Below are 68,221 nucleotides of genomic sequence, written 5' to 3' on the forward strand. Positions count from 1 at the left end.
GGGGGGCCACAGGTGTGATTTGAAAATACGATCTTCCATGTCTTTCTGTTGTGTTTTGACCTGGGGATCTGTAATTGTCCAAGTGGCTACTGCACATGTACTTATTTAATATTAAATGTGTTATTTAATTAGGCTTGGTTCTGGTGAGCATGTACAAGACGTCAGCTTTTTAAATAACTGTGTGTATTGGATCATACACATTTTAGAAATACTCTCTCAAACTTCCCGCATTGGTACCTCACCAGGGAGGTAGAAAACAGCAATAGCATTGAAAAAGTGTGATTGTAGTTCTGCTCTTCTGCAATATATTTCTACAATATCTTTAACATCTTCTTTAACATTGTTTTAAAGGCTGGGACCAATATGGTGGAATATCTCCAACACACGGACATTGAGAGACTCGACCCCTTTGTGCTGCTGCTCAGAGACCAACTCTCAGTTGTCTCTGAGTAGGCTATGGATCAACTTCCTTTCCTAATATGAAGGAGACCATGGATACAAAACCTATGAAAAACAGGTGATTATTGTTATTCTTCTCATTATAAACTACTTAATACATCTCTCCCATAAAGTACAACAGGATAGTGGTGATGTCATTCAGGATTGGATTGCCATTGGTCAAAAGCCCTCTGAGAGAAATTGTGTGGCGACACTCCACACTCTTAGAAGAAATTGTTCTGCACAGAACCATAAAGGGTTCCTTGAGTAATCGCTCTGGTGGATCCCTTTATGGTTCTATGTAGAACCCCTTCAAAGGGGTTACATGAAGAACCCCCAAACATAGCGTTCTACACAGAACCATTCGTTTTAAAATGTTATATATAGAACCCATTCAAAAGGGGGACACGTGCTATACCTGAATTTGTTTTCCAAATACAATCTTTAAAAAATGTATGAGTTCATATATACAAACACACATACACAACGTAGAAATCGCACTACTAGTGAAGTAACTTCATTTACATTATATGCCACAACTCCTCAATTTGGAAAGCAAAAACAAGACATCTGATGTAAAAGTGTAAACTAATTACGAACAGCACTTTTGATTTTTATCTCCAATTCAGGGGCTACTTATTCGCACAGTAAACTGTATTCTCTCTTCAGAGTGACTGGAATGTTTTTGCCTACATTCAACTTAAATATGAAAGTTTCCAAAAACGGCATAGTTTTCTTTAAGGCTATTCAATGCCAAACACAAAATTCTCTCTGCTTTCAGTGCTTGTCCTTCAGCACAATTACACAGGTTCATGATGTTCTCATTTCAATACATTGTTTTCTTATTTAAACTATTTGACTTTGAGCTTACATTGAGAATAAAATCACTTTTGCAAGTAAAACCTGGCCAAGAAAGGAAGCAGCACTACAATAAAACAATACACAGAATACAAAGCAGTTCCTTCAAAAGTGAAAGTGATAAAGAGTGATGTCTGTCAGTAAATTACGTTGAGATACATATTGGTTATTTTGAATTAGGAGTCCAACTTCAATAACTTCTATTAACAAGCCAAAATACAGATCAGAATTACGGGTAATTGAAAAGAATATGTAGCGCCTAGGTAAGCTTGGATGTGTTCAGAGAAACACTAAAAACGGATTGGCTTTATTTGTGGAATGCAATCCTGAAGAGTATTTGATATTTTGGGTAATAAGCTGACCGAAAATATTAGGAGAGCCATATGCACAAAATAGTATAGTCTCCTAGTGCACGTCACCGCCCTCTATTGCATAATCTACAACACCTTATACATCAAACCCAATTTACTAATATTATTGTTATGCATTCATTTGTCACATCTGCCTTTGTTGGTTAGGATAACAGTACAGGATCATCAAAATGTACTGAAACGAAACCTGTCCTAGTAAGGTCGTGTCCTAACTGGATTTGACAGAGGAGCGTGTAGCTGCCACCACCTTTGGTTTACCGGACGGTCTGGTCGAATAACCCTGGAAGCTAAAATTAGTGATGTTAAAGGGAGAGTGAAAAGCCAAGAGGAAGTATATAACCAAGTCTTTTTAATAACCAATTTAATACGCTGGGTACACAATGTGCAATTTAGGCAAATAGAATAACAATCACAGTATCACTAAACAATCCATAAAAAGTCAATATCCATTAAACAGTTAAGTTAATTTCTCCCTCAAATACATACGACCAATTATTATAATAAAACCGCAATTGACCTTCATTAAAGAAATACTAAAATAAACCATACAATAAACACCAATGTAAGTGAAAAGAAACCACAATATAAACATCAGATAAACCATACAATAAACACACCAATATAAGTTACCACAATTACAACAGCAATTTCAACTATAAAAGCAAAATACAAACTCTTCAATGTAAAGCCAAAAAAAAAAAGAAAAACGGGTTAATTGCTGTTTTAGATCAATTGATTGGAATATAGCTAATAGGATCAGCACAATCCAATCAATCAATCACTCACTTGGCCCTGTTACACAGACTGATTAATAGCAGTATGTTTAAGTCTAACCATAAATTCATAAATTAGAGCAAAGAAACTGTTACTATGTTTAAACTTGGTTTTATACAAGTCCTTGCCCAATGAAAACATGTAATCAAATACACATAATCCCACAAACAAACACATATAGATTTAAAATAGAGTCAGAGAGCTCCCGTCAACTGAACAGCTCCCCAGCATTTGGCGCACACTGCACACTGCACACTGCACACTGCACACTGCACACTGCACACTGCACACTGCACACTGCACATGTAAAAACAAGCAGCCCCCTATTATCTGCACACAAACCAACACAAGCAATGCTAGCCGTAGAAAGAGTCTCTCTTGTGTCTTCTGAGCACTGCTTATATCCCCATCTGCTCCCGGTATGACATCCCGTGATTGGTCGCAATGCTCAGTCCAATTAGGGTTAATAAGAGCCAATTCAATCAGTGACAGAGCCGACTGGCTCATCACAGTACTACTATATTTACAGCATGACATAACAGCGCGGCGCTGGAGCGGGAAAGTGCGCTTCTTTTTGCACATCGTCTACATGCGCGAAAAGCCTGGACACTTGGGCTAAAAAAAAGACAAAAATAGAAAGTGTGAAATATGAACGTTAACATTGTAGCGCAAACATTGGGCTTCGAGCCACGTGTAACAGACAGTGCGATTCAGAACAAAGTCAAAAATAGCTTCTGCACAACAATACAACTCTTAGCTAGTAAATTCATGTGGAAAATGGACGCCCCGTCTACAGGGCTGCGGCAAGTCGTGGCCTATTTGTTGGGGAAGGATGTTGAGCTCGGTTTTCCAAACGAGCCGCTGCATATTGACCTATGTCTATTGTCTAAATGTCTATTTATTTATTGATGTATTCATTTATTTCTTTCAACATGTATTGATTCATTGATGATTTTCTCTGTGTATTCATTTTTAATTCTGGCATGGATTATCCTGCATACAAAAGCAAAGGCCCGGGACAGTGCGAGCATGACTTATACAGCGCAGTGCAATCATGGTCGCTGCTTGACATCGTCCTGCAAATAAAAAAACATTGGCTGGATGTCAAGTCACACATTGCCGGGCCAGACCTCGAACCCGGATCCTCCGGATCGTCACCCTGCTGCTCTCCAGCTGAGCTACTCCGGCAACGGAACATCGGCGCGGAAGGGCACTATTAACTGTGCGCTGTTTCTGCCGTCACTCATCTCCTGCAATGCCGTGTTTATGTGAGAGCTGTGACGCGCTGTAGCAGCAACTACATGTTTACTACATCTCATCTCCTCTGGGGTTTCAGTGTTTGTGAGACGGTGACACTAAACGCTGAAGTATAATGTCGGCCAATAAGCGCACTGGACACCGCCCACTGGCTGTGATTGACACAGCGGGCTTGTATGACGTCATTCACTGCTACAATGATCGAGCGCAGAAATACACCGTGGTCGTGCAAAAATGCTTTTTCTACTCTTGCGGTTTTTATTTTACACTACAGGAATAAATAACTAAACCAATATTAAATACATAGATACATGTCCCTGCCGATTCCAATGTTGGCGATTCATTGAACATGTAGCACTATTTGCACATGCATGTATTTATTGTCTCACATTAGAGATGAGATGTAGAAAACATGTAGTTGCTGCTACAGCGCGTCACAGCTCTCACATAAACACGGCATTGCACATGCCTGTAGCCAAAGTCCGTTTTTTTGTCTTCATTAAAATGATCCTTTACAGGAGTATTACATGCGAAGCCAAGGCCGGCCCTATCGGAATAGGCAAATGCTAGGGGCGCCCGAAAGAGTGAACATTTGTACGGAGGTTTGTTGCACTCAGTGCTTGTTATTGTGTGGAACCAAGTCACAGCAATTCCTGGTTATTAGCCAATAGGATGTGAGTGTTAATATGGGATGTCCTGTATAGAGCTGCTGTTAGGGAGTCAGTCAGTGAGTTGACTGCGCGCAGATTCCCTGCTCTCTCTGCACTGGGCAACAGCGGCACTTTGTACTGTCAAAAACAACACAAACACAGCTATTGGGTTTTGCTGATTTCTATACATAAGCAGCTCAAATTGGACATTGTCAACCTCGCCTCTAAAATATAAAAGTGCGCACACGACCGGGGGTCACGGTGCCATAGCTTGTGTTCACCTAGAAACTCGTCCGGCAGCGGCGGACGCAGCGGATTTCAGTGCAGACGCGTTTCAGCAGCGACACGTTTCCATCACACCCACCGGCACCGCGTCCAGTTTGCATATATAATGTTGCTTGATATGGGATTTTCCGCTGCTGATGTGTGGTTGTGAAGCAAAGATATGTTTGAGTCCAAATCTGCCTGATTTCATGGAGATTTTGAGCTGTTTTTTGACTTGTCTCCAGTTGTTAACATCTTCCCCAGAACCCGCACCCTGAATTACTCAATCGTCTTCGCCCTCATTTTTCAACACTAATTTTGTGCAGTGCACAGTGGGACAAAGGGAAATGCTACAGACTTTAATCTAATAAGACACAAAATGCTTGAAAGTTTCTATTATGTTTATCTATATGACTACAATAATCTTTAACAAATTAAAATGTAAGTGGTCTGAAACCGTTTTAATACAAATATATACATTTATTTAACCAGTTGATTTTTGTACTTTGTGAAATGAATGTACTAAATATAAGCAACGGGGTAAATGACTAATTCACAGATTTAGTCCATGTCTGGACCTTGACTATACCTTGACCAAGAAATGTGGACCCTGACACAACATAATTGACTACCCCTGCTGTAGAACATTGCTACATTATGCATATTGCACTAAGGTGTCTGTAATATCGTTTTTTCGTGCAATACTTTTATAATACTGTATTTATAATTCATTTTATGTCACTTGTTTCTTTAATACTGTTTTTATACTGTTTGTGTGGGGGTTTTGTTTCTAAAATAAAGAAGATCTCAAAGACATAAAGCTATGCAGTCTGTGAGTGTATGAACACAATGACCCTGCGATGCAGGGGGCACCACTTAAAATCTTGCCTAGGGCACCAAATTGGCCCTGTGCGCAGCAACTGACGTTATGCAAACGACATCAAGCTGGATAGTGAGTATGGGGTGAAAAGAGCAGGAGAGACGGGAGAGAAAGCAGGCAGCAGCGTCATTGTCGCAGAATATTGAACATATGTTCAAAAACACTGCCAAACAGGGTAAGGTTGTTATATTTACTACCTAATCTAACAGTTGAGATAGATAACGCTAACTACGTGCTAGCAAACAGTCGTCAACTCCACGCAGAAGGTAGCTAATGTTTTTACTCGTGTGTGTCTGTGTCTGTCAGATTACACAAAAACTACAAGACCGATTTTCACGAAACTCAGTGGAGGGGTGTAGCATGGGTCAAGGAAGAACACAGTAAATTCTGACCATTATCCATCCAGTGGGACTAGCTAGCTACAGTGACCGATTCAGAAGATTTTTACCCTGAATATGTGTGATGTGTCGGCGCTCCATTCACGTGTGTGTGTGTGTGTGTGTGTGTGTGTGTGTGTGCGCATGTGTCTGTGTGTCTGCGTGCGTGCATGCGTGTGTTTGGACTGAAAAAGGTGGTACATGATCTTGGTAAGCAATTTGACAACATTGTAGTAAATATTTTCGGTGCATCAAAAAGCGTCCTCGTTAAGATACCAGCAGACAAGCTAATCCAGCACAAATTAGTGCATAAAAAGTAACCAAAATGAAGTATTTAAACCTCATAATTGAATACAAAATGAGGGGAAAAACTGCAAAAAGGTCCACTTTTTGAAAAAAAGAACCCCCCTTCCACTAGGCTGGCTACGGGCCTGTTGCAGGAGATGAGTGACAGCAGAAACAGCGCACAGTTAATAGCGCTCTTCCGGGTCTTTCCGGAGTTGCCCGAGTAGCTCAGTCGGGAGCGCGTCAGACTGAAGGTATGAAGCCCCAGGTCCGATCCCTGGCTCTGGCAATGAGCTACACTGTTTCCACTTCCACACTTTTACTCTGCACAACAATCTGACGCAGAGCAACCATGATTTTACAGCAAAGTGAAATCATGGTCACTCTGCTTCAGATTGTTCTGCAAAGTAAAAGCTTTCATTTCATGTTGTGTAAAAAAAGTGCAAAAGTCCAAAAGTGTCTTGACAAGTGTTGAAATTAAAGCTAGACCCACGCTAACGCGATTCTTTAAATCCCAGACGATATTTAAAATGGTGGGCTGCTCACATTTAACGACAGGCAGGATTTCACGGAATTTAGGTCTTTTGCATCATGATGCCCCAAAACAACTATTGTTATTTGAGGTATTTGAATCAATACTTATGAAAGTCAAAATCAAAAACTCAAAATAATGTAACTTGTTTTCGTGGATGTGCTCGACTCTCATTGGCTGCTGCCGGTCTCGGACCCGAGTCGCATCTTTAATATGAATCGTGTTGGATCTGCTCGCCTGCCTGGCGAGCTGCAGGTTTGAGCAGAGGGCAGCGGCTCATCAGTTAGGCCCCGACCTGCTGCTTTCTGTTCAACCGGACACTCAATGACTCCATTGAATGAACAACCGGCTTAGATTGTACTTTTCAAATTGTGTAAAAAAGAGTTGGTTCTTTAATATGTTATTCATACAATTCTATGCTTAACTTAAACCCTCTACAGTTAAAAATATTGAAAATGCTCTGATTAAGGTTCAATTAAGCAATCGAGAGCTCTGTTGGAACAGATACCACAGGCAGTGCCCATCTTGCCCATCTTGCCAAAGACTATCAACATCAATATTATTAGCATTAGTAATGTAACTATTCTCAATTTCCCAGCTGAGCTCACAGACACTTTCACTGACCCCCCCCTCCTTCCTGGGGGGTGAATCCCTTCCTAATTGATAGGGTATTTCTGTTAGTGAAAGGACTATTTCCATACAATTTCATGACTTTAGACTTTAAACTATATCTCATTCAATGATTTATTTATTTTACATTAAGTTATACCTTCAGTAACTTCCTTATTTTCCCTCATATTCCATTCAACCACCATCACAACTCTCATGCTGAAAGTGGCAGCACATGTCTTTCACACATATCAAACTCCCTTTTTCCAGCTTCCCAAGCCTTATTAACTCTTAAACCCGTCGTCAACTTCCTCAAACCTTCCTCAACATCGCTCAGACCCACTAAATTGCTCTGTATCCTAACAGCTGTTCTTTCTCCTTTTCCTAATTTCTTACAAGAAAATTCAAGTTATATTTATTGACATGTATTATTACTATTTATACACACATTTCACTCCATTATTTTAACTAAAATATTTACTTAACAAAATATCTTTTAGAAAATAAGCCTTTTAATTGATTTCAATAATGATTCCCAGGTACCTCAGGAAAACAAAGTTTCAAAAAATGTGTCCAGTCAATGATTTCCCCAATGAAGAGTTTGCGTGGGCACTAAGACTGTCCACCTGCGCGGCTCATATGTCCTTATTGTGTCAACTTCCTCCTATTGAAGTCCAATCTACACCGGTACATGTTCAGAAGAACTGTTCCCGAAACTAGGTTGAACTGATCAATAGTTAATTTCTTACCTACACATTGTATTTAGGGATCTTATATCTGGGAATTTCAAAAACTCTTCATTGTGGAACTCACAGCTACCAAACGACCCTTTAATTTCCTGGAGTATCTGGTTATCTATTGAAGACTCTGTATAGGAAGTTGAAGAAAGTGTTTTGTGATAATTATATAATGTTTTATATTAATACTAGCATTAGAAGTAGTTTGTATACAGACTGAGCAGATTAGATTTAGCAGCACAAGTAAAGGGTCAACAAGGTTGGTTTGTTAGAAACTCCTGTCAGAAATGAAAGATCACCCAGTGCCGAAATAGCCTACAGATGTCTGCTGAGAATTTGTTTATGACTTAATCGTTTCTCCAGATAGGCAGGAATTGTTTCTGTTAACGAGCGATTGACACTAGGTAAATGACGACCGTGGGATCGCATCTTCCTAGTGCACATCAAAGACGGACATCTGCTTTGGATCCATCACCTCTTCACGGGAGGACAGATCATAAAACGGACCCGGACCTGTATCTTCTGATTGGATGAACGGCCATAAGATGTTACGTCATTTTCCTATAAAGCTGCACTCATGTTGGTAAACATTAAGTTCTCACTGAAGGAATTATTCCTGACGTGGGGCTTCCGAGCGGCTCGATTAAAGTTCTATTTGCTTTATCTCCACGATTTCTCCACTTATTTCCGAGACGGTTCTACATCTATGTATTCATATCTTCACCATATTTTACTGTTTCCTCAGATTCCCATTTCAGAAATTAGCTCAAATTCAATTTTCAACATTTTATTTTGTATTTCTGGGTTGTAAAATAGTATTTTATTTTTATTTTCTCCTTTAAATGGTTCAATGTTAATTTAGCTCACTTCTTCAATGCTTGTCATTTTATATTTCTATTGTATCCTTCAAATTCGTACCCTTTGACTACTTCACTCATCTTAAATCCAAGGTCTAATTTATTTCAGGTATTTTATGCTGGCCCCAAACATTTTCTGAAAATAAGACTATAATATATCACTATTCTGTTTACATTCTCCTGCCTGGATTTTACATCAGGCTGTCAGGGCTGCACCAGAGTGCTGCTCCTGTGGATTTCAGCCTTTCATTTCCGTTTAATTTGACTTTATAGAATTTGTCCATAATATGATTTTTAACAAACAAATCCTTGTCCTTCTGGGTCTTAGACGACACCATTACTATTTATTTACTTTATTATTACTTTATTTTTATTATTTAGTGTATATTGTGTATTACTTTAACATTATTCTCATAATAGAATATATAATTTATTTATAATTTGTGATGCCTTATGCACTCTATATGCACTCTATATACAGTTAAATGTTTAGATCCAGCCTGGAGCTGAACCTCTGGAGCCACTGGGGAGCTGTTCAGTTGACGGGAGCTCTCTGACTCTATTTTAAATCTATATGTGTTTGTTTGTGGGATTATGTGTATTTGATTACATGTTTTCATTGTTTAAACTTGGTTTTATACAAGTCCTTGCCAATAGTAACAATGTCTTTGCTTTAATTTATGAATTTATGGTTAGACTTAAACATACTGCTATTAATCAGTCTGTGTAACAGGGCCAAGTGAGTGATTGATTGATTGGATTTTGCTGATCCTATTAGCTATATTCCAATCAATTGATCTAAAACAGCAATTAACCCGTTTTTTTTTTGTTTTTTTTTGGCTTGTTGTGAATTTTGGCTTTACATTGAAGAGTTTGTATTGTGTTCTTTTGTAGTTCAAATTGCGGTTGGAAGATCGTATTTTTTTTTCGCCACACTGCTCGGCCGCACCACTCGCACTGACTGAATGTTGTGTTGAGGTGTGTGTGCTGCACCAAACGGGAGCACCGGGACAATGTCATCATACGCAGCACATCAACACAACATTCATACTTTTATTCTGTCTTTTTTTTTTTTTTGGCTTGTTGTGAATTTTGGCTTTACATTGAAGAGTTTGTATTGTGTCCTTTTTTAGTTGAAATTGCTGTTGTAATTGTGGTAACTTATATTGGTGTGTTTATTGTATGGTTTATCTGATGTTTATATTGTGGTTTCTTTTCACTTACATTGGTGTTTATTGTATGTTTTTTTTTAGTATTTCTTTAATGAAGGTCAATTGCGGTTTTATTATAATAATTGGTCGTATGTATTTGAGGGAGAAATTAACTTAACTGTTTAATGGATATTGACTTTTTATGGATTGTTTAGTGATACTGTGATTGTTATTCTATTTGCCTAAATTGCACATTGTGTACCCAGCGTATTAAATTGGTTATTAAAAAGACTTGGTTATATACTTCCTCTTGGCTTTTCACTCTCCCTTTACATCACTAATTTTAGCTTCCAGGGTTATTCGACCGGACCGTCCGGTAAACCAAAGGTGGTGGCAGCTACACGCTCCTCTGTCAAATCCAGTTAGGACACGACCTTACTAGGACAGGTTTCGTTTCAGTACATATTGATGATCCTGTACTGTTATCCTAACCAACAAAGGCAGATGTGACAAATTAATGCATAACAATAATATTAGTAAATTGGGTTTGATGTATAAGGTGTTGTAGATTATGCAATAGATCTCAACGTAATTTACTGACAGACATCACTCTTTATCACTTTCACTTTTGAAGGAACTGCTTTGTATTCTGTGTATTGTTTTATTGTAGTGCTGCTTCCTTTCTTGGCCAGGTTTTACTTGCAAACGTGATTTTATTCTCAATGTAAGCTCAAAGTCAAATAGTTTAAATAAGAAAACAATGTATTGAAATGAGAACATCATGAACCTGTGTAATTGTGCTGAAGGACAAGCACTGAAAGCAGAGAGAATTTTGTGTTTGGCATTGAATAGCCTTAAAGAAAACTATGCCGTTTTTGGAAACTTTCATATTTAAGTTGAATGTAGGCAAAAACATTCCAGTCACTCTGAAGAGAGAATACAGTTTACTGTTCGAATAAGTAGCCCCTGAATTGAAGATAAAAATCAAAAGTGCTGTTCGTAATTAGTTTACACTTTTACATCAGATGTCTTGTTTTTGCGTTCCAAATTGAGGAGTTGTGGCATATAATGTAAATGAAGTTACTTCACTAGTAGTGCGATTTCTACGTTGTGTATGTGTGTTTGTATATATGAACTCATACATTTTTTAAAGATTGTATTTGGAAAACAAATTCAGGTATAGCACGTGTCCCCCTTTTGAATGGGTTCTATATATAACATTTTAAAACGAATGGTTCTGTGTAGAACGCTATGTTTGGGGGTTCTTCATGTAACCCCTTTGAAGGGGTTCTACATAGAACCATAAAGGGATCCACCAGAGCGATTACTCGAGGAACCCTTTATGGTTCTGTGCAGAACAATATCTTCTAAGAGTGTGGAGTGTCGCCACACAATTTCTCTCAGAGGGCTTTTGACCAATGGCAATCCAATCCTGAATGACATCACCACTATCCTGTTGTACTTTATGCGAGAGATGTATTAAGTAGTTTATAATGAGAAGAATAACAATAATCACCTGTTTTTCATAGTTGCCTATAGGTTTTGTATCCATTGTCTCCTTCATATTAGGAAAGGAAGTTGATCCATAGCCTACTCAGAGACAACTGAGAGTTGGTCTCTGAGCAGCAGCACAAAGGGGTCGAGTCTCTCAATGTCCGTGTGTTGGAGATATTCCACCATATTGGTCCCAGCCTTTAAAACAATGTTAATGAAAGGTACTCACAGTCATTTTAAATATTACATCCTGTAGTGTTTCCTTTCAAAATATAATCTTATTATGACTTGAACTAAATAAATCCTTTGACCCACTAATACCAAATTACAGTTAGGGGGGCCACAGGTGTGATTTGAAAATACGATCTTCCATGTCTTTCTGTTGTGTTTTGACCTGGGGATCTGTAATTGTCCAAGTGGCTACTGCACATGTACTTATTTTATATTAAATGTGTTATTTAATTAGGCTTGGTTCTGGTGAGCATGTACAAGACGTCAGCTTTTTAAATAACTGTGTGTATTGGATCATACACATTTTAGAAATACTCTCTCAAACTTCCCGCATTGGTACCTCACCAGGGAGGTAGAAAAAAGCAATAGCATTGAAAAAGTGTGATTGTAGTTCTGCTCTTCTGCAATATATTTCTACAAGATCAAGAACGGGCTCTGAAAACACTGAGGGTACAGGACGAGGACAGCGAAGCAATGAGCAACACTTGATACAGGATAAGAGCAACGGATACTTAGAATTTATAGGTGTAGGCCCCGTAGTAAAATATTCCCATCCGTTTTCATGGTACAATACTTTGATAATGACCCCCAATAGTCTTTCAAATGCCTGAATATCTGAAAAACATTTTTTTTTCTGAATTGAAAACCCTAGCTGGCTATGCATTCGTTTGGCACCATCTAACATTTCGGAATCTGTGCATTCTTTACCCTTCCACAGGCGGTACACACTGGCAGCAAAACATAAATTGTTACCTTGGTTTATGTCTATTATTTTACAAAATAAAATACCTTTTAAGCGCCTCCGCGCACCACCACCACCTTGCATATTTCTAATCACAGTGACCGTTATTCGCAAACTCAAATGTGATAGAATTTTGTTGTGACTTTGTAGTAAATTAGCTATGCTCTCTAAGAAATCTGCAGCGTCCAGCTCCCCCACATTTCGACTCCTCGATTAGAAAGGATTATGTAATGACCCCGAGCTCGGTCTCAGCTGTACAAAATCATTAGGACCCACATTGTGTGATATTTCATTTAGCAATCCTTGCACAGCTCCATGCACAATACGGACAGCATTCATATAAGATTGTACCAGATCCAGGTTCACAAACCTGAATTCTTCATAAAACTCCATACCCCGAAACCTATTAATTTCTCGGTCATAGCGACGAATAATCTCCAAAAACCCCCGAGGAGGGTCCCCGCCAACGCCACCCTCAGCCATTTGTTCATCATTTTCATTATTCATCTCTAACATTGCAGCATCACCACCCCCGATCTGATTATCATTGTTATTAGCTACCGATGCTAGTTCCTTAGATACATCCTGATCTATATATTCCTGAATTTCCAAGTTTACCGGATGGCCTCCCGTCTGGAGAGTGTGCAACAGTGTCTGTGACCGTGCTAATTGTGACACATTTGTTCTAAATTTAAGCCTACACAGCATTCTTTTCGCAGCATTAATTTTATTTCGCATTACCCCCCTAATTACACAAGCAGACTGACAGATTTTGTGCTTCTCCTTTTTCATTGTTTGTCAATTGTTGTTTTCAGAATTGGTTGTTTTTTGTAACAACCCTTCTCGATCTTGCAGAGACTGATTGATTCACAGTGTGAATTACAGATTCATCAAACTCTCATCAGAAACGGGTCAATTCCCTATTTGTTTTAACAAATTTGTCAAAACATGTATTATGCACTGAGCGGTGTTTAACGCCTCCACAAGCTGACTGCATATCTTGCTAAACACCAGGGCCCTACAATCACCAGGGGTCTGTATGTCAACACAGGGTGATTGATCACATTTCATCTCAGTATCCCCACTAGTGGTGGCTTTAACCGTGCTTTTACCCCGTTTACCTCTTTTTACAGTAGCGGAGCTCGGTCGGTTCACTTTCACACATTGCACCCCCACATCGGTGGTGTCGTGTGCCACCCGGTTTGTCTTACTCAGGGCTTTTCTGGGCGCTGTGTTTCCCCTTTGTGTGACTGGTGGCTGTCTCCCCCGCTGTAGAACGGACCTCCCTTTATCAGCACGATCGGATCTCTTCACCTGTTTTCCACTTGACAAGCCTCTCAAGCAGGGCAATGCAGGCTGTGCCGCATTTTTAGCTATAATAAAACAAACATGTCAATTACACTTTATACAGTGACTTTTCACTACATTTCGAACAAATACAAAATATAATATTATTATTATTATTATTATTATTATTATTAATAACATTGGTAAAAACGGTGAATGTTACACACCTCCATTCAAAGTTTGCTCTGTGACTTGGGGTGGGTGGGGGAGTGCTTAGTTATGTGGGTTAAACAACTGTCAAATCAAAAAACAAACATTGGTCCCATAAATGTACACAATATAATGTTTTAGAAGATGTAATTAATTTATAATATGTAACAACTTGTTCTATGGCATACCATGAAATCTGAATAAAACTGGCCATTAAACACATTGCTTTGGCCCACCTTCAGAACACGTGTCTCCTGCGGTTTGGAAGGCGCTGTTCGGGACGTAGGCGTTGGGGGTTGCGAGTTCCACTCTCCGTGGTCCCCTGCGGGGTGCTCGGCCCGACAGTCTCGGCTCTGTTATTCTGTGCTGTAATATCTCGGTTCTCTCTCACCTTAAATTATACAAACCATGAACTATGCATGATATACTAACACTTTTAAACCCAACTCTATTACTATAAAAAACATTCTTACCATCAATACATGATAACGCATTTACTAGCTCTTCCTCATCAAATGGACCCCAGTCAGATGCCATTATGAAGAGTGTGTCCCTTCATATATTATATTGGATGTGTAAAATTAACTGCTTGGAGCGGCTTATTTATGGGGGGGCAAAATGGTATTTCATAATTTTTCTAAGAATCACACAAAATTGTATTCCACATAACATACCAGGAAACCGCCAAAAATGTTGTTCTTATTACAGAATTCAGTTGGGGCGGTATGTTGGGGTGTCTATTTCACTCCGATAAAGTTGATCTCCAACAGACATCTGTATCTATGCGTGCTATGGTCATGGTCTCACGTTCAAAACAACGTGTACACACTGGGTGAGGTGACCATTTGGAGAGATAAATTGTTATCACATATTTGTTATGGACACGAGCCTAATGGGTACAAATGACTGTACCCACGTGGCACCCATACACGCACCCAACTCCGCCCACACTCCTCCTCCTCTGTAGAGCCACTGCCCCCCATTTACCCACGTGTCCCCACACACGCCCCCAACCCCACCCACACCCCGCCTCCTCTGTAGAGCCGCCGGCCACCATTTACAGTATAAAGAGCATGCTGGTAAACACAGAAAACATGTCACCCGTTCGGGACAGAACAGGTCTGCGGTAACTGGTGGAAACCCCCATAGCGCACTATGGCTACACCAGCTAAGAAGACACCCCCTAGCGACCACGCTGCTGATGAAGATGCGGGGGCACCTAACACAAAATTAAGATGGTCGGAAGACAGGGACCCAAAAGAGGTAACACTTTATTTTACTTTAAAAACGTGTTTAGAATATTATTATTAATTTTAAACGTATGCCGGTGTTTACATGCTGTTAGGCCGTATGTGTGTATATATAAATTTCAATGCAAAGTGAATTTAAATGCATGTTTTCTTCTTTGTATGTTTATCAAAAGAATAGTGTCAGCGCTCCTCCTCCGAGCCCCAGGGATGCTCTCCCAATGTCTGATGAAGACGAAGGTGTCAACACTGGTGATGAGTCTGAAGATGATGACAAGGACCATGAACATGGCAGGGAGGATAAAACCTCAGACACTGATGATGGAGTTGGACCATCAATGGAAAGAGAGGTAAATATAGAGGTCCTACAACTGTGTATAGTTGTGTACTTCTTTACTGACCGACACACATTACAGTTTTAAGTGTTATTTTCTTTTCTCTTCATTAGAATAGTGGAGTACCAGACACCAGTGATATGGATTCCTCTGTCAACTCTTTAAGACCCCGAACAAGATTGAACATTGCATGCTTCTGTTCTTGCCTTGCTAGAACCCACAAGAGTTTTGATTCAGACAGGGAAGTTCCGAGATATAATTGTAAAAACTATGATGATCATGTAACACTAGTGATGACACACACCATAAAGGGCATTATTGCGCTAGTGTTACAACATTGTATTGGCCGTGAATTAGTTGATAAGTGTGAGGCCTGTCTGATAGGTGACCCCAGCCAAGCACAGCATCTCTGTCTAACTTTAGATCACGAGCAAGGGAGTGTCTGGAGTAGTGTCGCTCTTATATGTAACAAAATAAGTGTCACCCACTTTCTAAATGTTGTGTTATGTGTTGCACGTGCCCTATGTGGGCTATGCATCACCAGACAGACTGAGAAAGAAGTGAAATCTCTTTTGCATAGCTTAGAAACATGCACTCTACCTTTGAGATGGTTAAGTGACTTGTTGGAAAGTGTAGATGAGTAAGTGATACAATTAATTGAGAAGGTTATAAATAACAAGCCTTATAAGATGTTTTACAAATTTGTTTTGCAATAAGACATTATATATATTTTTTCCAGAGAAAGAAAACTCCTGCTGCCGTGGGTTTATGTATACGTATGTTTGAGGAATCTCTGCTTGAAGATGCCATCCTCACTCTAATAGCTCACAAGTTTGGTGATTTGTGATGACACTGGTAATCCTAATGTGACATTGCTGGTTGAGGATATTGTGAAAACAGTGGATGCCCTCCCCAACATGCTCAAGAGAATGCTGTATAAAGATCCACGTCCTGGTGTACCTGCTTTTACAGCTGTTCAAAAAGTTCTCCAGAGTTCTTTTGGAAACACCATCCCTATCATGACCAAGTCCAATATATATGTGTGTATTTAAAACTTGTATTTTTTAATTTACTAAAACAGTATCATAAGACAATATAACCTTAAAAACACAGTTTATGCTATAAAACATTACACCTCCACACAAGCAGGGTGAGGTACACTCGGACCCTCACCATGATGGATGTCACCCTAGCAAAATGGCTACCATCTTACCAAATGACCTATGACCTTACAAATGGTAACAAAATGGCTCCCATCTTACCAGATGACCTATGACCTTACAAATGGCTGACATCCAATATGGCCGATATCATCCAAGATGGCTGACAAGGGAGGGTAAAAGGGTAACCCTGGGGGTGATGGGAAGGAGAGAGAAGTTCCGGTTCAAAGGTGGGGGTAACCGGAAGGTGAGGTGGGCCTTCCGGTCTATGGTACGTAGGGAGGGCGGGACTTCCGGCTGTCAAAATTGTAAGTGATGCTGCCATCATACCGTTTGACATTGTCTCCAAGGTTCTCATCGTGAATAACAAACAAAATTCAAACTACCTTCTGGCCTGACCTTCTAGCTTGACCTAATCTTTCTTAAGTATACAAGAGAGAAAAACAGGTGTGAGAAAAGAATTTCTAACTTTCCTTCCATACATACATACATACATACATACATACATACATACATACGGAAAATAAATAATAGAATTTTGAATCACAATAAGATGTAATCAAGTACAGAAAAAGAAAATGTAATAAAATGTGATCTTAAATACATACAAATAAAGAAAATTGGTTTACTATTTCCAGATTCCTTTTTTGAAATACATTGACATGCATTACAAATGAGTATTTACATTATATTTACAGCCGGTGCTCGTGTGTCACTGTGTCCCTCAGGCTGTGGTAGGCGCTGACATATTGGGCAGCCAGGGTGGCTGTGTGTCCCTCCCCCAGGAGGACTGACCGTTTTTCTTTTTTCTAAGTTTTGTCACAGGTTGGGTGGGCATCCATTATGTTGTTACAGAATGTGTCCCTTATTTTGGGCTAAAGCTTTCCGTGGAGGGGAACGTGGATCAGTTTGTACCATTTTTGGGAAGATCTGCCTTGTTGGGGCGGAGCTGTGATCCAGGTGAACAGCAGATCGGGCATAGGTGGGCATGTGGGCAGAGGAGTAGGAAGGCCGGTCAAGCAAATAAGCTTGCTAAGGTACGCAGCAGCAGCAAGCAGCCCCCCCATCCAGCCAGCCAGCCAGTCTGGCTAGCAGTGACTGAGTGGTTGACAGACGGCAAGCAACGGAATGTACGTGCTCTGTGATGTCATAGCAGTCAGCTGAGAGAGGCTCGTGATGTCATCGCTGAGCTGTCTGTCTGTCTGTCTGTCTCTCTCTCTCTCTCTCTCTCTCTCTCTCTCTCTCTCTCTCTTCCTCTCAATTCAATTCATTTGTATTGTCAAAGCAATTGGACATACATACATACATACATATATATATATATATATATATATATATATATATATATACATACATACATACATCCATACATGCTAGAAAGTCATTACTATGTTATCTTAAAGGCTAACTAAGCAGAACATATATCATTATAGAACAGAGTTCATAGGTCAACACATGGTTTTAGGGAACAGGCTCGTAGGTCATACCGTTTGACATTGTCTCCAAGGTTCTCATCGTAAATAACAAACAGAAATCAAACTATCTTCTGGGCTGACCTTCTAGTTTGACCGTATCTTTCTTAAGTATACAAGAGAGAAAAACAGGTGTAAGAAAATAATTTCTAATTTTCCTTCTACACATATATACATACATACATACATATGTAGCGTTATGTTGGGTGTATTTGGATAAGAGCATTTGGGCTCTGAGCTGAAGCACGGATCTAAAGAAGACCTCTCCCCCCCCTAAAGTTATCAGATTTCCTTAGCTCATCAGCTTGGAACTGGTTTGCATCAAAGTGACAGTTTTGGGGAGGATGGCACCGAGAAGAGGCCAAATAGTTTGGAATTCTGCTATGAGATGTCTGGAGAAAGGGGCCTGTAGGTGATAAAAACTCTTTGAAGTGGACGAGAGCCGAAATCCCGACATAGAGCTACGAACCCGGGCCAACCGGCATTTCCAAAAGATGGCATGGATTGACATCAGTCATAAATCAAGCCCCCCTCCAATAGGACACTGGGGGCTGAAACCGAAATCCAATCTCAAGAACTCAGGGACCAATCACCTACTGATCTGACAGACTTTAAGGAACAGCGGACAGTCTTTCTCTCTCTCTTTCTCTCACCTGAACCAGAAACTCGCTGCCACAGCTCAACCTGTAGCTCTGTTGCCAGAACCAGAATCAGAAACCAACCAAGTCTTTGCCGGCAACAGAAGAGTTAAACTGGGAGAAGGAGATTGAGCCGTACGAAGAATTCTTTTAAAGGACTTTATTAAATAAATAACTTTACAGACCCACCTGATCAGTGGAGTTTTACAGCTGGACAATTGACTAAGTCGACTGAATACGAAAGTGTCAGTCACTTAAATAGCTATTTGAGTCTTAAGAAACTTGACCCTTGGAATAAACAGGGCCCTGCTTTCCTCAAAGACTTTGTCTTCAAGTAACTACGGTGGAACCCTGCTTACAAAGAAGATATTGTGCACAACCTTGGAGCATTCAAACCAGTGGAAAATCTGTTTGGAAAAGACTCTACATTCCCGAAACCCCAACTTCCAGGTGCATCGACTGAGTGGAAGTTCTTGGACAAAGCCGAACCAGACTGCCTTTGTTCCAAACCACACAGACCTCGTGCCGAGTGCTGTTATCTGAGCCCGAAGCCAGAGAGGCCTCTCTGCGACGAAGTTCACATAAGTTTAACAGTTTGGAGTTTGTGATTCATGACATTTGAGAAATCAATTAGAAATGTTAATCTGTGATTCATAACTCTAGAATGTGTAATATCATTTAGTTTTCTTAAATATAAATGTGTGTTGCATTAAACTGTTTTGTTGATAATTTTAGAAATAAAATCTGTCAACCCCGAGAAATATCTTCTCATTCCTGTTTAACTGTTTAGTCTGAAATTGACACAAGTGAATAGACATTAGATTATTGGTGGCCCTGCCTATCCTTAATCATTGAATAATAATCAGTTAAGGGAAATTGTGGTAACAAATAGGATCTTTCTCGGCACCTAAACGTAAATGAGACTGATATATATATAACGAGAAGTTACCCGACATAAATACTAACCTGCGTAGTTATTTAATGTCTGACTAATAATACTAACAATAGACTCACCTTCGTCTTACTAACCGGTATTGTAGTCAATGTGTTTATAACCTTTTTTGTTTAACGATTTGTTAAACGGAATGTATGTGCTCTGTGCTGTCATAGCAGTAAGCTGAGAGAGGCTCGTCATGTCATCGCTGAGCTGGCTGGCTGGCTGGCTGGCTCTCTGTGTGTGTGTGTGTGTGTGTGTATGTGTGTCTCTCTGTCTGTCTGTCTGTCTGTCTCTCTCTCTCTCTCTCTCTCTCCCTCTCAATTCAATTCATTTGTATTGTCAAAGCAATTGGACATGCATACATACATACATACATATATATGGAAAATAAACAATATGTGTACATCTCTTTCGGCATTAGTGGTGCCCTCACAGATGTGCAAGTTACATGACAGACAGACAGACAGACACACACACACTTTCACACACAGACAGACAGACAGACAGACAGACACACGCATATTATGGGTCTTTGTTGGGTAGTGAAATGGGTAGCATCAGTCGCAGTGTGGGTTATGTCAGGGAGCCAATCATAGTCCCCGTTATTTGCATATCGTGGCGCAAAGCATTCTGGGAAAAGCAACTAAACACGTTTAGTCATGTATTTGTCCATAGTTTACACATGAGATGAAAGAGACAGTATGACGTATTGAGCACCTGGGATTCCTCATGTGTATGTGAGGGGCAGAGGAACCGGATCCCAAGTGTGCGTCCCAGGTGCTATAGGTTTCAAAGCATGCAGGGGAATAGGCACCCCACCCTGACACCTACAGAAGACTGGATAGGGAGATATAAATAGCAATGGGGAGACTCTTGTACTTGGTGTGGCTCTATCCATATAGTGGGGCCAGCAGGTGCAGCAATAGAAGCTCAGCCTGGGGAGACTGGATTTAGCATTTCCTCTCCATTTTGATAACTATCCATAATCATTTCTGCAAAATACTTCTATGATACCTATGTATGTTTTTTACTTGTACTATATTATACTATCAAGTATCAGTGTACACATACAATGTGACCTGTTACATTAATACAGAGGCCACGGAAGGCCAGATCACTAATAGCCACTGTCCCCTGATATTACACTTTTTCACAATCACTTTGGCACTCATTTCAGAACCTTGATGTCATTTTTCAAAACTCTAGACACTAAACTCACACCCGATGATCAAAATGCACATTTTTCAAAACTCTAACACTTTTTTACAATTGCTTGGATACAATACACATCAACCTCAGATCATTTGTTCATTGAACTAAAATGACACAACTTAACATCAAAGTATTACCATTTCAAAATGCAATTCACACATTACATCTGAGATCACTGTCTATTCATTTCATTACAAAGATCTAATTATCAATTGATACAGCTGCTCAAAATGATAAGTGACTGTTGCATTACTCTTAATGCATAATTTTATGGAAACTGACAAACAATATTCCATGTTTCGATCATGAAAGTTTCAGGATAATGAGATCCATTGACACCAATAACCGAGGAGCATGAACCAGTTGGACTACATTATCTATGGATGTAATATTTCATCATCATTCATCATCATGTAGCACTTTTCCACACCATGTTTTCAGTGTGGAAGGAAAGTTAGAAATTCTTTCTCTAATACCTGTTTTTCTCTCTTGTATACTTAAGAAAGATAAGGTCAAGCTAGAAGGTCAGGCCAGAAGGTAGTTTGATTTCTGTTTGTTATTTACGATGAGAATCTTGGAGACAATGTCAAACAGTATGATTGAAGTGCCTGCTCCCTAATCCATGTGTTGATCTATGAACTCTGTCCTATAATGATATAAATTCTGCTTAGCTAACTTTTAAGATAACATAGTAATGACTTTCTGATTATAACCAGCTCTTTGATTTTTGTGTATAAAAGCTCTGACTGTTAAAATGAAGGCAGAGCGACTTTGGGATCTACTTGAGTCACTGTTCCTCTCCACGCTGCGTGTATTAAAGGCATTGCAACTAACGCTCCAACCTGGTTGAAGATGATTGTTCTTCCACATCAGATTTGACATTACTGTATGTATGCAGGCCCTTGTAATTGCTTTTCCAATACTGCCAACTGGTTATTGATGATTGATTTCACATTGTGGTACGAGTATCGAGTGAAATGAGTGCTATCCACCCCAGCAACACAGTGATAACATGGAGCCGGCAAGTCATCCAGGTCACAATAGAGGTCAAGCAGTGGGAGGAGGAAGACGTGGTGGTCAAAGGAATGGAAGGGGACATGCACCCCTTCTGAGAGGTGGTCGTGGGCCTCGTCATAGAGGAGGGCTTAGGCCTCACCAGAGAGGCAGCCATGGGCCTCATTTGAGAGGTGTTGGGGGAACGTGGTAGAGGACAAGGCCACGGACCAGACAGCGGCAGCAACAGCAAATAGTGTCCAGTGAAATCCGAGAAATAGTTGTAGAGCATGTTGTAAATCATGGCATGACCATGACTGAGGCAGCTACAATGATTCAATCAAACCTCAGAATCAACTCAGGATCAACTGTGGCCTCAATCATCAGAAATTTCCGTACTGAGAAGCGGCAAGTCTTCAGCATGCACTAAACATTAGGCTACTCTCAATTGTCAAATGACTGTATACTGCATACCAATGTGTAGCACAGAGTATAGTGTGCCTTTTGAAAGAAATGCAGACAGAGTGAAGCAGCTGATGACTGAGTATGTTCAGGTATGTTCAGTTTCAAGATGCCTCTTGTGAAAAATGGTTGTGAGAACCTGAACCTGAACACAGGGCTGATGGAAATTCAGAAGTACAGTAATCAATCCTTTGTTTTACACTAAGCCAGGTGAGGAACACTGCAGTTGACATTTTACTGTAGTTCTGTTCTTTTTTGTAGCTAATTATTGTTGCATGGCTTCAATGAAACCTATGGTGTGATTTGATTGTATTGCATCAATACATTTCAGATTTTGTTCAATGATTCCACTGTGTCTGTAGTATTCTCTCTACTAGTCCTTTTACAGTGATGTATTTATGTGTAGTACCATAATGAAACATGTATCACATATTTTGTACTACAATATTTAATGATTGTACGAACAACTACACAGTGAAACTATCGGTATCTTCTGTGTGGGTGATCTAAATAAATGTTACTATGGTATTTCATGATAAATGAATTATTTGAACCAACAAGTCTGCAAGTGCAAGGTTTCTTTAAAGATATGAATGCACAATGCAATGTTTTGAACATTGGACAGCCTGTGTTACAAGTGATGACCGTTTTGAGTTTTGTGTCTAGAGTTTTGAAAAATGACATCAAGGTTCTGAAATGAGTGCCAAAGTGATTGTAAAAAAGTGTAATATCAGGGGACAGTGGCTATTAGTGATCTGGCCTTCCGTGGCCTCTGTATTAATGTAACAGGTCACATTGTATGTGTACACTGATACTTGATAGTATAATATAGTACAAGTAAAAAACATACATAGGTATCATAGAAGTATTTTGCAGAAATGATTATGGATAGTTATCAAAATGGAGAGGAAATGCTAAATCCAGTCTCCCCAGGCTGAGCTTCTATTGCTGCACCTGCTGGCCCCACTATATGGATAGAGCCACAGTTGCTTTTCCCAGAATGCTTTGCGCCACGATATGCAAATAACGGGGACTATGATTGGCTCCCTGACATTACCCACACTGCGACTGATGCTACCCATTTCACTACCCAACAAAGACCCATAATATGCGTGTGTCTGTCTGTCTGTCTGTCAAAGTATGTGTGTGTGTGTCTGTGTGTGTCTGTGTCTGTCTGTCTGTGTGTGAAAGTGTGTGTGTGTCTGTCTGTCTGTCTGTCATGTAACTTGCACATCTGTGAGGGCACCACTAATGCAGAAAGAGATGTACACATATTGTTTATTTTCCATATATATGTATGTATGTATGTATGCATGTCCAATTGCTTTGACAATACAAATGAATTGAATTGAGAGGGAGAGAGAGAGAGTAAGAGAGAGAGAGACAGACAGACAGACAGACAGACAGAGAGACACACACACACACACACACACACACACACACACAGAGAGCCTGCCAGCCAGCTCAGCGATGACATGACGAGCCTCTCTCAGCTTACTGCTATGACATCACAGAGCACGTACATTCCGTTTAACAAATCGTTAAACAAAAAAGGTTATAAACACATTGACTACAATACCGGTTAGTAAGACGAAGGTGAGTCTCTCGTTAGTATTATTAGTCAGACATTAAATAACTACGCAGGTTAGTATTTATGTCAGGTAACTTCTCGTTATATATATATCAGTCTCATTTACGTTTAGGTGCCGAGAAAGATCCTATTTGTTACCACAATTTCCTTTAACTGATTATTATTCAATGATTAAGGATAGGCAGGGCCACCAATAATCTAATGTCTATTAACTTGTGTCAATTTCAGACTAAACAGTTAAACAGGAATGAGAAGATATTTCTCGGCGTTGACAGATTTTATTTCTAAAATTATCAACAAAACAGTTTAATGCAACTCACATTTATATTTAAGAAAACTAAATGATATTACACATTCTAGAGTTATGAATCACAGATTAACATTTCTAATTGATTTCTCAAATGTCATGAATCACAAACTCCAAACTGTTAAACTTATGTGAACTTCGTCGCAGAGAGGCCTCTCTGGCTTCGGGCTCAGATAACAGCACACGGCACGAGGTCCGTGTGGTTTGGAACAAAGGCAGTCCGGTTCGGCTTTGTCCAAGAACTTCCACTCAGTCGATGCACCTGGAAGTTGGGGTTTCGCGAATGTAGAGTCTTTTCCAAACAGATTTTCCATTGGTTTGAAGGCTCCAAGGTTGTGCACAAAATCTTCTTTGTAAGCATGGTTCCACCGTAGTTACTTGAAGACGAAGTCTTTGAGGAAAGCAGGGCCCTGTTTGTTCCAAGGGTCAAGTTTCTTAAGACTCAAATAGCTATTTAAGTGACTGACACTTTCGTATTCAGTCGACTTAGTCAATTGTCCAGCTGTAAAACTCCACTGATCAGGTGGGTCTGTGAAGTTATTTATTTAATAAAGTCCTTTAAAATAATTCTTCGCTCAATCTCCTTCTCCCAGTTTAACTCTTCTGTTGCCGGCAAAGACTTGGTTGGTTTCTGATTCCGGTTCTGGCAACAGAGCTACAGGTTGAGCTGTGGCAGCGAGTTTCTGGTTCAGGTGAGAGAGAGAGAGAGAGAAAGACTGTCCGCTGTTCCTTATAGTCTGTCAGATCAGTAGGTGATTGGTCCCTGAGTTCTTGAGATTGGATTTCGGTTTCAGCCCCTAGTGTCCTATTGGAGGGAGGCTTTATTGATGACTGATGTCAATCCATGCCATCTTTTGGAAATGCCGGTTGGCCTGGGTTCGTAGCTCTATGTCGGGATTTCGGCTCTCATCCACTTCAAAGAGTTTTTATCACCTACAGGCCCCTTTCTCCAGACATCTCATAGCAGAATTCCAAACTATTTGGCCTCTTCTCGGTGCCATCCTCCCCAAAACTGTCACTTTGATGCAAACCAGTTCCAAGCTGATGAGCTAAGGAAATCTGATAACTTTGGGGGGGGAGAGTTCTTCTTTAGATCAGTGCTTCAGCTCAGAGCCCAAATGCTCTTATCCAAATACACCCAACATAACGCTACATGTGTATGTATGTATGTATATATGTGTAGAAGGAAAATTAGAAATTATTTTCTTACACCTGTTTTTCTCTCTTGTATACTTAAGAAAGATACGGTCAAGCTAGAAGGTCAGCCCAGAAGATAGTTGGATTTCTGTTTGTTATTTACGATGAGAACCTTGGAGACATTGTCAAACGGTATGACCTACGTGCCTGTTCCCTAAAACCATGTGTTGACCTATGAACTCTGTTCTATAATGATATATGTTCTGCTTAGTTAGCCTTTAAGATAACATTATAATGACTTTCTAGCATGTATGGATGTATGTATGTATGTATATATATATATATATATATATATATATATATATATATATATATATGTATGTATGTATGTCCAATTGCTTTGACAATACAAATGAATTGAATTGAGAGGAAGAGAGAGAGAGAGAGAGAGAGAGAGAGAAAGAGAGAGAGAGAGACAGACAGACAGACAGACAGACAGCTCAGCGATGACATCACGAGCCTCTCTCAGCTGACTGCTATGACATCACAGAGCACGTACATTCCGTTGCTTGTCGTCTGTCAACCACTCAGTCACTGCTAGCCAGACTGTCCCTAAGACAAAGTGTACAATACTTCAATTATATCTCCTCCAGACAGATAAAGAGTATTAAGAGCTACGATGAAGTTACCCAGGAGACGTAAAAAGCTTGCATCACCTGGTATTTCCTGGAGGTCACCCATCCAAGTACTAACCAGGCCCTGGCCCGTTTAGTTTCCAAGGTCTGACGAGATCGGGCACGTTCAGGACGGTGTGGCCGCAAGCCGAGATGCCTGGCTGCATGATGTCTCTTAAAGGCTGGCGGGTATTGACGGAATTTCCAGCAAAAAATAAAAAATAAAAAAATAAAAAAATGGAGGGAAAAATAACAGTGCAGGAAAGGGTGTTGAAAGTAGCCGGGAACGTGTACAATTCTTCAATTATATCTCCTCCAGACAGAAAGAGAGTATTAAGAGCTACGATGAAGTTACCCAGGAGACGTAAAAAGCTTGCAGCACCTGGTATTTCTAGGAGATCTCCCATCCAAGTACTGACCAGGCCATGCCCCGTTTAGCTTCCGAGATCTGACGAGACAGGGTGCGTCCAGGACGGTGTAGCCGCAAGCCGAGAGGCCTGGCTGCATGATGTCTCTTAAAGGCTGACGGGTGTTGACGGAACTTCCAGCAAATAAAAAAAGAAAAATTGAGGGAAAAATATCAGTTCAGCAAAGGGTGTTGAAAGTAGCCGGGTACGTGTACATTTCTTCAATTATATCTCCTCCAGACAGAAAGAGAGTATTAAGATCTACGATGATGTTACCCAGGAGACGTATAAAGCTTGCAGCACCTGGTATTTCCAGGAGGTCACCCATCCAAGTACTGACCAGGCCCTGCCCTGTTTAGCTTCCGAGATCTGATGAGATCGGTCGCGTTCAGGACGGCGTGGCCGCAAGCCGAGAGGCCTGGCAGCATGATGTCTCTTAAAGGCGGGCGGGTTTTGACGGACCTTCCAGCAAAAAAAAAAAAGAAAAAAGAAAAATGGAGGGAAAAATATCAGTGCAGCAAAGGGTGTTGAAAGTTGCCGGGTACGTGTACATTTCTTCAATTGTATCTTCTCCTGACAGAAAGAGAGTATTAAGAGCTACGATGAAGTTACCTAGGAGACGTAAAAAGCTTGCAGTACCTAGTTTTTCCAGGAGGTCACCAATCCAAATACTGGCCAGGTCCTGCCACGTTTTGCTTCCTAGATCTGACAAGATCGGGCGCGTTCAGGACGGTGTGGCCGCAAGCCAAAAAGCCTGGCTGCATGATGTCTCTTAAAGGCTGGCGGGTATTGACGGAACTTCCAGCAAAAAAAAGAAAAATGGAGGGAAAAATACCAGTGGAGCAAATGGTGTTGAAAGTAGCCGGGTACGTGGACAAATCCTCAATTATAACACCTCCAGACAGAAAGAGAGTATTAAGAGCTACAATGAAGTTACTCAGGAGACTAAAAAGCTTGCAGCGCCAGGTATTTCCAGGAGGTCTCCCATCCAAGTATTGACCAGGCCCTGCCCCGTTTAGCTTCCAAGATCTGACAAGATCGGGCACGTTCAGGTCAGTGTGGCCGCAAGCCTAGAGAGCTGGCTGCATGATGTCTCTTAAAGGCTGGAGGGTATTGACGGAACTTCCGGCAAAAAAAAAAAGAAAAAAGAAAAATGGAGGGAAAAATATCAGTGCAGCAAAGGGTGTTGAAAGTAGCCGGGTACGTGTACAATTCTTCAATTATATCTCCTCCAGACTGAAAGAGTATTACGAGCTACGATGAAGTTACCCAAGAGACGTATAAAGCTTGCAGCACCTGGTATTTCCAGGAGGTCACCCATCCAAGTACTGACCAGGACCTGCCCCGTTCAGCTTACGCGATCTGACGAGATCGAGCGCGTTCAGGACGGTGTGGACACAAGCCGAGAGGCCTGGCTGCATGATGTCTCTTAATGGTTGGCGGGTATTGACGGAACTTCCAGCAAAAAAAAAAAAAAAAGAAAAACGGAGGGAAAAATATCAGTGCAGCAAAGGATGTTGAAAGTAGCCAGGTACGTGTACAATACTTCAATTATATCTCCTCCAGACAGAAAGAGAGTATTAAGAGCTACGATAAAGTTACCCAGGAGACGTAAAAAGCTTGCAGAACCAGGTATTTCCAGGAGGTCCCACATTCAAGTAATGACCAGGCCCTGCCCCGTTTAGCTTCCGAGATCTGACGAGATGGGGCGCGTTCAGGACGGTGTGGTTGCAAGCCAAGAGGCCTGGCTGTATGATGTCTCTTAAAGGCTGGAGGGTATTGATGGAACTTCCAGCAAAAAAAAAAAAAAAAAGAAAAACGGAGGGAAAAATATCAGTGCAGCAAAGGGTGTTGAAAGTAGCCCGGTACGTGTACAATTCTTCAATTATATCTCCTCCAGACTGAAAGAGAGTATTAAGAGCTACGATGAAGTTACACAGGATACGTAAAAAGCTTGCATCACCTGGTATTTCCAGGAGGTCACCCATCCAAGTACTAACCAGGCCCTGGCCCGTTTAGTTTCCAAGGTCTGACGAGTTCGGGCGCGTTCAGGACGGTGTGGCCGCAAGCCAAGAGGCCTGGCTGCATGATGTCTCTAAATGGCTGGAGGGTATTGACAGAACTTCCAGCAAAAAAAAATGAAAAAAGAAAAATGGAGGGAAAAATATCAGTGCAGCAAAGGGTGTTAAAAGTAGCCGGGTACGTGTACAATACTTCAATTATATCTCCTCCAGACAGAAAGAGAGTATAAAGAGCTACGATGAAGTTACCCAGGAGACGTAAAAGCTTGCAGCACCAGGTTTTTCTAGGAGGTCTCACATTCAAGTACTGACCAGGTCCTGCCCCGTTTAGCTTCCGAGATCTGATGAGTTCGGGCGCGTTCAGGACAATGTGTCCGCATGCCAAGAGGCCTGGCTGCATGATGTCTCTTAAAGGCTGGAGGGTATTGACGGAACTTCCAGCAAAAGAAAAAAGAAAAAAGAAAAATGGAGGGAAAAATACCACTGCAGCAAAGGGTGTTGAAAGTAACCGGGTACGTGTACAATACTTCAATTATATCTCCTCCAGACTGAAAGAGAGTATCAAGAGCTACGATAAAGTTACCCAGCAGACGTAAAAAGCTGGCAGCACCTGGTATTTCCAGGAGATCTCCCATCCAAGTACTGACCAGGTCCTGCCCCGTTTCGTTTCCGAGATCTGACGAGATCGGGCGCGTTCAGGTCTGTGTGTCCGCAAGCCGAGATGCCTGGTTGCATGATGTCTCTTAAAGGCTGGCGGATATTGATGGAACTTCCAGAAAAAATAAAAAATAAAAATAAAAATGGCGGGAAAAATATCAGTGCAGCAAAGGGTGTTGAAAGTAGCCGGGTATATGTACAATTCTTCAATTAAATCTCCTCCAGACAGAAAGAGAATATTAAAAGCTACGACGAAGTTCCCCAGGTGACGTAAAAAGCTTGCAGCACCTGGTACTTCCAGGAGGTCTCCCATCCAAGTACTGACCAGGTCCTGCCCCGTTTAGTTTCCGAGATCTGACGAGATCGGGCGTGTTCAGGACGGTGTGGCCACAAGCCGAGACGCCTGGCTGCATGATGTCTCTTAAAGGCTGGCGGGTATTGACGGAATTTCCAGCATAAAAAAAAAAAAAAAAAAAATAGAAAAATGGAGGGAAAAATATCAGTGCAGGAAAGGGTGTTGAAAGTAGCCGGGTACGTGTACAATTCTTCAATTATATCTCCTCCAGACTGAAAGAGAGTATTAAGAGCTACGATAAAGTTACCCAGGAGACGTAAAAGCTTGCAGCACCAGGTATTTCCAGGAGGTCTCACATTCAAGTACTGACCAGGTCCTACCCCGTTTAGCTTCCGAGATCTGACGAGAACGGGCGCGTTCAGGATGGTGTGGCAGCAAGCCAAGATGCCTGGCTGCATGATGTCTCTTAAAGGCTGGCGGGTATTGACGGAATTTCCAGCAAAAAAAAAAAAAAAGAAAAACGGAGGCAAAAATATCAGTGCAGCAAAGGGTGTTGAAAGTTGCCGGGTACGTGTACAATACTTCAATTATATCTCCTCCAGACAGAAAGAGAGTATTAAGAGCTACGATAAAGTTTCCCAGGAGAAGTAAAAAGCTTGCAGCACCTGGTATTTCCAGGAGGTCACCCATCCAAGTACAGACCAGGCACTGCCCCGTTTAGCTTCCGAGATCTGACGAGATCGGGCGCGTTCAGGATGGTGTTGCCGCAAGCCGAGACGCCTGGCTGCATGATGTCTCTTAAAGGCTGGCGGGTATTGACTGAACTTCCTGCAAAAAAAAAAAAAAAAAAAAAGAAAAATGCAGGGAAAAATATCAGTGCAGCAAAGGCTGTTGAAAGTAGCCGGGTACGTGTACAATTCTTCAATTATATCTCCTCCAGACAGAAAGAGAGAATTAAGAGCTACGATGATGTTACCCAGGAGAAGTAAAAAGTTTGCAGCACCTCGTATTTCCAGAAGGTCACCCATAAAAGTACTGACCAGGCCCTGCCCCGTTTAAATTCCGAGATCTGACGAGATCGGGCGCATTCAGGACGGTGTGGCCGCAAGCCGAGAGGCCTGGCTGCATGATGTCTCTTAATGGCTGGCGGGTATTGACGGAACTTCCAGCAAAAAAAAAAAAAAAAAAAAAGAAATAGAAAAATGGAGGGAAAAATATCAGTGCAGTAATGGGTTTTGAAAGTAGCCGGGTACGTGTACAATTCTTCAATTATATCTCCTCCAGACAGAAAGAGAGTATTAAGAGCTACGATGAAGTTACCCAGGAGACGTAAAAAGCTTGCAGCACCTGGCATTTCCAGGAGGTCACCCATCCAAGTACTGACCAGGCCCTGCCCCGTTTAAATTCCAAGATCTGATGAGATCGGGGGCGTTCAGGACGGTGTGGCTGCAAGCCAAGAGGCCGGGCTGCATGATGTCTCTTAATGGTTGGCGGGTTTTGACGGAACATCCAGCAAAAAAAAAAAAGAGAAATGGAGGGAGAAATACCAGTGCAGCAAAGGGTGTTGAAAGTAGCCGGGTACGTGTACAATTCTTCAATTATATCTCCTGCAGACAGAAAGAGAGTATTAAGAGCTACGATGAAGTTACCCAGGAGACGTAAAAAGCTTGCAGCACCTGGTATTTCTAGGAGGTCTCCCATCCAAGTACTGACCAGGCCCTGCCCCGTTTAGCTTCCGAGATCTGACGAGATCGGGCGCATTCAGGACGGTGTGGCCGCAAGCCGAGAGGCCTGGCTGCATGATGTCTCTTAAAGGCTGGCGGGTATTGACGGAACTTCCAGCAAAAAAAAAAAAAAAAAAATAGAAAAATGGACGGAAAAATATCAGTGCAGCAAAGGCTGTTGAAAGTAGCCGGGTACGTGTACAATTCTTCAATTATATCTCCTGCAGACAGAAAGAGAGAATTAAGAGCTACGATGAAGTTACCCAGGAGACGTAAAAAGTTTGCAGCACCTCGTATTTCCAGAAGGTCACCCATAAAAGTACTGACCAGGCCCTGCCCCGTTTAAATTCCGAGATCTGACGAGATCGGGCGCGTTCAGGACGGTGTGGCCGCAAGCCAAGACGCCTGGCTGCATGATGTCTCTTAAAGGTTGGCGGGTATTGACGGAACTTCAAGCAGAAAAAATAAATAATAATAAAAATAAAAAAATTGATGGAAAAATATCAGTGCAGCAAAGGGTGTTGACAGTAGCTGGGTACGTGTACAATACTTCAATTATATCTCCTCCAGACAGAAAGAGAGTATTAAGAGCTACGATAAAGTTACCCAGGAGACGTAAAAGCTTGCAGCACCAGGTATTTCCAGGAGGTCTCACATTCAAGTACTGACCAGGTCTTGCCCCGTTTAGCTTCCGAGATCTGATGAGATCGGGCGCGTTCAGGACGGTGTGGCCGCAAACCTAGAGGCCTGGCTGCATGATGTCTCTAAAAGGCTGGCGGGTATTGACGGAACTTCCAGCAAAAAAAAAAAAAAAAAAAAGAAATAGAAAAATGGAGGGAAAAATATCAGTCCAGTAATGGGTTTTGAAAGTAGCCGGGTACGTGTACAATTCTTCAATAATATCTCCTCCAGACTGAAAGAGAGTATTAAGAGCTACGATGAAGTTACCCAGGAGACGTAAAAAGCTTGCAGCACCTGGTATTTCCAGGAGGTCACCCAACCAAGTACTGGCCAGACCCTGCCCCGTTTAGCTTCCGAGATATGATGAGATCAGGCGCGTTCAGGACGGTGTGGCCGCAAGCCAAGAGACCTGGCTACATGATGTCTCTTAACGGCTGGCAAGTATTGACGGAACTTCCAGCAAAAAAAAAAAAAAAAAAAATAGAAAAAGGGAGGGAAAAATATCAGTGCAGCAAAGGGTGTTGAAAGTAGCCGGGTACATGTACAATTCTTCAATTATATCTCCTCCAGACAGATAGAGAGTATTAAGAGCTACGATAAAGTTACCCAGGAGACGTAAAAGCTTGCAGCACGAGGTATTTCAAGGAGGTCTCACATTCATGTACTGACCAGGTCCTGCCCCGTTTAGCTTCCGAGATCTGACGAGATCGGGCGCGTTCAGGATGGTGTGGCTGCAAGCCAAGAGGCCTGGCTGCATGATGTCTCTTAAAGGCTGGCGGGTATTGACGGAACTGCCAGCAAAAAAAAAAAAGAAAAATAGAGGTAAATATACCAGTGCAGCAAAGGGTGTTGAAAGTAGCCGGGTACGTGTACAATTCTTCAATTATATCTCCTGGAGACAGAAAGAGAGTTTTAAGAGCTACGATGAAGTTACCCAGGAGACGTAAAAAGCTTGCAGCACCTGGTATTTCCAGGAGGTCACACATCCAAGTACTGACCAGGCCCTGCCCCGTTTAGCTTCCGAAATCTGATATGATCGGGCGCGTTCAGGACGGTGTGACTACAAGCCAAGAGGCCTGGCTGCATGATGTCTCTTAAAGGCTGGCGGATATTGACGGAACTTCCAGCAAAAAAATAAAATAAAAAGAAAAATGGAGGGAAAAATATCAGTGCAGCAAAGGGTGTTGAAAGTAGCCTAGTACGTGTACAATTCTTCAATTATATCTCCTGGAGACAGAAAGAGAGTATTAAGAGCTACGATGAAGTTACCCAGGAGACGTAAAAGGCTTGCAGCACCTGGTATTTCTAGGAGGTCTCCCATCCAAGTACTGACCAGGCCCTGCCCCGTTTAGCTTCCGAGATCTGACGAGATCGGGCTCGTTCAGGACGGTGTGGCCACAAGCCGAGACGCCTGGCTGCATGATGTCTCTTAAAGGCTGGCGGGTATTGACGGAATTTCCAGCAAAAAAAAAAAATAGAAAGATGGAGGGAAAAATATCAGTGCAGGAAAGGGTGTTGAAAGTAGCCGGGTACGTGTACAATTCTTCAATTATATCTCCTGGAGACAGAAAGAGAGTATTAAGAGCTACGATGAAGTTACCCAGGAGACGTAAAAAGCTTGCAGCACCTGGCATTTCCAGGAGGTCACCCATCCAAGTACTGACCAGGCCCTGCCCCGTTTAAATTCCAAGATCTGATGGGATCGGGGGCGTTCAGGACGGTGTGGCTGCAAGCCAAGAGGCCGGGCTGCATGATGTCTCTTAATGGTTGGCGGGTTTTGACGGAACATCCAGCAAAAAAAAAAAAGAGAAATGGAGGAAGAAATACCAGTGCAGCAAAGGGTGTTGAAAGTAGCCGGGTACGTGTACAATTCTTCAATTATATCTCCTGCAGACAGAAAGAGAGTATTAAGAGCTACGATGAAGTTACCCAGGAGACGTAAAAAGCTTGCAGCACCTGGTATTTCTAGGAGGTCAGCCATCCAAGTACTGACCAGGCCCTGCCCCGTTTAGCTTCCGAGATCTTACGAGATCGGGCGCATTCAGGACGGTGTGGCCACAAGCCGAGAAGCCTGGCTGCATGATGTCTCTTAAAGGTTGGCGGGTATTGACGGAACTTCCAGCAAAAAAAAAAAAAAAAAAAAAAAAGAAAAATGGATGGAAAAATATCAGTGCAGCAAAGGGTGTTGACAGTAGCTGGGTACGTGTACAATACTTCAATTATGTCTCCTCCAGACAGAAAGAGAGTATTAAGAGCTACGATGAAGTTACCCAGGAGACAAAAAAGCTTGCAGCACCAGGTATTTCCAGGAGGTCACCCATCCAAGTACTGACCAGGCCCTGCCCCTGTTACCTTCCGAGATCTTACGAGATCGGGCGCATTCAGGACGGTGTGGCCACAAGCCGAGAGGCCTGGTTGCATGATGTCTCTTAAAGGTTGGCGGATATTGACGAACTTCTAGCAAAAAAAAAAAAGAAAAATGGAGGGAAAAATATCAGTGCAGCAAAGGCTGTTGAAAGTAGCCGTGTACGTGTACAATACTTCAATTATATCTCATCCAGACAGAAAGAGAGTACTAAGAGCTACGATGAAGTTACCCAGGAGACAAAAAAGCTTGCAGCACCAGGTATTTCCAGGAGGTCACCCATCCAAGTACTGACCAGGCCCTGCCCCTTTTACCTTCCGAGATCTGACGATATCGGGCGCGTTCAGGACGGTGTGGCCGAAAGCCAAGAGGCCCGGCTGCATGATGTCTCTTTAGGCTGGTGGGTATTGACGGAACTTCCAGCAAAAAAAAAAAAAAAAAAAGAAAAATGGAGGGAGAAATATCAGTGCAGCAAAGGCTGTTGAAAGTAGCCGGGTACGTGTACAATTCTTCAATAATATCTCCTCCAGACTGAAAGAGAGTATTAAGAGCTACGATGAAGTTACCCAGGAGACGTAAAAAGCTTGCAGCACCTGGTATTTCCAGGAGGTCACCCAACCAAGTACTGGCCAGACCCTGCCCCGTTTAGCTGCCGAGATCTGATGAGATCGGGCGCGTTCAGTATGGTGTGGCCGCAAGCCGAGATGCCTGGCTGCATGATGTCTCTTAAAGGATGGCGGGTATTGACGGAATTTCCAGCAAAAAAAAAAAAAAAAAAAAATAGAAAAATGGAGGGAAAAATATCAGTGCAGCAAAGGGTGTTGAAAGTAGCCGGGTACGTGTACAATTCTTCAATTATATCTCCTCCAGACAGAAAGAGAGAATTAAGAGCTACGATAAAGTTACCCAGGAGACGTAAAACCTTGCAGCACCTGGTATTTCCAGGAGGTCTCCCATCCAAGTACTGACCAGGTCCTGCCCCGTTTAGCTTTCGAGATCTTACGAGATCGGCGCGTTCAGGATGGTGTGGCCGCAAGCCGAGATGCCTGCCTGCATGATGTCTCTTAAAGGCTGGCGGGTATTGACGGAACTGCCAGCAAAAAAAAAAAAGAAAAATAGAGGGAAATATACCAGTGCAGCAATGGGTGTTGAAAGTAGCCGGGTACGTGTACCATTCTTCAATTATATCTCCTGGAGACAGAAAGAGAGTTTTAAGAGCTACGATGAAGTTACCCAGGAGACGTAAAAAGCTTGCAGCACCTGGTATTTCCAGGAGGTCACACAGCCAAGTACTGACCAGGCCCTGCCCCGTTTAGCTTCCGAGATCTGACGAGATCGGGCGCATTCAGGACGGTGTGGCCGCAAGCCAAGAGGCCTGGCTGCATGATGTCTTTTAAAGGTTGGCGGGTATTGACGGAACTTCCAGCAAAAAAAAAAAAAAAAAAGAAAAATAGATGGAAAAATATCAGTGCAGCAAAGGGTGTTGACAGTAGCTGGGTACGTGTACAATACTTCAATTATATCTCCTCCAGACAGATAGAGAGTATTAAGAGCTACGATAAAGTTACCCAGGAGACGTAAAAGCTTGAAGCACCAGGTATTTCCAGGAGGTCTCACATTCATGTACCGACCAGGTCCTGCCCCGTTTAGCTTCCAAGATCTGACGAGATCGGGCGAGTTCAGGATGGTGTGGCCGCAAGCCGAGATGTCTGGCTGCATGATGTCTCTTAAAGTCTGGCGGGTATTGACGGAATTTCCAGCAAAAAAAAATAAAAAAAAATAGAAAAATGGAGGGAAAAATATCAGTGCAGGAAAGGGTGTTGAAAGTAGCCGGGTACGTATACAATTCTTCAATTATATCTCCTGGAGACAGATAGAGAGTATTAAGAGCTACGATAAAGTTACCCAGGAGACGTAAAAGCTTGAAGCACCAGGTATTTCCAGGAGGTCTCACATTCATGTACTGACCAGGCCCTGCCCCGTTTAAATTCCAAGATCTGATGAGATCGGGGGCGTTCAGGATGGTGTGGCTGCAAGCCAAGAGGCCGGGCTGCATGATGTCTCTTAATGGTTGGCGGGTTTTGACGGAACATCCAGCAAAAAAAAAAAAAGAGAAATGGAGGGAGAAATACCAGTGCAGCAAAGGGTATTGAAAGTAGCCAGGTACGTGTACAATTCTTCAATTATATCTCCTGCAGACAGAAAGAGAGTATTAAGAGCTACGATGAAGTTACCCAGGAGACGTAAAAAGCTTGCAGCACCTGGTATTTCTAGGAGGTCAGCCATCCAAGTACTGACCAGGCCCTGCCCCGTTTAGCTTCCGAGATCTTACGAGATCGGGCGCATTCAGGACGGTGTGGCCACAAGCCGAGAGGCCTGGCTGCATGATGTCTCTTAAAGGTTGGCGGATATTGACGAACTTCCAGCAAAAAAAAAAAAGAAAAATGGAGGGAAAAATATCAGTGCAGCAAAGGCTGTTGAAAGTAGCCGTGTACGTGTACAATACTTCAATTATATCTCCTCCAGACAGAAAGAGAGTACTAAGAGCTACGATGAAGTTACCCAGGAGACAAAAAAGCTTGCAGCACCAGGTATTTCTAGGAGGTCACCCATCCAAGTACTGACCAGGCCCTGCCCCTTTTACCTTCCGAGATCTGACGATATCGGGCGCGTTCAGGACGGTGTGGCCGAAAGCCAAGAGGCCCGGCTGCATGATGTCTCTTTAGGCTGGTGGGTATTGACGGAACTTCCAGCAAAAAAAAAAAAAAAAAAAAAAAAATGGAGGGAGAAATATCAGTGCAGCAAAGGCTGTTGAAAGTAGCCGGGTACGTGTACAATTCTTCAATAATATCTTCTACAGACTGAAAGAGAGTATTAAGAGCTACGATGAAGTTACCCAGGAGACGTAAAAAGCTTGCAGCACCTGGTATTTCCAGGAGGTCACCCAACCAAGTACTGGCCAGACCCTGCCCCGTTTAGCTGCCGAGATCTGACGAGATCGGGCGCGTTCAGGACGGTGTGGCCACAAGCCGAGAGGCCTGGCTGCATGATGTCTCTTAAAGGTTGGCGGGTATTGACGGAACTTGCAGCAAAAAAAAAAAAAAAAAAAAAAGAAAAATGGATGGAAAAATATCAGTGCAGCAAAGGATGTTGACAGTAGCTGGGTACGTGTACAGTACTTCAATTATATCTCCTCCAGACAGATAGAGAGTATTAAGAGCTACGATAAAGTTACCCAGGAGATGTAAAAGCTTGCAGCACGAGGTATTTCAAGGAGGTCTCACATTCATGTACTGACCAGGTCCTGCCCCGTTTAGCTTCCGAGATCTGACGAGATCGGGCGCGTTCAGGATGGTGTGGCCGCATGCCGAGATGACTGGCTGCATGATGTCTCTTAAAGGCTGGCGGGTATTGACGGAACTGCCAGCAAAAAAAAAAAAGAAAAATAGAGGGAAATATACCAGTGCAGCAAAGGGTGTTGAAAGTAGCCGGGTACGTGTACAATTCTTCAATTATATCTCCTGGAGACAGAAAGAGAGTTTTAAGAGCTACGATGAAGTTACCCAGGAGACGTAAAAAGCTTGCAGCACCTGGTATTTCCAGGAGGTCACACATCCAAGTACTGACCAGGCCCTGCCCCGTTTAGCTTCCGAAATCTGATATGATCGGGCGCGTTCAGGACGGTGTGACTACAAGCCAAGAGGCCTGGCTGCATGATGTCTCTTAAAGGCTGGCGGATATTGACGGAACTTCCAGCAAAAAAATAAAATAAAAAGAAAAATGGAGGGAAAAATATCAGTGCAGCAAAGGGTGTTGAAAGTAGCCTAGTACGTGTACAATACTTCAATTATATCTCCTGGAGACAGAAAGAGAGTATTAAGAGCTACGATGAAGTTACCCAGGAGACGTAAAAAGCTTGCAGCACCTGGTATTTCCAGGAGGTCTCCCATCCAAGTACTGACCAGGCCCTGCCCCGTTTAGCTTCCAAGATCTGACGAGATCGGGCGAGTTCAGGATGGTGTGGCCGCAAGCCGAGATGCCTGGCTGCATGATGTCTCTTAAAGGCTGGCGGGTATTGACGGAATTTCCAGCAAAAAAAAAAAAAAAAAAATAGAAAAATGGAGGGAAAAATATCAGTGCAGGAAAGGGTGTTGAAAGTAGCCGGGTACGTGTACAATTCTTCAATTATATCTCCTTGAGACAGAAAGAGAGTATTAAGAGCTACGATGAAGTTACCCAGGAGACGTAAAAAGCTTGCAGCACCTGGCATTTCCAGGAGGTCACCCATCCAAGTACTGACCAGGCCCTGCCCCGTTTAAATTCCAAGATCTGATGAGATCGGGGCCTTCAGGACGGTGTGGCTGCAAAGCCAAGAGGCCGGGCTGCATGATGTCTCTTAATGGTTGGCGGGTTTTGACGGAACATCCAGCAAAAAAAAAAAAGAGAAATGGAGGGAGAAATACCAGTGCAGCAAAGGGTGTTGAAAGTAGCCGGGTACGTGTACAATTCTTCAATAATATCTCCTCCAGACTGAAAGAGAGTATTAAGAGCTACGATGAAGTTACCCAGGAGACGTAAAAAGCTTGCAGCACCTGGTATTTCCAGGAGGTCACCCAACCAAGTACTGGCCAGACCCTGCCCCGTTTAGCTTCCGAGATATGATGAGATCAGGCGCGTTCAAGACGGTGTGGCCGCAAGCCAAGAGACCTGGCTGCATGATGTCTCTTAAAGGCTGGCAAGTATTGACGGAACTTCCAGCAAAAAAAAAAAAAAAAAAAAATAGAAAAAGGGAGGGAAAAATATCAGTGCAGCAAAGGGTGTTGAAAGTAGCCGGGTACGTGTACAATTCTTCAATTATATCTCCTCCAGACAGAAAGAGAGAATTAAGAGCTACGATAATGTTACCCAGGAGACGTAAAACCTTGCAGCACTAGGTATTTCCAGGCGGTCTCACATTCATGTACTAACCAGGCCCTGCCCCGTTTAGCTTCCGAAATCTGATATGATCGGGCACGTTCAGGACGGTGTGACTACAAGCCAAGAGGCCTGGCTGCATGATGTCTCTTAAAGGCTGGCGGATATTGACGGAACTTCCAGCAAAAAAAAAAAAAAAAAAATAGAAAAAGAAAAATGGAGGGAAAAATATGAGTGCAGTAATGGGTTTTGAAAGTAGCCGGGTACGTGTACAATTCTTCAATTATATCTCCTCCAGACAGAAAGAGAGTATTAAGAGCTACGATGAAGTTACCCAGGAGACGTAAAAAGCTTGCAGCACCTGGCATTTCCAGGAGGTCACCCATCCAAGTACTGACCAGGCCCTGCCCCGTTTAAATTCCAAGATCTGATGAGATCGGGGGCGTTCAGGACGGTGTGGCTGCAAGCCGAGAGGCCTGGCTGCATGATGTCTCTTAAAGGTTGGCGGATATTGACGAACTTCCAGCAAAAAAAAAAAAGAAAAATTTAGGGAAAAATATCAGTGCAGCAAAGGCTGTTGAAAGTAGCCGTGTACGTGTACAATACTTCAATTATATCTCCTCCAGACAGAAAGAGAGTACTAAGAGCTACGATGAAGTTACCCAGGAGACAAAAAAGCTTGCAGCACCAGGTATTTCCAGGAGGTCACCCATCCAATTACTGATCAGGCCCTGCCCCTTTTACCTTCCGAGATCTGACGATATCGGGCGCGTTCAGGACGGTGTGGCCGAAAGCCAAGAGGCCCGGCTGCATGATGTCTCTTTAGGCTGGTGGGTATTGACGGAACTTCCAGCAAAAAAAAAAAGAAAAAAAGAAAAATGGAGGGAGAAATATCAGTGCAGCAAAGGCTGTTGAAAGTAGCCGGGTACGTGTACAATTCTTCAATAATATCTCCTCCAGACTGAAAGAGAGTATTAAGAGCTACGATGAAGTTACCCAGGAGACGTAAAAAGCTTGCAGCACCTGGTATTTCCAGGAGGTCACCCAACCAAGTACTGGCCAGACCCTGCCCCGTTTAGCTTCCGAGATATGATGAGATCAGGCGCGTTCAGGACGGTGTGGCTGCAAGCCAAGAGACCTGGCTGCATGATGTCTCTTAAAGGCTGGCAAGTATTGACGGAACTTCCAGCAAAAAAAAAAAAAAAAAAAATAGAAAAAGGGAGGGAAAAATATCAGTGCAGCAAAGGGTGTTGAAAGTAGCCGGGTACATGTACAATTCTTCAATTATATCTCCTCCAGACAGATAGAGAGTATTAAGAGCTACGATAAAGTTACCCAGGAGACGTAAAAGCTTGCAGCACGAGGTATGTCAAGGAGGTCTCACATTCATGTACTGACCAGGTCCTGCCCCGTTTAGCTTCCGAGATCTGACGAGATCGGGCGCGTTCAGGATGGTGTGGCCGCAAGCCGAGATGCCTGGCTGCATGATGTCTCTTAAAGGCTGGCGGGTATTGACGGAACTGCCAGCAAAAAAAAAAAAGAAAAATAGAGGGAAATATACCAGTGCAGCAAAGGGTGTTGAAAGTAGCCGGGTACGTGTACAATTCTTCAATTATATCTCCTGGAGACAGAAAGAAAGTTTTAAGAGCTACGATGAAGTTACCCAGGAGACGTAAAAAGCTTGCAGCACCTGGTATTTCTAGGAGGTCTCCCATCCAAGTACTGACCAGGCCCTGCCCCGTTTAGCTTCCGAGATCTGACGAGATCGGGCGCATTCAGGACGGTGTGGCCGCAAGCCGAGAGGCCTGGCTGCATGATGTCTCTTAAAGGTTGGCGGGTATTGACGGAACTTCCAGCAAAAAAAAAAAAAAAAAAGAAAGATGGATGGAAAAATATCAGTGCAGCAAAGGGTGTTGACAGAAGCTGGGTACGTGTACATCACTTCAATTATATCTCCTCCAGACAGATAGAGAGTATTAAGAGCTACAATAAAGTTACCCAGGAGACGTAAAAGCTTGCAGCACCAGGTATTTCCAGGAGGTCACCCATCCAAGTACTGACCAGGCCCTGCCCCGTTTAAATTCCAAGATCTGATGAGATCGGGGGCGTTCAGGATGGTGTGGCTGCAAGCCAAGAGGCCGGGCTGCATGATGTCTCTTAATGGTTGGCGGGTTTTGACGGAACATCCAGCAAAAAAAAAAAAGAGAAATGGAGGGAGAAATACCAGTGCAGCAAAGGGTGTTGAAAGTAGCCGGGTACGTGTACAATTCTTCAATTATATCTCCTGCAGACAGAAAGAGAGTATTAAGAGCTACGATGAAGTTACCCAGGAGACAACAAAGCTTGCAGTACCAGGTATTTCCATGAGGTCACCCATCCAAGTACTGACCAGGCTCTGCCCCTTTTACCTTCCGAGATCTTACGAGATCGGGCGCATTCAGGACGGTGTGGCCACAAGCTGAGAGGCCTGGCTGCATGATGTCTCTTAATGGTTGGCGGATATTGACGAACTTCCAGCAAAAAAAAAAAAGAAAAATGGAGGGAAAAATATCAGTGCAGCAAAGGCTGTTGAAAGTAGCCGTGTACGTGTACAATACTTCAATTATATCTCCTCCAGACAGAAAGAGAGTACTAAGAGCTACGATGAAGTTACCCAGGAGACAAAAACGCTTGCAGCACCAGGTATTTCCAGGAGGTCACCCATCCAAGTACTGACCAGGCCCTGCCCCGTTTAGCTTCCGAGATATGATGAGATCAGGCGCGTTCAGGACGGTGTGGCTGCAAGCCAAGAGACCTGGCTGCATGATGTCTCTTAAAGGCTGGCAAGTATTGACGGAACTTCCAGCAAAAAAAAAAAAAAAAAAAATAGAAAAAGGGAGGGAAAAATATCAGTGCAGCAAAGGGTGTTGAAAGTAGCCGGGTACATGTACAGTTCTTCAATTATATCTCCTCCAGACAGATAGAGAGTATTAAGAGCTACGATAAAGTTACCCAGGAGACGTAAAAGCTTGCAGCACTAGGTATTTCCAGGCGGTCTCACATTCATGTACTAACCAGGTCCTGCCCCGTTTAGCTTCCGAGATCTGACGAGATCGGGCGCGTTCAGTATGGTGTGGCCGCAAGCCGAGATGCCTGGCTGCATGATGTCTCTTAAAGGATGGCGGGTATTGATGGAATTTCCAGCAAAAAAAAAAAAAAAAAAAAATAGAAAAATGGTGGGAAAAATATCAGTGCAGCAAAGGGTGTTGAAAGTAGCCGGGTACGTGTACAATTCTTCAATTATATCTCCTCCAGACAGAAAGAGAGAATTAAGAGCTACGATAAAGTTACCCAGGAGACGTAAAACCTTGCAGCACCTGGTATTTCCAGGAGGTCTCCCATCCAAGTACTGACGAGGTCCTGCCCCGTTTAGCTTCCGAGATCTGACGAGATCGGGCGCGTTCAGGATGGTGTGGCCGCAAGCCAAGATGCCTGGCTGCATGATGTCTCTTAAAGGCTGGCGGGTATTGACGGAACTGCCAGCAAAAAAAAAAAAGAAAAATAGAGGGAAATATACCAGTGCAGCAAAGGGTGTTGAAAGTAGCCGGGTACGTGTACAATTCTTCAATTATATCTCCTGGAGACAGAAAGAGAGTATTAAGAGCTACGATGAAGTTACCCAGGAGACGTAAAAAGCTTGCAGCACCTGGTATTTCTAGGAGGTCTCCCATCCAAGTACTGACCAGGCCCTGCCCCGTTTAGCTTCCGAGGTCTGACGAGATCGGGCGCATTCAGGACGGTGTGGCCACAAGCCGAAAGGCCTGGCTGCATGATGTCTCTTAAAGGTTGGCGGGTATTGACGGAACTTCCAGCAAAAAGAAAAAAAAAAAAAATAGAAAAATGGAAGGAAAAATATCAGTGCAGGAAAGGGTGTTGAAAGTAGCCGGGTACGTGTACAATTCTTCAATTATATCTCCTGCAGACTGAAAGAGAGTATTAAGAGCTACGATAAAGTTACCCAGGAGACGTAAAAGCTTGCAGCACCTGGTATTTCCAGGAGGTCTCACATTCAAGTACTGACCAGGTCCTGCCCCGTTTAGCTTCCGAGATCTGACTATATCATGCGCATTCAGGACGGTGTGGCCGAAAGCCGAGAGGCCCAGCTGCATGATGTCTCTTTAAGGCTGGCGGGTATTGACGGAACTTCCAGCAAAAAAAAAAAGAAAAAAGAAAAATGGAGGGAAAAATATCAGTGCAGCAAAAGGTTTTGAAAGTAGCCGGGTACGTGTACAATTCTTCAATAATATCTCCTACAGACTGAAAGAGAGTATTAAGAGCTATGATGAAGTTACCCAGGAGACATAAAAAGCTTGCAGCACCTGGTATTTCTAGGAGGTCTCCCATCCAAGTACTGACCAGGCCCTGCCCCGTTTAGCTTCCGAGATCTGACGAGATCGGGCGCATTCAGGACGGTGTGGCCACAAGCCGAAAGGCCTGGCTGCATGATGTCTCTTAAAGGTTGGCGGGTATTGACGGAACTTCCAGCAAAAAAAAAAAAGAAAAAAAGAAAAAAGAAAAATGGATGGAAAAATATCAGTGCAGCAAAGGGTGTTGACAGTAGCTGGATACGTGTACAATACTTCAATTATATCTCCTCCAGACAGAGAGAGAGTATTAAGAGCTACGATAAAGTTACCCAGGAGACGTAAAAGCTTGCAGCACTAGGTATTTCCAGGAGGTCTCACATTCATGTACTGACCAGGTCCTGCCGCGTTTAGCTTCCGAGATCTGACGAGATCGGGCGCGTTCAGGATGGTGTGGCCGCAAGCCGAGATGCTTGGCTGCATGATGTCTCTTAAAGGCTGGCGGGTATTGACGGAACTGCCAGCAAAAAAAAAAAAGAAAAATAGAGGGAAATATACCAGTGCAGCAAAGGGTGTTGAAAGTAGCCGGGTACGTGTACAATTCTTCAATTATATCTCCTGGAGACAGAAAGAGAGTATTAAGAGCTACGATGAGTTACCCAGGAGACGTAAAAAGCTTGCAGCACCTGGTATTTCTAGGAGTTCTCCCATCCAAGTACTGACCAGGCCCTGCCCCGTTTAGCTTCCGAGATCTGACGAGATCGGGCGCATTCAGGACGGTGTGGCCACAAGCCGAAAGGCCTGGCTGCATGATGTCTCTTAAAGGTTGGCGGGTATTGACGGAACTTCCAGCAAAAAAAAAAAAAAAAAAAGAAAAATGGATGGAAAAATATCAGTGCAGCAAAGGCTGTTGAAAGTAGCCGGGTACATGTACAATTCTTCAATTATATCTCCTCCAGACTGAATGAGAGTATTAAGAGCTACGCTGAAGTTACCCAGGAGATGTAAAAAGCTTTCAGCACCTGGTATTTCCAGGAGGTCACCCATCCAATTACTGACCAGGCCCTGCCCAGTTTTTCTTCCGAGATCTGACGAGATCTTGCGTCTTCAGGACGGTGTGGCCGCAAGCCGAGATGCCTGGCTGCATGATGTCTCTTAAAGGTTGGCGGGTATTGACGGAACTTCCAGCAAAAAAAAAATGGATAAAGAAAAATGGAGGGAAAAATATCAGTGCAGCAATGGGTGTTGAATGTAGCCGGGTACGTGTACAATACTTCAATTATATCTCCTCCAGACAGAAAGAGAGTATTAAGAGCTACGATGAACTCACCTAAAGGATTATTAGGAACACCATACTAATACTGTGTTTGACCCCCTTTCGCCTTCAGAACTGCTTTAATTCTACGTGGCATTGATTCAACAAGGTGCTGAAAGCATTCTTTTGAAATGTTGGCCCATATTGATAGGATAGCATCTTGCAGTTGATGGAGATTTGTGGGATGCACATCCAGGGCACGAAGCTCCCGTTCCACCACATCCCAAAGATGCTCTATTGGGTTGAGATCTGGTGACTGTGGGGGCCAGTTTAGTACAGTGAACTCATTGTCATGTTCAAGAAACCAATTTGAAATGATTCGACCTTTGTGACATGGTGCATTATCCTGCTGGAAGTAGCCATCAGAGGATGGGTACATGGTGGTCAAAAAGGGATGGACATGGTCAGAAACAATGCTCAGGTAGGCCGTAGCATTTAAACGATGCCCAATTGGCACTAATGGGCCTAAAGTGTGCCAAGAAGACATCCCCCACACCATTACACCACCACCACCAGCCTGCACAGTGGTAACAAGACATGATGGATCCATGTTCTCATTCTGTTTACGCCAAATTCTGACTCTACCATCTGAATGTCTCACCTCTTTTTCCTATTTGTAGTGGAGATGAGTGGTACCCAGTGGGGTCCTCTGCTGTTGTAGCCCATCCGCCTCAAGGTTGTACGTGTTGTGGCATCACAAATGCTTTGCTGCATACCTCGGTTGTAGCGAGTGGTTATTTCAGTCAAAGTTGCTCTTCTATCAGCTTGAATCGAGTCGGCCCATTCTCCTCTGAGCTCTAGCATCAACAAGGCATTTTCGCCCACAGGACTGCCGCATACTGGATGTTTTTCCCTTTTCACACCATTCCTTGTAAACCCTAGAAATGGTTGTGCGTGAAAATCCCAGTAACTGAGCAGATTGTGAAATACTCAGACCGGCCCGTCTGGCACCAACAACCATGCCACGCTCAAAATTGCTTAAATCACCTTTCATTCCCATTCAGACATTCAGTTTGGAGTTCAGGAGATTGTCTTGACCAGGACCACACCCCTAAATGCATTGAAGCAACTGCCATGTGATTGGTTGATTAGATAATTGCATTAATGAGAAATTGAACAGGTGTTCCTAATAATCCTTTAGGTGAGTGTATATGTATGTATGTGTATGTATGTCCAATTGCTTTGACAATACAAATGAAATTAATTGAGAGAGAGAGAGAGAGAGAGAGAGAGAGAGAGAGAGAGAGAGAGAGGGAGGAATATGAGCTCCTAAAAAACATTTGTTTTTATACATAAGCGGATTTAATTTGTGATTTACAAATGTATATATAGCACTATAAACATACACAGAAGACATGGAATAGAAATTCAGAAGAAAAAGTATTCAAAAAATAATAATTTTAAGAGAAACACAAAAAGAAGAAAGCAGAGAGACAGTTCAGGAAGAAAAGTCAGAAAAGAAAAGCTGAAGACAAGAATTGGAGGTAAGAGACAAATAATTAAACAAAAAAATATGTATTAATAAAATAAATAAGCATTCTCAGTAGTTGACTCAGCCAATGAAAATGCAGAGCTCCGATTTGAATAGAGTGACAGTAGGAGAGAGCCCAACTGCCACTGAGACTGATAGAAATCTATCGAACAGCAGTCTGACTGCAGAGCTGCCTTTTGAAATCCGATACCCTGAAGACATTCGCTCTGCACAGGCTAAGAAGGACTACAAACAAGCTGTGATGAGAGCATCTCCTGAGACCCTCATCCTAGACTACACCGGTAAAGGAGAAAACAGGGTCAAGAACAATCTACTGTTCTACACCGCCTTTCACAAAACCCTGTGCCAGACATACCCCAATAACAACAAGAGGGGCATTAGCAGAGGCAGGCAGATCTCAGTGCTGGTAGAGAAAGACACAGACAGTGTGATGCTCACTTTTAATGTATACCACAACGGGACCATCATGGTGCAGGGCAGCGAGAGCAGCCTGGACCAATTAGCTCTCGGCTTCCACACCTCAAAGCAGCAGACTGAGGTAGAGAAACAAGAGCCAGAGCCGGCCACCCTGCAGTCTGCCCCCAGCCACACGGAGCCAGACAGTGCCCCATCTCCCACAGACTGCCCCCCTGTCTCCCCAAAACTCTCCAGCAACATTAAAACACTAAAGGAATGCCTATCAGTGCTGGAGCTGGAGTTTGCGGAGTTCAGGGAGCAGACCTTGAGCACCCTGGCCCAGACCTCCTTGTGCGATCAGCTCCGGGATGAGATGCACAGACTAAAGATGCAGCACAAGGCTGAGATCCATGAGCTGAGAGCAGCAGTGAGAGACCTGGAGGAGCAGAGCCAAACCCTGAGGACGGAGCTGCGCAGAGCGAGGGAGGAGCTGACCAGGACACCCCAGCACAGCCAGCTAAGGAGCCTGCAGAGCCAGCTGGAGGAGCTAAGAGAGGAGCTACACATCACTGGAGCACAGAGACTGCACTGCACTGACCCCACAACACCTCCAACCCCTGACGCACCCACTGATCCACCCACACTCCCCACCACTCCTGACACACCCACTATCACCAGACCTGCCACTAATACACAACCCCCTGAAACGCCACTCCCCCAAAACACACCCGCTGCCCCCACCACTCCCGACGCAAACCCGGAGTGGCAGGTCAACGCAGAGGTGGTCATTCTGAGCGAATCCAATGGGAAGTTCCTGGTTGAGAGGCGCCTCTTCCCTGGGCGAAAAGTGAAAAAGCTTTGGTGCTCCACAGCACAGAGAGCCCTGGAGCTGCTCTCCAAGAGGAGGCTTTGCCAAGTCAAACACATCCTCATCCACACCGGCACTAACGACCTGAGTGCCCGCAGGGGCGATGTGGCCTCAGCCCTGAGACAGGTAGCAACGAAAGCCACAGAGGAATTCCCAACTGCCAAAATTTCCATCTCCACACTGCTGCCCCGCACAGACGTGCCCCTGCACATCATCCAGGCCATCAACGCAGAAGTGTCCCGAAGATGTGCCCTCCTCCCCAACGTCCACCTGGCACACCACTGAGACATCCAGCCACATCACCTGTATGACCACGTCCACCTCAACAAGACGGGTGTGAGGATCATCTCAAAGGTCCTCAAGGACACAACCCTGGGCCGAAACCCCACACACCCCCACCTCGAGACCAGGAGCAAACCCCCCAGCCCCCGGCCACATCCCCAGCCACCGGCTCCACCCCAGCCCCAGCCCCTGAGACCCCGCGGCCCCATTCCCCACCCCCCCATCCCCAGAGGGCCCGTCCAGCACAGCAGAGCGGACAGCCGGGGACCAGCACAGCCACACAGCCACGCAGCAGCGGCTTCCAGAGCCTGGAGGCCCGATGCTGCCCAGCTGGCCCAGATAAGGCAACTCCTCAGTGTCATCTGTACCACACTGCTGAGTTAACTGAGCCTCAACACACATATATATGGTTGTGGAGATGGAGAGTAAGAAAAAATGTGATTTAATTATTCTGATATTTTGATGCAAAGATTAAATCTTTGAGTGATTATTATGTATATCCATATATAATTATTAATAGTAATATAATATCAGTTGTAGACCACAAATTAAACTTTCTTATGTAGAAGAGACAAGTATAATAAAATATATTAACATGTCCTTTAAAATAAGCAGTTGGAATATGCAGGGTTTACGCTCCTCAACTTTTGGAATGAAGAGCACAGGCCCTGAACTGATCAACACTGTAAATAGTTCAGATGTTTTCATTCTTGTAGAGACTTGGTGCTGTGCAGATATGTCTATACACTGGATGGATACAATGGATACAGGGAGCTGATTGTGCCCTCCTATAAAAAACCCAAAGTCAGGTGTGGCAGGGCCTCGTGGGGGATTATCGTGTGGTACAGGGAGGAGCTCCGAGCAGCCCTATGCCCAGTACAGAGAGGAGACACACACCTGTGGATGAAAATCAGAAAAGACACCCTACAAAATAACACAGATATATACCTATGTGCAATTTATATGCCACCCGCAGACTCCCCCTACTATAATGAGGAAGGCTTTCATGAGCTTCAAAACGAAATCTGCCACTTCCAGACCCTGGGCTCTGTACTGCTGTGTGGCGATCTCAATGCCAGGACTGGCAGAGAGATGGACTACATCAATACAGAGGGGAACACACACCTGTTCGGAGACTCCCCGCTGTGCCACACACACACCTCCACACTGACACAGCCACGACAGCGTGGTAAACAAGAGCAGGAAGCAGGTAGTGCGCCTATGTAAAAGCCTGGGTCTATATATCATCAATGGCAGGACCAGGGGGTACTCTCTGGGGAGATTCACATACTGCTCGGCTCTGGGCAGCAGTGTGGTGGACTACGCCATAACTGACCTGGACCCACAAGCCAACAATGCGTTTATAGTCAGACAACAATCTCCACTATCAGACCACAGCCAAATAACACTTTACCTAAAAAGATCAGCGCAGCCACAAGTCAGAGCCAAACTTCCCACAAAACTGGTCTCCCTGCCACCCAGTTAGAGATGGTCAGAGCCCAGCACAGAGAACTACACAAGAGCCCTGAATAGTGATGAGATTGAAAACATGTTAGACAGATATCAATCCTCACACTATCAAATAAACCAAAACGGAATAAACTCAGCCACCAAAACACTGAATGAAATATTTGAGAGACTGGCTTTAAAATCAAACATTAAAACAATTAAAAACCAAAATATGAAATCGTCTAAAAGAAAAAAAGAACAGTGGTGTGACCAGGAGTGTGAAACTTCTAGGAAACACCTGAGACATCTCTCCAACACTAAACACAGAGAGCCCGACAACCAGGAGGCTCGCCTCAGCTACTGCCAGGCCCTGCGGCACTACAAGCAACTCCTCAGTAAGAAAAAAGACCACTATATGGGCAGAATAAATACCCCAAAAACAAAAAATGAAATACCAATTCAAAATGGAGAAATCTGGAAAACACACTTTGAAAAACTTTACCAAAATGTTGAAAACAATCCAAAGCCAGAACAGGTTAAAATATTAAAAAACCTAAATAAATTGGAAGAAATCATTAAGAATAACCAAAATCCCTTAGATAACCCATTTACAATACAGGAACTAAAACATCAACTCAAAATCCTCAAACCCAGGAAAGCCAGCGGCCCCGACAGCATCAGCCCTGAGATGCTGAAGCACAGCAGCCCGCAGCTGCAGGAGGCTCTGCTCAAACTCTTTAACCTGGTGCTGAGAGCCGGGTGTTTCCCTGAGGTCGGGAATCAAGGATTGATCACCCCGATTTTTAAAAGTGGAGACAAATTAGACCCCAATAACTACTGGGGCAGCTGTGTGAGCAGTAACCTGGGGAAGGTGTTCTGCAGTATCATCAACGCCCAGATACTGGCCTTCCTTACCAAGCACAGTGTCCTGAATAAGAGTCAGATTGGCTTCCTACCAAAACACCGCACAACCGATCATATTTACACTCTACACACCCTCATAAATAAATATACCCAAAACAATAAAGGAAAAATATTTGCCTGTTTTGTAGACTTTAGAAAGGCATTTGACTCAATCTGGCACAAGGGATTATTTTATAAACTTCTACAGAGTGGTGTAGGGGGTAAAGTTTATGACATCATTAAATCAATGTATTCTGAAAACAAATGCGGAGTTCAAATTGGCAACTCAAGAACAGAGTTCTTCACTCAGGGGCGGGGAGTGAGACAGGGCTGCAGTCTGAGTCTAACACTGTTCAACATCTACATCATCGAGTTGGCCACAGTGTTGGAGCAGTCTGACGCCCGCAGCCTAACTCTCCATGACACAGAGATCAAGTTCCTGCTCTATGCAGACGACCTGGTGCTGCTGTCGCCCACAGAGCAGGGGCTTCAGCAGAACCTGGCGCTGCTAGAGCAGTACTGTCAGAAATGGGCCCTGGCAGTCAATCTGGACAAGACCAGAGTTATGGTTTTCCAGAAAAAAGCCCCATCTCAGGGAAACAGGTACCGCTTCACTCTGGGCAGCACTGGATTAGAGCACTGCACCAGATACAACTACCTTGGCCTGACCATCAGTGCGTCAGGGAGCTTCAGCCTGGCTATAAACGCATTAAAAGACAAGGCACGCCGGGCATTTTATGCCATAAAGACACAATTTGGGAAAACAACAATACCAATAACTATTTGGATTAAAATATTAAACTCCATCATCCAACCAATCCTGCTATATGGGAGCGAAGTGTGGGGTCCCGTCATGAACCTCAATAACAACAATTGGGACAAAAGCCCCATGGAAATATTCCACCTAGAATTTAATAAAAACATCTTACACGTACACAGAAACGCCCCCACGGCTCTGAGGCTCACAGAGCCCGAACACACAATGACCAAAACAACAACAATTGGGAAAATTGACATGTACCTGAAAAGCAAATACACAAAAGATTAGAGACACGAATTAGAATTACAAAACAAATTGGAATGCTACCGGGCCCTGAATAGAAACATTACATTGGCTGAATACTTAAAAATCCAAAATATAAAAGAGAGACAAAATCTAACTAAATACAGGCTCAGTGACCACAGCCTCGCCATTGAAAATGGCCGCTACAGAAAATTCTGGGTTGCCAGAGAAGAGCGGCTGTGCAGCCAGTGTGACCTAGGGGAGGTCGAAACACAGGCGCATTTCCTGCTGTCCTGCCCTAAATACACAAAAATCAGGGAGACATACTTTAAAATATTAAAAATGCATATCCCTGAGTTCAGCATGATCCCCGATTGCTGCAAACTCCCCGTCCTGCTGGGAGAGGAGGAGCGCACTGCCTTCTTAGCAGCGCAATATGTATCCACCTGCCACAGCCTGCGAGACAGTGTGTAGACACCAGCCTGTGGCACTCCATTTGCAAAACAAAATAAAAACAGTGATTTTTCTGATGTCATGACACAAATTTTGATACAAACAACAAATATGGTTTATATCCTACTTAATTTTATTTCAATGTGTACTATATTTGTTCCACTGAATCTTGTATTGCAATGTTTTGTCTTGATTGATAGAACATTTGTATCTGCTTTGGCAATATTGTGATAGATCATGCCAATAAAGCACCTTTGAATTGAATTGAAATGAATTGACAGACAGACAGACACACGCACACACACACACACACACACACACACACACACACAGAGCCAGCCAGACAGACAGCCAGCCAGCTCAGCCATGACATCACGAGCCTCTCTCAGCTGACTGCTATGACATCACAGAGCACGTACATTCCGTTGCTTGCCGTCTGTCAACCACTCAGTCACTGCCAGCCAGACTGGCTGGCTGGCTGGATGGGGGGGCTGCTTGCTGCTGCTGCGTACCTTAGCAAGCTTATTTGCTTGACCGGCCTTCCTACTCCTCTGCCCACATGCCCACCTATGCCCGATCTGCTGTTCACCTGGATCACAGCTCCGCCCCAACAAGGCAGAGCCCCCCAAGAATGGTACAAACTCACCCACGTTCCCCTCCACAGAAAGCTTTAGCCCAAAATAAGGGACACATTCTGCCCAATATGTCAGCGCCAACCACAGCCTGAGGGACACAGTGACACACGAGCACCGGCTGTAAATATAATGTAAATACTCGTTTGTAATGCATGTCATTGTATTTCAAAAAAGGAATCTGGAAATGGTATACCTATTTTCTTTATTTGTATGTATTAAAGATCACATTTTATTACATTTTCTTTTTCTGTACTTCATTACATCTTATTGTGATTCATAATTCTATTATTTATTTTCCGTGTATATGTATGTATGTATGTATTGTGACAAACCAAGGGGCAGGGTCATACATGGCAGATATGTCAGGCCAGGTCTGCTGCAAGGTGTGTACTCTAGGGTAGAATACCGACCCTAGGCAACTACACTCCCCAGAAACCCTCAGGCAGCCATTCTAGCACCTAATGTGGTCACTTGGTGTTACTTCCTCAATTATTCACCAGGTATATAAGGCGGGCCTGAGAGAGAGAGAAGTGAGAGACAATAGGGTGAGTTATCTGGAAAACAGAGGTAGCTCATAAGGAGAAAGCCAAGACTTATTTATTCCAGACTTTGTTTCAAATAGAATGATTATGTAAGATTAGTTACAACTCCAGTGTGAGTTAGGTTTTGTTTTCAGATTTGTTTTGTTTGAAGTAAACATACAGGCACAGCCCTGTATTTGCAACCTCCTCCCTGGGTCATGACTGGTTTTTACTCCTAAGAAGATCACAGAGAAGACCCGCACATGTGTACAGCCAAGGCGTTTTGTCACATTTGGTGTAGAATGCGGGCAGCACCTCATGAAACCCAGACTGGCTGAGTGAATTTTTTTATCCAAAAAAAAAAAAACTACAGGCTGTAATAGCCCAACAGGAAGCGACCAGGGTGCAGCAGGTGGCTCACCAGGATGCTATGCGGATGCATCAGGAAGCACTGCAGGTCCAGCATGATACAAATAAAATGTTTAGAGAAGAGCAGGAAAAGGTGACTAAAGAGCTGAAAGAGAGTGTTGAAGCACTTGCAACCAGGATTGGGCCACAGGGGGCTGCAACCCATTCCACTCCCCGCACCAATCACTTTCTGCAGAAAATGACAAAACAGGACGATGTTGAGGCCTTCCTTATGACCTTTGAGAGGACAGCAGAGAGAGGGATGGCCAAAAGATTCCTGGGCAGGGCTTGTGGCACCTTATCTGGCAGGGGATGCACAGAAAGCGTACTTTGATCTGGAGCTGAAGGACGCCCAGGACTATGATAAATTGAAAGCGGAGATAATGACCCGATTGGGCGTGACCACCGCAGTGAGGGCACATCGGTTTCAGCAGTGGGCCTACCAACCAGGACAACCAATCCGAACGCAGATGTTTGATCTGATCCATCTGGCCAGGAAATGGCTACAGCCAGAGGTCCATTCATCAGCCGAGGTGGTGGAGGCCATAGTCCTTGACAACTACCAACGCTGTTTGCCCAAGGACGTTCGACGCTGGGTTGGCCAGAATGAGGTGCTGTCCGCTGACACCTTGGTGGCCATTGTAGAGCGGTTCTATACAGCCGGAGCAGCAGAGCATGTACCGGAGGTTAAAAACTCGTTCCCCAGGCCATGACGAACCAGCGGACCGGGTAAGATGGTTACAAAGTACTCTGGGAAACATGACGCGCTGGATTGGAAGAAAAGAGCAAGACTGGGGGGGGCAAAGGTGGGGCCTAAAGCCGAGACTAAGGGTTATAGGGGGTCACCATCACAACCAATTGTCTGCTACAATTGTGACAAAGTAGGACATATTGCGGCCCACTGCCCAGGTAGAGAGGAACCAATGCAATGTAATGTGTGTGATATGGGGAAAGAGAAACCGGTATTTTATGCCTGCCCTGTTGGGACGGATGTTTTCATAGGCGGAGTACCTAATCCAAAACACATGTGTACAGTGATAGTCGATGAGAAAGAAGTGGCTGCTCTACTCGACTCTGGCAGTATGGTTACACTGGTCACAGAAAAATTAGTAGCGACCAACAAGCTGGATAGACATCAGGAGCTCAGTATCACATGCACACATGGTGACACACGCCCCTATCCCACAGCCCTTGTAAACATACAGACAGAGGCCGGGAAACTAGATTACGAAGTCGGTGTGGTACCCAACATGCCATATGATGTGATACTGGGACGATATTTTCCTAATTTTGGAAAACTAGATAGAAAACATAGTAAATTGGAAATGCACACTGAAAACTGTAAGCCAGAAGTTGCCTCGATCCCACAACTAGAGCTAAAAGTAGACCTGGTTCCAGTTGAGTCGACAGTGAAGGTTTTGGTTGGGGAAAATTAAACTGAAAACATAGGGGTGGAATGTAGTGACGTAGATGACCCTATGGAGGGTGAGGAACCCAGCACTAGCAGGGTGGGTGAGAATCCATTCATAGAGACCCCTGAAGCTGACAATGTAGAAGTGTCAGTGTTAGAGGGACTCCCCACTGATTTTGGCAGCGCACAGGTGCGAGATCTCACTCTACACTATGCTATAGAAAATGTGAAGGTAGTAAATGGGACCCCTATGACTACTGCAGACCCGCCAACAGCTTATCCTTATTTTATGGTAAAAAATGACCTATTGTACCGTGTAAATAAGATAGGGGTGGACATTGTGGAGCAATTGCTAGTTCCCACCCCATTCAGACGAACAGTTCTCAATCTGGCACATGGGCATATCCTGGGGGGACATCTGGGGATGGACAAAACCAAGGATAGACTCCTGAGGAGGTTTTACTGGCCAGGCGTACATGCAGACGTGACAGAACATTGTAGCTCATGTCCTGAATGTCAACTACATGCTCCTAAACCAGCCTTCAGAAGCCCATCATAGAGACCCCCTTTGCTAGGATAGCTATGGATGTGGTGGGACCTCTCCCAAAATCAGCCAGAGGGCATCAGTATATACTGGTTATTTTGGATTATGCCACCAGGTACCCAGAAGCCATTCCACTGCGGACCATGGCTTCAAAAGGTATTGCAAAAGAGCTAATGTTGATGTGTAGTAGGGTGGGGATACCGAGGGAGATATTAACAGATCAGGGCACACCCTTTATGTCTAAGGTTATGACCGATCTGTGTAAATTGTTGCAGGTTAAGCAGTTGAGAACATCAGTCTACCACCCACAAACAGATGGGTTGGTTGAGAGATTTAATAGGACCCTGAAGTCCATGCTAAGAAAGGTAATCGATAAGGATGGGAAAAATTGGGAATTCATGCTGCCCTACTTGATGTCTGCCATTAGGGAAGTCCCACAGGCTTCCCTGGGCTTTTCGCCTTTTGAACTGTTATATGGGAGGCACCCCAGGGGGATATTAGACATAGCCCGTGAAACGTGGGAACACGAGTCCACTCCTTTCCGGAGTGTAGTCGAGCACATCAATGCTATGCAAGAGAGAATAGCCACAGTCACTCCCATTGTGAGAGAGCACCTAAGGCAGGCACAGGAACACCAACAATTCGCCTATAATCGTCAGGCTACACTGAGGGTGTTCCAGCCTGGTGATAGGGTGTTGGTGTTGGTTCCCACTGTAGAATGTAAATTTCTGGCTACGTGGATGGGACCTTATGAGATTATAGAGCGAATACGGGAAGTGAACTATAAGGTTCAGCAACCCGGCCGCCGACCCCCAGAACAAATATATCATGTCAACTTAATAAAAGCCTGGAAGGACAGGGAAGTGTTGATGTTGACTTACCCCCCTCAGCCACTAGGGACACCGAAGGTGAATATTGCAGCTGCCTTGTCACCTGACCAGTTGAAGGAGGTGAACGACTTGATAATACGTAATAGGGAAGTTTTCTCAGGCATACCGGGGCGTACCCATTTAGTCTCTCACAACATTGTGTCTCTCCCAGGAAAGAAGGTAAATATGAGGCCTTACAGGGTACCAGAAGCTCGCAGGAACACTATTAGAAATGAGGTTAAGGAAATGCTGGAGGCAGGGGTTATTGAAGAATCCCACAGTGAGTGGTCCAGCCCTATAGTCATGGTTTCCAAACCTGATGGCTCCTGGAGATTCTGTAATGATTTTAGAAAGGTTAATGAAATTTCAAAGTTTGATGCATACCCAATGCCCCGAGTAGATGAATTGTTAGAGAATATTGGGAATGCTCGCTATATTTCAACTATTGACTTAGCCAAGGGCTACTGGCAGATTCCCTTGACCCCGGGTGCCAAAGAAAAAACAGCCTTTGCAACCCCAGATGGTCTGTTTCACTACACAGTGATGCCCTTTGGCCTGCATGGTGCTCCTGCCACCTTTCAAAGGTTGATGGACCACATACTTAGACCACACAGGACGTATGCGGCAGCATATTTAGATGATGTGGTCATTCACAGTCCAGATTGGGAATCACATTTGTCTCAGCTCCAAGCGGTATTGGATTCAATACATGCAGCAGGCCTGATGGCTAATCCAACCAAATGCAATTTGGGGTTGGAAGAGGCCAAATACTTGGGCTATACAGTAGGGAGGGGTATGGTGAAACCCCAAATATCCAAGGTTGAAGCCATAAACTCTTGGCCTAGGCCTGTCAATAAAAAGCAGGTTAGGGCATTTTTAGGGTTAACTGGGTATTACCGGAGGTTTATTCCCAACTATGCTACCTTAGCGGCCCCTCTGACTGATATGACTAAGGCTACAGAACCCAATATGGTTAGATGGGGTGATACAGCAAACCGGGCTTTCCGGAGCCTACAGGAGGCGCTCTGCCGCAACCCCGTTTTAATGGTACCTGACTTTCAGAAAGAATTTATAGTCCAGACGGACGCCTCTGAGGTGGGGATCGGAGTGGTTTTGTCCCAAAGAATGGGTGATCACGAACACCCGGTGTTGTTCCTTAGCAGAAAGTTGGAATCCAATGAAATAAATTATTTGGTAGTTGAAGAAGAATGTTTGGCAGTGAAGTGGGCTTTGGACAGTCTTCGATACTATTTGTTGGGCAGGCACTTCACCCTGATCACTGACCATGCCCCCCTCACTTGGATGCATCGTTCGAAAGACAGGAATGCCCGTGTGATGAGGTGGTTTTTGAGTCTCCAACATTTTCATTTCACCCTGCAGCACAGGCCAGGGAAGGCCATGGGGAATGTTGATGGGCTGTCCCGGGTGCATGCTTTTTTGCGGCTGTCGCTCGACCTATGGGGTCGCAGCTGGGGGGGAGGATGTGGGACAAACCAAGGGGCAGGGTCATACATGGCAGACATGTCAGGCCAGGTCTGCTGCAAGGTCTGCACTCTAGGGAAGAAAACCGACCCTAGACAACTACACTCCCCAGAAACCCTCAGGCAGCCTAATGTGGTCACTTGGTGCTACTTCCTCAATTATTCACCAAGTATATAAGGCGGAAAGATAGAGTCAAGCTAGAAAGTCAGGCCAGAAGCTAGTTTGATTTCTGTTTGTTATTTACGATGAGAACCTTGGAAACAATGTCAAACGGTATGACCTACGTGCCTGTTCCCTAAAACCATGTGTAGACCTATGGACTCTGTTCTATAATGATATATGTTCTGCTTAGTTAGCCTTTAAGATAACATAGTAATGACTTTCTAGCATGTATGCATGTATGTATGTATATATATATATATATATATATATATATATATATGTATGTATGAATGTATGTATGTCCAATTGCTTTGACAATACAAATGAATTGAATTGAGAGGGAGAGAGAGAGAGAGAGAGAGAGAGAGAGAGAGACAGACAGACTGAAAAACAGACAAACAGACACACACACACACACACACACAGACATACACACACACACACAGAGCCAGCCAGCCAGCCAGCTCAGCGATGACATCACGAGCCTCTCTCAGCTGACTGCTATGACATCACAGAGCACGTACATTCCGTTGCTTGCCGTCTGACAACCACTCAGTCACTGCCAGCCAGACTGGCTGGCTGGCTGGATGTGGGGGATGCTTGCTGCTGCTGCGTACCTTAGCAAGCTTATTTGCTTGACCGGCCTTCCAACTCCTCTGCCCACATGCCCACCTATGCCCGATCTGCTGTTCACCTGGTCACAGCTCCGCCCCAACAAGGCAGATTCTCCCAAAAATGGTACAAACTGATCCACGTTCCCCTCCACGGAAAGCTTTAGCCCAAAATAAGGGACAAATTCTGTAACAACATAATGGATGCCCACCCAACCTGTGACAAAACTGAGAAAAAAGAAAAACGCCAGTCCTCCTGGGGGAGGGACACACAGCCACCCTGGCTGCCCAATATGTCAGCGCCTACCACAGCCTGAGGGACACAGTGACACACGAGCACCGGCTGTAAATATAATGTAAATACTTGTTTGTTATGCATGTCATTGTATTTCAAAAAAGGAATCTGGAAATAGTAAACCTATTTTCTTTATTTGTATGTATTAAAGATCACATTTTTTTACATTTTCATTTTCTGTACTTCATTACATCTTATTGTGATTCATAATTCTATTATTTATTTTCCGTGTAGATGTATGTATGTATGTATGTATGTATGTATGTATGTATATGTATGTATGTCCAATTGCTTTGACAATACAAATGAATTGAATTGAGAGGGAGAGAGAGAAAGAGAGAGAGAGAGAGAGAGAGAGAGAGAGAGAGAGAGGAATATGAGCTCCTAAAAAACATTTGTTTTTATACATAAGCGGATTTAATTTGTCATTTACAAATTAATATATAGCACTATAAACATACACAGAAGACATGGAATAGAAATTCAGAAGAAAAAGTATTCAAAAAATAATAATTTTAAGAGAAACACAAAAAGAAGAAAGCAGAGAGACAGTTCAGGAAGAAAAGTCAGAAAAGAAAAGCTGAAGACAAGAATTGGAGGTAAGACCTTTCACCTATAGAGACAAATAATTAAACAAAAAAATATGTATTAATAAAATAAATAAGCATTCTCAGTAGTTGACTCAGCCAATGAAAATGCAGAGCTCCAATTTGAATAGAGTGACAGTAGGAGAGAGCCCAACTGCCACTGAGACTGATAGAAATCTATCGAACAGCAGTCTGACTGCAGAGCTGCCTTTTGAAATCCGATACCCTGAAGACATTCGCTCTGCACATGCTATAAGGACTACAAACAAGCTGTGATGAGAGCATCTCCTGAGACCCTCATCCTAGACTACACCGGTAAAGGAGAAAACAGGGTCAAGAACAATCTACTGTTCTACACTCAGTACCCCACCGCCTTTCACAAAACCCTGTGCCAGACATACCCCAATAACAACAAGAGGGGCATTAGCAGAGGCAGGCAGATCTCAGTGCTGGTAGAGAAAGACACAGACAGTGTGATGCTCACTTTTAATGTATACCACAACGGGACCATCATGGTGCAGGACAGCGAGAGCAGCCTGGACCAATTATCTCTCGGCTTCCACACCTCAAAGCAGCAGACTGAGGTAGAGAAACACGAGCCAGAGCCGGCCACCCTGCAGTCTGCCCCCAGCCACACGGAGCCAGACAGTGCCCCATCTCCCACAGACTGCCCCCCTGTCTCCCCAAAACTCTCCAGCAACATTAAAACACTAAAGGAATGCCTATCAGTGCTGGAGCTGAAGTTTGCGGAGTTCAGGGACTAAAGATGCACCACAAGGCTGAGATCCATAAGCTGAGAGCAGCAGTGAGAGACCAGGAGGAGCAGAGCCAAACCCTGAGGACGGAGCTGCACAGAGCGAGGGAGGAGCTGACCAGGACACTCCAGCACAGCTACCTGAGGAGCCTGCAGAGCCAGCTGGAGAAGCTAAGAGAGGAGCACAGAGACTGCACTGCACTGACCCCACAACACCTACAACCCCTGACGCACCCACTGACGCACCCACTGATCCACCCACACTCCCCACCACTCCTGACACCCCCACTATCACCAGACCTGCCACTAATACACAAACCCCTGAAACGCCACTCCCCTAAAACACACCCGCTGCCCCCACCACTCCCGACGCAAAACCCGGAGTGGCAGGTCAACACAGAGGTGGTCATTCTGAGCGACTCCAATGGGAAGTTCCTGGATGAGAGGCGCCTCTTCCCTGGGCGAAAAGTGAAAAAGCTTTGGTGCCCGACAGCACAGAGAGCCCTGGAGCTGCTCTCCAAGAGGAGGCTGTGCCAGGTCAAACACATCCTCATCCACACCGGCACTAACGACCTGAGTGCCCGCAGGGGCGATGTGGCCTCAGCCCTGAGACAGGTGGCAAAGAAAGCCACAGAGGAATTCCAAACTGCCAAAATCACCATCTCCACACTGCTGCCCCGCACAGACGTGCCCCTGCACATCATCCAGGCCATCAACGCAGAAGTATCCCGAAGATGTGCCCTCCTCCCCAACGTCCACCTGGCACACCACTGAGACATCCAGCCACATCACCTGTATGACCACGTCCACCTCAACAAGACGGGTGTGAGGAAGGTCCGTTTTTAGTGTTTCTCTGAACACATCCAAGCTTACCTAGGCGCTACATATTATTTTCAATTACCCGTAATTCTGATCTGTATTTTGGCTTGTTAATAGAAATTATTGAAGTTGGACTCCTAATTCAAAATAACCAATATGTATCTCAACGTAATTTACTGACAGACATCACTCTTTATCACTTTCACTTTTGAAGGAACTGCTTTGTATTCTGTGTATTGTTTTATTGTAGTGCTGCTTCCTTTCTTGGCCAGGTTTTACTTGCAAAAGTGATTTTATTCTCAATGTAAGCTCAAAGTCAAATAGTTTAAATAAGAAAACAATGTATTGAAATGAGAACATCATGAACCTGTGTAATTGTGCTGAAGGACAAGCACTGAAAGCAGAGAGAATTTTGTGTTTGGCATTGAATAGCCTTAAAGAAAACTATGCCGTTTTTGGAAACTTTCATATTTAAGTTGAATGTAGGCAAAAACATTCCAGTCACTCTGAAGAGAGAATACAGTTTACTGTTCGAATAAGTAGCCCCTGAATTGAAGATAAAAATCAAAAGTGCTTTTCGTAATTAGTTTACACTTTTACATCAGATGTCTTGTTTTTGCTTTCCAAATTGAGGAGTTGTGGCATATAATGTAAATGAAGTTACTTCACTAGTAGTGCGATTTTTTCGTTGTGTATGTGTGTTTGTATATATGAACTCATACATTTTTTAAAGATTGTATTTGGAAAACAAATTCAGGTATAGCACGTGTCCCCCTTTTGAATGGGTTCTACACTCACCTAAAGGATTATTAGGAACACCTGTTCAATTTCTCATTAATGCAATTATCTAACCAACCAATCACATGGCAGTTGCTTCAATGCATTTAGGGGTGTGGTCCTGGTCAAGACAATCTCCTGAACTCCAAACTGAATGTCTGAATGGGAAAGAAAGGTGATTTAAGCAATTTTGAGCGTGGCATGGTTGTTGGTGCCAGACGGGCCGCTCTGAGTATTTCACAATCTGCTCAGTTACTGGGATTTTCACGCACAACCATTTCTAGGGTTTACAAAGAATGGTGTGAAAAGGGAAAAACATCCAGTATGCGGCAGTCCTGTGGGCAAAAATGCCTTGTTGATGCTAGAGGTCAGAGGAGAATGGGCCGATTGATTCAAGCTGATAGAAGAGCAACTTTGACTGAAATAACCACTCGTTACAACCGAGGTATGCAGCAAAGCATTTGTGAAGCCACAACACGTACAACCTTGAGGCGGATGGGCTACAACAGCAGAAGACCCCACCGGGTACCACTCATCTCCACTACAAATAGGAAAAAGAGGCTACAATTTGCACAAGCTCACCAAAATTGGACAGTTGAAGACTGGAAAAATGTTGCCTGGTCTGATGAGTCTCGATTTCTGTTGAGACATTCAGATGGTAGAGTCAGAATTTGGCGTAAACAGAATGAGAACATGGATCCATCATGCCTTGTTACCACTGTGCAGGCTGGTGGTGGTGGTGTAATGGTGTGGGGGATGTTTTCTTGGCACACTTTAGGCCCCTTAGTGCCAACTGGGCATCGTTTAAATGCCACGGCCTACCTGAGCATTGTTTCTGACCATGTCCATCCCTTTATGACCACCATGTACCCATCCTCTGATGGCTACTTCCAGCAGGATAATGCACCATGTCACATGGTCGAATCATTTCAAATTGGTTTCTTGAACATGACAATGAGTTCACTGTACTAAACTGGCCCCCACAGTCACCAGATCTCAACCCAATAGAGCATCTTTGGGATGTGGTGGAACGGGAGCTTCGTGCCTTGGATGTGCATCCCACAAATCTCCATCAACTGCAAGATGGTATCCTATCAATATGGGCCAACATTTCTAAAGAATGCTTTCAGCACCTTGTTGAATCAATGCCACGTAGAATTAAGGCAGTTCTGAAGGCGAAAGGGGGTCAAACACAGTATTAGTATGGTGTTCCTAATAATCCTTTAGGTGAGTGTATATATAACATTTTAAAACGAATGGTTCTGTGTAGAACGCTATGTTTGGGGGTTCTTCATGTAACCCCTTTGAAGGGGTTCTACATAGAACCATAAAGGGATCCACCAGAGCGATTACTCGAGGAACCCTTTATGGTTCTGTGCAGAACAATTTCTTCTAAGAGTGTGGAGTGTCGCCACACAATTTCTCTCAGAGGGCTTTTGACCAATGGCAATCCAATCCTGAATGACGTCACCACTATCCTGTTGTACTTTATGGGAGAGATGTATTAAGTAGTTTATAATGAGAAGAATAACAATAATCACCTGTTTTTCATAGGTTTTGTATCCATGGTCTCCTTCATATTAGGAAAGGAAGTTGATCCATAGCCTACTCAGAGACAACTGAGAGTTGGTCTCTGAGCAGCAGCACAAAGGGGTCGAGTCTCTCAATGTCCGTGTGTTGGAGATATTCCACCATATTGGTCCCAGCCTTTAAAACAATGTTAAAGAAGATGTTAAAGATATTGTAGAAATATATTGCAGAAGAGCAGAACTACAGTCACACTTTTTCAATGCTATTGCTGTTTTCTACCTCCCTGGTGAGGTACCAATGCGGGAAGTTTGAGAGAGTATTTCTAAAATGTGTATGATCCAATACACACAGTTATTTAAAAAGCTGACGTCTTGTACATGCTCATCAGAACCAAGCCTAATTAAATAACACATTTAATATTAAATAAGTACATGTGCAGTAGCCACTTGGACAATTACAGATCCCCAGGTCAAAACACAACAGAAAGACATGGAAGATCGTATTTTCAAATCACATCTGTGGCCCCCCTAACTGTAATTTGGTATTAGTGGGTCAAAGGATTTATTTGGTTCAAGTGATAATAAGATCATATTTTGAAAACAAGCACTACAGGTTGTCATATTTAAAATGACTGTGAGTACCTTTCTTTAGTGACGGTTCTGAGGGGGGCAGGGATTAGTTGAGTGTGCTAATTGGAGCTGTGAAGTGTGCAGAGAAAATACAAATGTTTTCTTTTAATATGAAAACAAAGAACTTTTTTTTAACACCGACCTGGGATTGTGTTTCTTTCCAAGTTTCCTTATTGTTTCTGAGAAGAGACTGTTCACTTGCAAAGTGAACTGGACCCGTGTGACTCGCAGGTAAGGAGAGCCCGTGTTGAACTAAGATGGCTACAGTGAGTTTTCCTGGACAAAGCTCGGGCAAAGGATAGCGCAGAGTGCACCTGCACCTGAGATTGTGTTGAGAAGCTTTGTGATAAGAGCAGGTAAAGAGGGAAAAGAAACACAAGTATTTTCTTTGTTTGAAGAACACATTTTGTTTTAACTGAAACGGGACTACAACTTTTGAAAGGGAAATAGTTGCTAGTGCACTGTATTTTTATTGAGTTTATTAGAAGAAAAAAGCTTATATTTTGGACAGAACGAACTCGTTTGGCATGCAACTAGCAGCAAACGATGAGAAGCAAACAAAACAGTTAGCAAGTTAGCAAGTTAGCAAGTTACAGTCTGTCCTAGGTCCGGGGGTGCTTATGGTTGTTTATGGGTTCCCTTACCTTAGCCAGTGTCATGTACGGGTGTCCGTACCTTACTGGAGTGTTTGTTTTTATTATAATATATATACATAATATAATATATAATAATGTAATATTTCAGATAAATCGTCACAGTGAGTGACACCAGCATTATTGGTTTTTTGAGAAATAAAAAAACAGAATGTAGAGAAGAAAATGTTGGAAGGAAGTTGGGAGAAAGACTGGTCTCCGAAGGAGCTCCGGGACTGGTGGAAGCAACAACAACCAGATAAGACAGAGAAAGGAATTGTGATATTGTGTCAGGTTGGTGAGAATCAAGAAAAGAAAATAACAGAAATGGAAGATCATCATAAACAGTAATGTGAATTGAGAGAAGAAGTTGTGAAAAATACGATAGAATTAATAGAACTACAAGGCAAATTAGAAGGGCAAGAAAAGTGGTCAGAAAAGGTGAAGGTGTAGGTGCGCGATGTGCTGCCGTGTTAGGAGCGCGTCGCGACACAGATCACTCCGAGGACGACAGGCCCGATTGGGATGATTTAGATCGCAAAGCATGGGAATATGAAAAAGGAGGTTTTGCTAGCGCTCCTCCCCCATATAATCCGGAATATAAATCAATCACTGATTTTGGTTATAATAATACATTGTATCCAGATCTGACCGCTCTGAAAACGGTCCCAGCTGCACCCATGCAAGTCAAAACTAGACAGAGTAAAGAGGAAGGTCAATCAATAGTCTATACGACTAAAACCCATGTCCCCTTCTCCCCAGGAGAAAAAGAAATGATATGGGCGTCCCTCCCAAAATTAAAACCAAACCAGGGTAACACAACTTTTTGGGATATTCTAGATGAAAAGATGGTTATTCACCTCCTTCACCCGCACGATGTACACATCATCGTGAAGGCTAAATGTCCGCCCAACATTTGGATACAGTTACTACGAGAATATCAGACCGGGGAGTGGGCTAATGTAGCCTCTACAGATGAGGAGGAAATAACAGAACTTTTTCACAATGGATCAAGAAAACTGAGATAGTGAAATAATGAAATAATCGAGTGGGATTATTTGACATTTTATTCTAAATAATCATAAGCTTAAATAATAAGTTATAAGGGCTGTTTGAGACACTGCAGGGTCAATAAAACATGCCACAGATCGGATATCTGAATTATCTTTAGATATCAATGTGTATGTGCTTTGTGTGTTTATGAATATGTATAGTTTGAAGGTGATATAAGGTAAATGTCTATGTTTTGGCAATCATTTTAGAATTATATTTAAAAATGTAACAACAGATTTATCATATTCATGAGGATCTTTGGCTCTATACAGAGTGCCTCAAGCATCAGAAATCAGAAAGAAAGACTATTATAAGAAAAGTAATCCAAAATATACATTGAATAAACAGATGGATAATAATAGTAATACATAAATAGTCATGGTGTCTCCACAAGAAGAACCAGAATTTGTTTGTTAAACATCATGTTATGGACAAGCTCTGTCAAAAGTCAAATTCAAGGAAACGAAAGGCTAGAAGAGAGCCTGGTGCAGCCCTGACAGCCTGTGAAAGCAGGAGAATGTAAACAGTCTGGTGACATGTTACAGTCTTTCAGAAAATGTTTGGTTATTGGTGCCTAGCATATAATACCTGAAATGAAAGTCAAAGTAGACCATGGTTTTAAGATGAGTGATGTAGGAAAAGGGTAAGATACCGCAGAAGTATAAGATTACAACTATAGAATAAGTAAGCTCAAGTAATATAAAATGCTTTACAGGAGAAAAGGAAGAATGGAAAGGAAGAGTAAAAGAGAAGGTGTCCTAGGATTATGGGAATCATTATTGAGATCAATGGCCTATTGGCTAATATTTTGTTAGGTACATATATGACTTCAATAAACGAATAATGGAGTGACATCTGTATAAATATAAATAAAACATATTGATAAAAAAACCTGAATACATTTCTTGTAAGAAATTAAGAATAGGAGAAAGAATAGCTGTTAGAATGCAGAGCAATGTTAACCAAAGTTGAAGAGGGTTTGAGTAAGTTGACGAGGGTCTGAGTAAGTTGATAAGGCTTGGGAAGCAGGAAAAGGCGAGTTTGATGTGTGTGAGACAAATGTGCTGCCACTTTTAGCACAGAGAGCTTCTGATGGTGATTGAATGAAACGTGGGAAAATAAATAAACTTGATGTAGGATAAATGAATAAATAATTGAATGAGATATGAGCCGCAGAGACCTCCCACATTGGAAAGTGGACTACAGCAGATAATCCTCTCCTCTCCCAGGGCAGGGTGATTAAGTGGGGACGCGTGTGAAGAGTGCAGGTGGACCCAGGTGAGTTGTGAAAGAAAGAAGAAACAAAAATAATAAGGCACGCGTGCAAACAATCAAAATAATACTAAGTGAATAACAAATTAAACAATAAAGTGAAAGATAATCAACACACAAAATAATGGCAATATAGAACCAAACAAAATACACAAGCCATATTGCATAAAGTGAAGTGAAATATAAATATAATAAGTAATGGTGATTAAGGAGCTAATTAACACCGTCCGTGACATTTACATTGGTTGGGTGTGTGGATACCAGTAATTATTTTTGTTTTATTGAAATACAAAATAATTCTATTTTTCCGAAGTGCTGAACTTTAATACAGTCTAGAAAGATTAATATTTTTTGTCTTGGGCTATATTATTATTACCATAGTTTTTCTATTGTATAAGTATCTTGGAGTAGAGGCATAGGTGGGCATGTGGGCAGAGGAGTAGGAAGGCCGGTCAAGCAAATAAGCTTGGTAAGGTACGCAGCAGCAGCAAGCAGCCCCCACATCCAGCCAGCCAGCCAGTCTGGCTGGCAGTGACTGAGTGGTTGACAGACGGCAAGCAACGGAATGTACGTGCTCTGTGATGTCATAGCAGTCAGCTGAGAGAGGCTCGTGATGTCATCGCTGAGCTGGCTGGCTGGCTGGCTGGCTGGCGGACTGGCTGGCTCTGTGTGTGTGTGTGTTTGTGTGTGTGTCTGTTTTTCTGTTTGTCAGTCTGTCTGTCTGTCTCTCTCTCTCTCTCTCTCCCTCTCAATTCATTTGTATTGTCAAAAGCAATTGGACATACATACATTCATACATATATATATATATATATATATATATATACACTCACCTAAAGGATTATTAGGAACACCTGTTCAATTTCTCATTAATGCAATTATCTAATCAACCAATCACATGGCAGTTGCTTCAATGCATTTAGGGGTGTGGTCCTGGTCAAGACAATCTCCTGAACTCCAAACTGAATGTCTGAATGGGAAAGAAAGGTGATTTAAGCAATTTTGAGCGTGGCATGGTTGTTGGTGCCAGACGGGCCGGTCTGAGTATTTCACAATCTGCTCAGTTACTGGGATTTTCACGCACAACCATTTCTAGGGTTTACAAAGAATGGTGTGAAAAGGGAAAAACATCCAGTATGCGGCAGTCCTGTGGGCGAAAATGCCTTGTTGATGCTAGAGGTCAGAGGAGAATGGGCCGACTGATTCAAGCTGATAGAAGAGCAACTTTGACTGAAATAACCACTCGTTACAACCGAGGTATGCAGCAAAGCATTTGTGAAGCCACAACACGTACAACCTTGAGGGGCTACAACAGCAGAAGACCCCACCGGGTACCACTCCTCTCCATTACAAATAGGAAAAAGAGGCTACAATTTGCACAAGCTCACCAAAATTGGACAGTTGAAGACTGGAAAAATGTTGCCTGTTCTGATGAGTCTCGATTTCTGTTGAGACATTCAGATGGTAGAGTCAGAATTTGGCGTAAACAGAAT

At 43.3% G+C, this 68,221-nt stretch overlaps 11 non-coding genes and 44 pseudogenes across 11 annotated transcripts; all 55 read right to left on the reverse strand.

Moving 5' to 3' along the window:
- Positions 1–26,199: 26,199 nt before the first annotated feature.
- On the reverse strand, positions 26,200–26,318 carry LOC136720678 (uncharacterized; annotated as a pseudogene).
- Positions 26,319–26,539: 221 nt separating this feature from the next.
- Positions 26,540–26,658, reverse strand: LOC136720594 (uncharacterized; annotated as a pseudogene).
- Positions 26,659–26,867: 209 nt separating this feature from the next.
- LOC136720561 (5S ribosomal RNA) lies at positions 26,868–26,986 on the reverse strand. The gene has a single exon (XR_010805581.1). It is a non-coding gene; the product is annotated as a 5S ribosomal RNA (ribosomal RNA).
- A 217-nt stretch (positions 26,987–27,203) lies between these two features.
- Positions 27,204–27,322, reverse strand: LOC136720627 (uncharacterized; annotated as a pseudogene).
- A 205-nt stretch (positions 27,323–27,527) lies between these two features.
- On the reverse strand, positions 27,528–27,646 carry LOC136720595 (uncharacterized; annotated as a pseudogene).
- Positions 27,647–27,860: 214 nt separating this feature from the next.
- LOC136720611 (uncharacterized) lies at positions 27,861–27,979 on the reverse strand (annotated as a pseudogene).
- Positions 27,980–28,193: 214 nt separating this feature from the next.
- Positions 28,194–28,312, reverse strand: LOC136720626 (uncharacterized; annotated as a pseudogene).
- A 215-nt stretch (positions 28,313–28,527) lies between these two features.
- On the reverse strand, positions 28,528–28,646 carry LOC136720566 (uncharacterized; annotated as a pseudogene).
- Positions 28,647–28,860: 214 nt separating this feature from the next.
- LOC136720619 (uncharacterized) lies at positions 28,861–28,979 on the reverse strand (annotated as a pseudogene).
- Positions 28,980–29,195: 216 nt separating this feature from the next.
- On the reverse strand, positions 29,196–29,314 carry LOC136720618 (uncharacterized; annotated as a pseudogene).
- Positions 29,315–29,530: 216 nt separating this feature from the next.
- On the reverse strand, positions 29,531–29,649 carry LOC136720672 (uncharacterized; annotated as a pseudogene).
- Positions 29,650–29,870: 221 nt separating this feature from the next.
- LOC136720572 (uncharacterized) lies at positions 29,871–29,989 on the reverse strand (annotated as a pseudogene).
- Positions 29,990–30,202: 213 nt separating this feature from the next.
- LOC136720663 (uncharacterized) lies at positions 30,203–30,321 on the reverse strand (annotated as a pseudogene).
- A 219-nt stretch (positions 30,322–30,540) lies between these two features.
- On the reverse strand, positions 30,541–30,659 carry LOC136720567 (uncharacterized; annotated as a pseudogene).
- Positions 30,660–30,884: 225 nt separating this feature from the next.
- Positions 30,885–31,003, reverse strand: LOC136720660 (uncharacterized; annotated as a pseudogene).
- A 210-nt stretch (positions 31,004–31,213) lies between these two features.
- Positions 31,214–31,332, reverse strand: LOC136720645 (5S ribosomal RNA). Its single transcript, XR_010805595.1, has one exon. It is a non-coding gene; the product is annotated as a 5S ribosomal RNA (ribosomal RNA).
- A 219-nt stretch (positions 31,333–31,551) lies between these two features.
- Positions 31,552–31,670, reverse strand: LOC136720569 (uncharacterized; annotated as a pseudogene).
- Positions 31,671–31,893: 223 nt separating this feature from the next.
- LOC136720557 (uncharacterized) lies at positions 31,894–32,012 on the reverse strand (annotated as a pseudogene).
- Positions 32,013–32,236: 224 nt separating this feature from the next.
- LOC136720683 (uncharacterized) lies at positions 32,237–32,355 on the reverse strand (annotated as a pseudogene).
- A 219-nt stretch (positions 32,356–32,574) lies between these two features.
- On the reverse strand, positions 32,575–32,693 carry LOC136720607 (uncharacterized; annotated as a pseudogene).
- Positions 32,694–32,903: 210 nt separating this feature from the next.
- Positions 32,904–33,022, reverse strand: LOC136720560 (uncharacterized; annotated as a pseudogene).
- Positions 33,023–33,238: 216 nt separating this feature from the next.
- Positions 33,239–33,357, reverse strand: LOC136720651 (5S ribosomal RNA). Its single transcript, XR_010805601.1, has one exon. It is a non-coding gene; the product is annotated as a 5S ribosomal RNA (ribosomal RNA).
- Positions 33,358–33,569: 212 nt separating this feature from the next.
- On the reverse strand, positions 33,570–33,688 carry LOC136720647 (5S ribosomal RNA). The gene has a single exon (XR_010805597.1). It is a non-coding gene; the product is annotated as a 5S ribosomal RNA (ribosomal RNA).
- A 210-nt stretch (positions 33,689–33,898) lies between these two features.
- Positions 33,899–34,017, reverse strand: LOC136720658 (uncharacterized; annotated as a pseudogene).
- A 221-nt stretch (positions 34,018–34,238) lies between these two features.
- LOC136720674 (uncharacterized) lies at positions 34,239–34,357 on the reverse strand (annotated as a pseudogene).
- A 208-nt stretch (positions 34,358–34,565) lies between these two features.
- LOC136720591 (uncharacterized) lies at positions 34,566–34,684 on the reverse strand (annotated as a pseudogene).
- A 216-nt stretch (positions 34,685–34,900) lies between these two features.
- On the reverse strand, positions 34,901–35,019 carry LOC136720662 (uncharacterized; annotated as a pseudogene).
- Positions 35,020–35,239: 220 nt separating this feature from the next.
- On the reverse strand, positions 35,240–35,357 carry LOC136720574 (uncharacterized; annotated as a pseudogene).
- A 210-nt stretch (positions 35,358–35,567) lies between these two features.
- On the reverse strand, positions 35,568–35,686 carry LOC136720646 (5S ribosomal RNA). Its single transcript, XR_010805596.1, has one exon. It is a non-coding gene; the product is annotated as a 5S ribosomal RNA (ribosomal RNA).
- A 215-nt stretch (positions 35,687–35,901) lies between these two features.
- Positions 35,902–36,020, reverse strand: LOC136720621 (uncharacterized; annotated as a pseudogene).
- A 218-nt stretch (positions 36,021–36,238) lies between these two features.
- LOC136720614 (uncharacterized) lies at positions 36,239–36,357 on the reverse strand (annotated as a pseudogene).
- Positions 36,358–36,568: 211 nt separating this feature from the next.
- Positions 36,569–36,687, reverse strand: LOC136720659 (uncharacterized; annotated as a pseudogene).
- A 208-nt stretch (positions 36,688–36,895) lies between these two features.
- Positions 36,896–37,014, reverse strand: LOC136720602 (uncharacterized; annotated as a pseudogene).
- A 216-nt stretch (positions 37,015–37,230) lies between these two features.
- LOC136720652 (5S ribosomal RNA) lies at positions 37,231–37,349 on the reverse strand. Its single transcript, XR_010805602.1, has one exon. It is a non-coding gene; the product is annotated as a 5S ribosomal RNA (ribosomal RNA).
- A 219-nt stretch (positions 37,350–37,568) lies between these two features.
- Positions 37,569–37,687, reverse strand: LOC136720615 (uncharacterized; annotated as a pseudogene).
- A 210-nt stretch (positions 37,688–37,897) lies between these two features.
- On the reverse strand, positions 37,898–38,016 carry LOC136720562 (uncharacterized; annotated as a pseudogene).
- Positions 38,017–38,232: 216 nt separating this feature from the next.
- LOC136720634 (5S ribosomal RNA) lies at positions 38,233–38,351 on the reverse strand. The gene has a single exon (XR_010805587.1). It is a non-coding gene; the product is annotated as a 5S ribosomal RNA (ribosomal RNA).
- Positions 38,352–38,570: 219 nt separating this feature from the next.
- On the reverse strand, positions 38,571–38,688 carry LOC136720578 (uncharacterized; annotated as a pseudogene).
- A 211-nt stretch (positions 38,689–38,899) lies between these two features.
- On the reverse strand, positions 38,900–39,018 carry LOC136720558 (uncharacterized; annotated as a pseudogene).
- Positions 39,019–39,238: 220 nt separating this feature from the next.
- Positions 39,239–39,357, reverse strand: LOC136720635 (uncharacterized; annotated as a pseudogene).
- Positions 39,358–39,582: 225 nt separating this feature from the next.
- Positions 39,583–39,701, reverse strand: LOC136720661 (uncharacterized; annotated as a pseudogene).
- A 208-nt stretch (positions 39,702–39,909) lies between these two features.
- Positions 39,910–40,028, reverse strand: LOC136720601 (uncharacterized; annotated as a pseudogene).
- A 216-nt stretch (positions 40,029–40,244) lies between these two features.
- On the reverse strand, positions 40,245–40,363 carry LOC136720687 (uncharacterized; annotated as a pseudogene).
- Positions 40,364–40,582: 219 nt separating this feature from the next.
- Positions 40,583–40,701, reverse strand: LOC136720616 (uncharacterized; annotated as a pseudogene).
- Positions 40,702–40,911: 210 nt separating this feature from the next.
- LOC136720657 (5S ribosomal RNA) lies at positions 40,912–41,030 on the reverse strand. The gene has a single exon (XR_010805606.1). It is a non-coding gene; the product is annotated as a 5S ribosomal RNA (ribosomal RNA).
- A 215-nt stretch (positions 41,031–41,245) lies between these two features.
- On the reverse strand, positions 41,246–41,364 carry LOC136720648 (5S ribosomal RNA). The gene has a single exon (XR_010805598.1). It is a non-coding gene; the product is annotated as a 5S ribosomal RNA (ribosomal RNA).
- A 209-nt stretch (positions 41,365–41,573) lies between these two features.
- On the reverse strand, positions 41,574–41,692 carry LOC136720575 (uncharacterized; annotated as a pseudogene).
- Positions 41,693–41,900: 208 nt separating this feature from the next.
- On the reverse strand, positions 41,901–42,019 carry LOC136720667 (uncharacterized; annotated as a pseudogene).
- A 219-nt stretch (positions 42,020–42,238) lies between these two features.
- On the reverse strand, positions 42,239–42,357 carry LOC136720596 (uncharacterized; annotated as a pseudogene).
- Positions 42,358–42,577: 220 nt separating this feature from the next.
- Positions 42,578–42,696, reverse strand: LOC136720682 (uncharacterized; annotated as a pseudogene).
- Positions 42,697–42,906: 210 nt separating this feature from the next.
- On the reverse strand, positions 42,907–43,025 carry LOC136720622 (5S ribosomal RNA). Its single transcript, XR_010805586.1, has one exon. It is a non-coding gene; the product is annotated as a 5S ribosomal RNA (ribosomal RNA).
- A 554-nt stretch (positions 43,026–43,579) lies between these two features.
- On the reverse strand, positions 43,580–43,698 carry LOC136720573 (5S ribosomal RNA). Its single transcript, XR_010805582.1, has one exon. It is a non-coding gene; the product is annotated as a 5S ribosomal RNA (ribosomal RNA).
- Positions 43,699–43,922: 224 nt separating this feature from the next.
- LOC136720606 (uncharacterized) lies at positions 43,923–44,041 on the reverse strand (annotated as a pseudogene).
- Positions 44,042–44,250: 209 nt separating this feature from the next.
- On the reverse strand, positions 44,251–44,369 carry LOC136720666 (uncharacterized; annotated as a pseudogene).
- A 217-nt stretch (positions 44,370–44,586) lies between these two features.
- Positions 44,587–44,705, reverse strand: LOC136720608 (uncharacterized; annotated as a pseudogene).
- Between the last annotated feature and the right edge of the window lie 23,516 nt (positions 44,706–68,221).

The sequence above is a fragment of the Amia ocellicauda genome, unplaced genomic scaffold (genome assembly GCF_036373705.1).
Source record: "Amia ocellicauda isolate fAmiCal2 unplaced genomic scaffold, fAmiCal2.hap1 HAP1_SCAFFOLD_107, whole genome shotgun sequence".
Taxonomy (NCBI): Eukaryota; Metazoa; Chordata; class Actinopteri; order Amiiformes; family Amiidae; genus Amia; species Amia ocellicauda.